Source organism: Quercus suber, unplaced genomic scaffold (assembly GCF_002906115.3).
Source record: "Quercus suber isolate HL8 unplaced genomic scaffold, Cork oak 2.0 scaffold_268, whole genome shotgun sequence".
Lineage (NCBI taxonomy): Eukaryota > Viridiplantae > Streptophyta > Magnoliopsida > Fagales > Fagaceae > Quercus > Quercus suber.
The window spans coordinates 76,765-148,853 of record NW_027069724.1 but is presented as its reverse complement, the minus strand read 5'-3'; the positions used below and the strand labels follow the sequence as shown (position 1 = coordinate 148,853).

The following is a 72,089-nucleotide window of genomic DNA, read 5'->3' as shown; positions in this document are numbered from 1 at the left end:
GGTTTTTTTTTTTTTTTTTTTTTTTTTTTTTTTTTTGTTTAAGAAATAAGTTGGGTAAAAATAAATTATACTTAGAAAAAGTTGAGAAAGTATCTCTTGTGACAATTATTTCAAGTTATCCATGAGAAAGTTTGGTGGAACCAACATTGATAAATAACTAAAATAATAATAATTTATATAGCGTTCACTCATTTTGTTATTATTGCATGGATACTTTGGTATACCTTCTATAAGAGATGTTTTCTTTCGTGCAAGTGAGATTTTAAAAAACTATATATTAAGGGTCCGTTTGAGATCTGTTTATTTTACTAAAATTGAAAATTTTTTGCTCAAAGTACTGTAAATAAAGGTAAAAGTTAGCTGAAATAGTACAGTGAGACCCATGAATAATACCCAATAAGTGTAGTGAGATTCATGAATAGTAGCAAAAATAAGTTAAATAATAAAATAAGTTAGCAAAAATAATTTTTACCATAAGGACACTAAAAAAGAAAAATTACCCAAATAAAACTGAGCCTAGGAATGGTAATATTGAGAGATAGTATAGGATAAAGGGTGCTGCTCCTCGTCTCATTCCCTCTTTGGGGTGGGAAAAACCCATGCAATAAAGTTATTTCGAGACATAGTATAAAGTCACCATATTATAAAATTAATAACTATTACTTAATTTGAGATACATGTATGTTTGTAAAACCAAAATAAAATTTGTAATATCCCTTATAACATTCCTGAACATGAAATTTTAAAATTTTAGAAACGTAAAAGAAATAAACTCGCACATTAAAAAGGAACCACCTTGTAGCTACGTTGTGGCACCTTCTTGACGGCCGCCCACATAAGATCAAAGTACGTACAACGGAAATTGCGCTACTGCAAAAAATGTTATCGGCAGGCAGGTCACTGCATACGTTGGAAACGCTGCATATTTCAGTTTATCCTTTAGAACAAAGAAATGTCCCGCGCAGAAGGCAATCAACATGGAAGCTATGGAAACGAATAGTGATGTTAAGCCTAGCAAAAGCTTCCTTGGTAGATCTCCGCCAAAATCCTTCTCCTGGTACCGAGATGTTAAGATGGAGCAAGATTCAGAGGCCACGGTGGCTATGAGTGCAGCGACTACGGAGCATGATTCAGAGGTGCTTCTTAGCCACTCGCTTCCATCTTTGACGAGATCTTTGTGGGTTTCGGTAAATATCTCTTTTGAGGTATTGCCCTTGTTGTAGCGTTGGAAGAAGTGGAAGGGCATGGATTCTTTGACAAACTGAAAATATTAAAAAGTTAAAAAAAGAGTGATTATAGTACAAATTTTAGTACATAACTAGTCCGTGTTATATACGAAAAGTTTAACAAAATGTTTTAAAATTTTCTGCTATAAAAAAAGGTTTAACATAATGATTAAAAAAAAAAAAATACCGCACGAAATATGATGGTTATTAATAATTTTTTTTTGAGCAGAATGATATATATATAGTTATTAATAAATATTTATTATGATGGTGTTTATATACGAAGTTACAGATTCTAAGATTAGACATTTACCATAATTGTATACCTGTTTGTATATAAAAAGTACTTTAAGAAAGTGATGTGTTAAAATTCTAAGGAGAGGTACTTCAAATATAGAATATAATTTAAATTAATTATAAATTAATAAATATTAGAATAATAATGTACAAAATTGTAAGGGCTCAAAAACTTACATGACATAATACATTGAGGTCAACCAAAAGCCAAATAATTTTATATAGACTGTAAATTCTTATAAATGAATGAATTATCATTAACTAGAAAAGAGTCATCCAAAATTTTATTTATTACTTTATTGATTTGGCATTAATAATTTCATGGTTAGATTATTTCGTAAAATTTTGGTTATAAACCATATTGTAACTTTTGTATTTTCTTAACAAAAATAAACGAACTTGTTACTCTTCAAATAAATTATTTTTATACACGCTAAGATAGCACAACCTTTATTATATGACTTTTACAAACTCAACTTCGAATGCAACATATTAAGAAATTTATTTATTATTTGTTAACATGACAATACTAATCATATTCTTTGTCATGCGAGTTTCTAAATTTTTTGTAGTAAATTAAATAGTTAGTAATTTTAACATTTTTTAATTATTAATTTGATGTCTATGAATTTTTTTTAAGTAGTAGTTATAAAATTTTACAATTATTAACATTAGCAGTATTATTAATCTTGAATGGAGTTGGATAAAAAGTTTGATTAGTTTGTGGTTGATTTGGAGACATGGGTCAAATTTGAGGCTACTTATTTTGATAATATGATAAATTATTAATTGTTCGAAAAACATAAACATAATTTTAATAGATATTTTCAACATAACCTTAATTTTGAATGAGGATGTTTGTCTTGGGATATTTTACCTCATTGACTTAGTTGTTTTAGGATATTTTAACTCATCAATTTAACTAGGGTTGTGACGCAGAACATGGGCAGAGAAATAGTTAAGGAAAATTTTTTTTTTTTGATATTGCAAATTAAACAACTAGATTTTAGAATTTTCCCCTCTAAAGAATTCTAGCAATTCTTGAGACTGACGCAATCTAATTTGTTGAGAATTCATATTCTACCCCAATTTTGGGACTAATGTTGTGGTAGTAAAGGATTCCAACAATGAGCTAGAAATTCTCAAAAAAAAAAAAAAAAAAAGCACTAGAATGAGTTCACCAATTTTACGAGAGGAACTCGAACTGTATCCCTCATATATACCTCATGCCACTTGATTTCCCATTGCATTTGCAATGCTGCTCCGGGAATTGGCCAAGGCTTATACTCCCCTAGCTTTGCCGCGAGATGCAAGGCACTATTACCTTCGTCATCCACTCTCAAAAAAACGCTCTCTTTCATCCTACTTTTTTGTAGCAGAAATTCATATACATGTGGTTGCCTGTTCTCCACCGCCAACAGCACTATATTCTTCTTGTGTCCATTCATGTCATGTATGGCATCGGGAAAGAGTTTTAGGATATTCGCCACAATTTCGGTGATACCATTCTTAGCTGCAATTAATATGGGGCTCTCCTTCTTTACTTTCTCAGTGGGTTTATCCTTCGCTGCCAATAACATAAGGGGCACTTAAGTAATGTTTGATCTTTGTTTAAACTGTTTGCAACATTCATTGCTAAAGTAGCAGTACGTGAAGTAGATATAATTATATAAATCCTTTTATTTTTTTTTTCCCTAATTGATAGCTTTCTATTATCATCCCTCAACTTTTTAGGGCATTCCAAATAGTTCAATGAGTATTTCTTTTGTATCAACGAAGACATCTTTATTTTAATTATCGAATTATTAAAAAAAGAAAAAAAAAGAAAAAAGAAAAGAAAGAAAGATAGTTTTAAGCCGAGGGACAAAATAATATCAAACGACTTCAAGAATTATTGAATAAGCAAGCTGGAAAAAGTTATGTTGTGTTTTTTTGGAAGGCCAGCCTAAGCTTGAATTGCCCAGCCTGATAATGCCTATTGCAATATGCATTTTTGGCTTCGACTCACGTTTGGACCATTTTCTTAAAAAAACAAATAAAATTTTATAATGTTTTTTACAATTATTAAGGTGTCATGTATATTTTATTGGTGTATAAAAAAAATGATGTTAATTAGTGTCTATTACATTTGCTATATCTTAAGGATAAAATTTGACTCTAAACATTTTTGGAGCCCTAAGTAAGCTTCAACCCAAACTAAGAAAATGACATGTATCTATGTTATGTGCAAATGCAATACACATAATTCACTTATTTATGAGAATATGATCCTCGCGAGGTTTCTCTTGTTTTGGGTGTGAGCGGCGCTCTCTCTAGAACCTGTAGAATAGTGCGTCCCTTCTCTGTGTAGGTGTTTGTGTACCCTCTTCGTCCCCGGGTTCGTGGTAGGGTGGCTTGGGTTTATTTATCCTGGGTTTCAGTGGTAGTGTGGTGTATTTCCTTTATGGAAGAAGTGGAAAGTATGTGGCAGAAGCTCTCTTTGTCTGCGGATGAAGAGCTCGGCTTTGAAGTGCCAGATTCATCTAGTGTTTCAAGATCGCTGTTGGCAGGTAAATTCTTAACGCATCGTATGATTAATAGAGAGGCGGTGATCAGAACTTTTAAGCCGTTATGGCGTACTCGAAAACCTTTCCGAACCCACGAGATGGGGGAAAATAGATTGGTTTTTGAATTCGAAAATGAGGTTGATTTAGAAAGGGTCATGGAATATGAACCATGGACATATGACAAGCATTTGGTTCTCTTTCAGAGGATTGAGGACTCTACAACTATCTCATCCCTCTCCTTTACTGAGTGTGCTTTTTGGGTTCAGATCCATAATCTTCCCATCAAAAGTATGACTCCTGATCTGGGTTTGTCCATAGGAAAATCCATAGGTAAGGTAATAAGGGTGGCTGATGCTGATGAGAATGTATCTATTGGCCGTGCCCTCCGTGTTCGTGTTTCTATTGATGTGTCTAAGCCATTGAGTAGGGGGCGTAAGCTCTGGGATAAAGGCGTTGGGATTGGTTGGGCGTCTTTCCGCTATGAACGACTCCCGAATTTTTGTTATTGGTGTGGTAGCTTGATGCATGAGGACAGAGAATGTGATTTGTGGCTTAGTAATAGGAATAAGACATCCCTGGAGAAGGGTCAGTTTGGCCCATGGATGAGGGCTGATTCTGACGTTACTGGTCGAAGGCCATGGAGCTCTGCGTCAGTGCCGGAGCGTGGTGCTGGTTCGCTCACGCTCCAAAAAAGGACTCCGTCGGCCTCTTTGAGTCAGTCTGGTCACATTTCTGGCGTGGCAGTCGAGGTTGCAAAAGCTGAATCCACCCATCTCGATAAGGTAAGCCCGGTTGTGGCGCTAGAAAGTAATGAGCACGAAAAGTCTTCCTTGGGAAATTCAGAAAACTTTGAAAGGACTTTACAGCTGATTGACAGTGAACTGGGATTGGTTGCTGATCTTGTGGCCCCACCTTGTGTGGATCTCTCAAATGAGGTAATTACTGAAAAATCAAAACCTCCCAATAAGTCTCCTGAGTGTGAGGGTCCCAAGTCTAGTTCGTCTGAAAGCCTCCCTCTGGTGAGGGATATTGGGCCAAAGGAGGAATATGGGCCACACACTTTTGCCTTCTCTGCTGGTTGCACGAGAAAGCCTCTCCAGGACATCTCTAATTCAAATGGGCCTATGTACAAGTCAAAAGCTTCAGCCCAAGGTACGTGGACTAGAATAGATAGACAGCCCACTACTAATCTTTCTGATGAGAACATGGGTGTTTTAAACAGAGTGAGGCCTGTTCTTGAAGACCCAGAGCCTTACGTAAAAAAACGTAGAGCGTCTTTTCAGCATGCTATTAACGTTGCTGGCTCTCCATTGGCGTTGGCTGTTGCCCAGCCACGCCAAACTCCATGAATTGCCTAAGTTGGAACTGCCGCGGGCTTGGGAACCGGCGGCGAGTTCGAGAGCTTTCAGAGTTAGTGAGAGCTAAAGGTCCCAACCTGGTTTTCCTGATGGAGACCAAAAAAAATAATTCATACATGGAGAAGATTCGTTGCCGTTTGAAGTTTGACAACATGTTCATCGTCCCAAGAAGAAATCTTAGTGGCGGTCTGGCTCTGTTTTGGTCCAATGAGCTTGACCTCCATATTCGTACCTTCTCCCCTCACCATATTGATGCTGTGGTAAATCCAAGGATTGATGACGCTTGGCGGTTTACGGGGTTCTACGGAGCTCCGGAGACTTTCAACCGGGAAGATTCTTGGTCCCTTCTTCGCCATCTCAGTTCCCAATTTGTCTTGCCTTGGGTCTGTATTGGTGATTTTAACGAAATCCTAAGGCAGGAAGAGAAGTCGGGGGGCCCTTTAAGATCGGATAAGCAGATGCAGGTCTTTAGGGATTGTTTTGATTTTTGTGGCTTCAAGGACATTGGGTTTTCTGGGCTTCCATTCACCTGGTGTAATAATAGGTTTGATGGCCCCCTTGTTTGGGTCAGATTAGACAGAGCTGTTGCGTCGGCGGAATGGTTGCTCTTGTTTCCGTCTGTTCGCTTACACCACCTGACTGGTTTCTCTTCAGATCATAAGCCTATCTGGCTCTGTTCTGATGACGTGCATGGTCGTTTTTTCCGCCCTCAAAGACCCTTCCGTTTTGAAGAGATGTGGACAAAGGATGAGAGGTGCGAAGGGGTGGTCCACTCTGCCTGGGATTTGTGTCTTGTTGGTGACCCTATGAGTCAGGTTCTGCAGAAGGTGAGTAACTGTCAATCTCAGCTGAAATTATGGAATAAGAATGAGTTTGGCAATGTTAAAGGCGCCCTAGCTCGTAAAAGAAAGTTGTTAGCAAAGGCGGAATCAAATGCTATTTCTGGTCAGGGCATTAGTCAAGTCAAGATTCTCAGGGAGGAAATTGCCAAGTTAATGGTGTTAGAAGAGTGCATGTGGAATCAGAGAGCAAAATCCGATTGGCTCAGACATGGTGATCAGAATTCCAAATATTTCCACTGCCGTGCCACTGAAAGGAATAAGAAAAATTTTATCTCTGGTCTTGAAGATGATCAAGGTTCTTGGGTGGAGGATGAGAACAAAGTTGGTGATCTGCTTATTGGTTATTACTCTTCTCTGTTCTCTTCGTCTTGTCCTACGGACTTTGATGAAGTGCTTGAAGGTGTAGAGGCTCGGGTTTCCCCGGAAATGAATGTGAGCCTGCTCCGCCCTTTTGTTGCCTCGGAAGTTCAGGTAGCTCTTAGGCAAATGAAAGCCAATACTGCCCCCGGTCCGGATGGGCTCCCGCCCCTGTTCTATAAGTCGTATTGGTCTTTTATTGGCCCAGATGTCTCAGCTGCTGTCCTGGATGTGCTAAATTCAGGTATTCTCCCTACTGACCTTAATCACACTTTCCTTACTCTTATTCCAAAAATTAAAAGTCTGAGATGCGTATCGGATTTCAGGCCAATTAGTTTGAGTAATGTACTGTATAAACTTATTGCTAAGGTGCTTGCTAACCGTTTAAAAAAGTTTCTTCCCAAGCTGATTTCGGAAACTCAGAGCGCTTTCTTATCAGGTCGCCTCATTACTGACAATATCTTGATAGCTCATGAGACTCTTCACTATTTAAAGGCCAAGCGTACTGGCAAGATGGGACTGATGGCTCTGAAGCTCGATATGAGCAAGGCTTACGATCGAGTGGAATGGATATTCCTTGAAAAAATCATGGAGAAAATGGGATTTAGCAGTAGATGGATTTCCCTAATATCCATGTGCATAAGATCTGTTTCCTACTCTATTCTTCTAAATGGGCAACCACACGGTCTTATTTCTCCTCAAAGGGGTCTCCGCCAAGGTGACCCTCTGTCACCATACCTATTTTTGTTAATTACTGAAGGTTTGCATGGCCTTTTGAAAAAAGCTGAGGATGATGGCAGTTTGCGGGGTGTCTCACTTTGTCCGACTGGCCCCCGGATTTCTCATCTGCTGTTTGCTGATGATAGCCTCATCTTTTGCCGTGCCTCCATCTCTGACTGCCGGATTATTCAAGAGATTCTGTTGAAGTATGAAACGGCCTCTGGTCAAAACATCAATCGGGGGAAAACCAACCTGTTTTTCAGCTCAAACACGCCCTCCCAAACACAGAATGAAATTAAAAACTATTTGGAAGCTCCTGTCATTCAAAGGTACGAGCAATATCTTGGCCTCCCCTCCTTGGTAGGTCGGGCAAAAAAAAAATCTTTCAGTATGATTAAGGAGCGAATTTGGAAGAAGTTAAAGGGTTGGAAAGAAAAATTATTATCTCAAGCGGGTAGGGAGATTTTGATCAAGGCTGTGATCCAGGCGATTCCCACATATACTATGTCGTGTTTCAAAATGCCGAAAGGGCTTATCAAGGAAATTGAGGGCTTGATTAGGAAGTTTTGGTGGGGCTACCGCGGTGAGCAGAAACGAATTCACTGGGTCAGTTGGGAGAAGTTATGTCTCCCAAAAAGTGAAGGTGGGATGGGGTTTAGAGAATTAAGCAAATTTAACGATTCCCTCCTTGCCAAACAAGTGTGGCGCCTAAAGAATAATGAAGATTCTCTGTTTCATCGGGTCTTTAAGGCAAAATTTTTTCCGAATTGCTCAATTATGGAGGCTAATAGCTCAAGTAAAGGCTCATTTGCATGGAAGAGCATTGCCCAAGCTAGACGGGTTATTGATCTGGGCTCGGTTTGGCGTGTTGGTAATGGTAAGTCTATAAAAATCAGAGGTGATAAATGGCTGCCAAGTCTACCCAGTAGCTGTATTGTTTCCCCTCTCTCGGCTCTCAGCCCTGACGCTAATGTTTGTGAATTGATTGATGAAGTGTCCCACACTTGGAATTTTGACTTGATCAAATGTGAATTCCTAGCTCATGAAGCTGAGATCATCTCTGGTATCCCTTTGAGTATTCACAATGTACCTGACAAGCAAGTTTGGTTCCCTTCCAACCAAGGGGTGTTCACCACTCGCAGTGCCTATAAGCTTCTAGTTTCGGCTGAGAGAATGTCCCGCCCCAATTGCTCAGACCCTAAGAGGCGTGGCTTTTTGTGGAAGGGTATTTGGTCACTACAAGTGCCTCACAAGATAAAGCACCTGTTGTGGAAGGCAGCTAATGAGGCAATACCTACATTATATAATCTGTGGAGAAGGCAGGTGGTCTTATCGGTCCTTTGTCCTGGCTGTAAGTCAGCCTGTGAGGATACTACCCATGCTTTGTGGGCTTGCCCTGCTCTAATATCTGTCTGGCAAAGTGATGGGGCTATGAAAAATTTGCTCAAATATAAAGTCTCTATGTTTGCGGACCTCCTTGAGCTGATTTTCTCAACGCATGGTGGGTCTGTTGCGGATCTCTTTGCGGTGATGTTCTGGCTGATTTGGGAGAAAAGGAATAATGACCGGATGAAGGAGAGATCCTGTACTTACCAAAATATACGTCCCAGTGCATTGCAGTTGCTCCATGATTTTTCTGCTGCCCAGGTCCCAAAAAATTCCCAACTCCCACTTGTTCCTGTTGGACGTGTCCGTTGGATCCCTCCCATCTCTCCGGACTATAAAGTGAATTATGATGGGGCGATTTTTAAAGATATTGGTGCGGCGGGTTTGGGTGTGGTCATCCGGGACGCAGGGGGCAGTGTGATTGGTTCGTTAATGGAGAGAATCCCCCTTCCTCTTGCTGTGGCCTCAGTGGAAGCTCTTGCTTGTAGAAGAGCTGTCTTGTTTGCTAAAGAATTGTGTATATTTGATGCTTCTTTTGAGGGTGATTCAGAAATTGTAACTAACGCTCTGCGTAGGGGCGAGTCTAACCATCCGGAATTTGGGCTTGTCATCCTGGATGCCCTTGAACTTGCACGTGGTTTTCGTTCTTGTAACTTTGTTCATGTAAATCGTCTAGGCAATTCAGTTGCCCACTTTCTTGCTAGAAACTCTAAATCTGGCAATGAGCTGCAGGTATGGATGGAATCTGTACCTGATGATATAGCTCCCCTTGTTTCTCGTGATGTTTTGTAATCTTTGTTTCTCTATCAATATAGCAGACTCTTGGGTCTGGTTTCTCAAAAAAAAAAAAAAAAAAAAAAATTCACTTATTTATTTTCTTATTTGGTAACCATGCTCACAAATGACAAAGTCGGATGGTGGACTAGCCATAACATGCTTATTAATTACTTTTTTCCTTATGGATATTTGAATCTTGGTTTTTTACCTAGAAAAACTGGACAATGTTATTAGTCACAAAACTCTTTGCTTATTCTAGAATCTAAAGTCTAAGTAAGAATTGTATTTTCCGTTAGCAAACCTTGAAAAATTCTCTCTTTCCTTATGGGGGGGAAAATGTTTTAAAACCCCTAGTCTTAAAATTTAAAACAGCAATTTCCCAAAATACCCCATTTGGAATTTTCCTTCAGGAATACCCCTATGGCCACTGTGTTTTGTAAGCTAGTAAAAAAGTTTAGAGGTGAGAATGATAGTAGCTAAGAGTTTTATAGCTCAATTGGTTGTCACATTCTAGTATTTCTAATGAAAACATTTAAAGTTGAAAATTCTTATCTCTATTGTAACTATCAAATAATCAAAAAAACCAAGGTAAGAAGAAAATCAGATTATTGTACCTTCTTTTGTTTTATTGTCACTGCCAGTTTCCTTGCTGTTGTCTTCTTTGTTAGTTTTCAAAGTATCAATAGGAGGAGGAGGTTTTGGCTTCTGATCCCTAAAGAAGGCCTCGCCAGAAAAATTGCTTCACCTAAGGTAGTTCTTCTAATTGAAAAAGCTATTTATGATTTTGAGTGTTTAAAGTTTGGAATTTATAAAGTATGAATATTGAATTGTCGAGTGTTTTATTACCCTCTAAAAAATTTAAAGGGGTCCTTAAAATTGTTTTAACGAAATTGACAAATATTTGACAATTCTTGCTAAAATTTGCTCTTAAAGCACTTTTAAGTTTTAAAACCCCTTGAAAAGAAAATTCAGGACCGAAGACTGTTACTAGGCACTTCAAGGGAACCTAGCCTTATATAGTTACGATGTTTTAGTAATAATAAAAAAGTTTGTAACACTTTTTTAGGACAAATAATATTTGATACAAAAGAATGGAGGTTGTAATCAATGGTTAAATAACAAAAATTCTAGTATCACACCCATTCCCACACCATTTACCATAACTATTATATATGGTTGATTGTGAGTGATGAAGAAAAAGTGTTAGATGGCCGATCACAATTTACTACATAAGATATTTGTAAGAAAAAAAGTGTAGTAAAGATTATGGTCCTAAAATCACTCGTTATATATAATGACTAATACATTTAGTGATTAATTTTTTTTTTAAACTATTGATATGACCTATATATTTTGATTGGTGTATAGTAAAAAGTATGAGTGATAGATAAGGTTTATATGAAAGATATCTCTCCAATCATAACTTGTCATTTTACCAAATTGTACAAAAGAATATGGTAAAAATTATGTTCAAACTTTGCTCCATAGTGACATACCTAATCCCATAATGACTAGCATGGCCTTGGATGCAAGCTTGACAAACTCAAAGCAGATGCCATAATTAGCTGGAAACAGTTGATGCCCTTGAGCTCCTTTGGTAGCACTGAATCCTGAATAAGGGAGATAATTGTGATGCTTAGATAAACAAGGTTCAAGAGTTGTAGTTTACACAATGCTTATCTCAGTGACTAAAGATAAGTCATGATGACACCAGGACCTCATTGATTCAATTGATCCGTCCCAAAAATTGGCCTATAATATTTTCCTTTGATTAAAATGAGTCAGTATATGACTATTTTAACTATTACGAACGCAGAGTTGTAATTTTTTGTAAAATTAGCATGTAATTACAGGGGCCAAAATGGGCTTTTATCCATTTCTTACAAACTTTTCAACAAAATGCCCTCTTTTTAAAACTATTTATGGAAATGCCTCTATTTTGAAACTCGATTTTCTAAAAATTGAGTTCCAAATGTAAAACTCGATTTTTGGACAATCGAGTTATAGCGAATGTGAACTTAGATTTTTTTTATTTTATTTTATATATATTTAATTTTTAGTTCTGTATAACTCAATTGTCCATGTTAGAAATACTGAATGATTGTATTGTATTTCTTGTATAAAAGAATGTACATAGATGCCTTTATATAGGAGGCATATGTGTGCAGTACAAGTAAATATGTGTGCTATACAAGTAACCTAACTGGGCCTAAAGCCCACAACACTATATATGTTAACAGCCCCCCTCAAACTCAAGGTGGATGTGAGACCAACTTGAGGTTGTCAACCAAAGTACGAAGGCGTCCCTTAGGATGTGACTTGGTGAAGATATCTGCAAGTTGATCTTTAGAGGAGACTGAGATCAGCTTGAGAGCACCATGGACAAGATGAAAACGGATAAAATGACAATCGATCTCAATGTGTTTAGTCCGTTCATGGAAGACATCATTGTGAGCAATATGAATAGCACTCTGGTTGTCACAATAAAGAGGAGTAGCAGAGGATGTAGACACACCTAAGTCTTTGAGAAGCCATCGTAGCCAAAGGAGCTCAGATGTGGTATCAGCAAGGGCACGATATTCTGCTTCAGTACTGGAGCGGGCCACATGAGTTTGTTTCTTACTTCGCCAAGAAATCAGAGAAGAACCAAGAAGAAAGCAATAACCAGTGGTGGACCTGCGATCAGTGGGGTCTCCTGCCCAATCAGCATCAGAAAATGCACGAAGAGTAAGAGGAGACTGAGCAGAGTAGAAAAGACCATGGAAGAGAGTGCCCTTTAAGTATCGAAGAATGCGCAGAACAGCAGCATAGTGAGTCGATCGTGGAGCAGACAGATACTGGCTCACTTGGTGAACAGCATAGGAAATGTCTGGACGAGTGACAGTGAGATAAACCAAGCTGCCAACCAAGCGTCTGTAAAGAGAGGGATTAGACAATGGTTTCCCCCCTGAGGGAGTCAGATGCGCATTAAGCTCAACTGGAGTGTCCACAGTCTTGCTATCAGTGAGTCCAGCGCGAGACAAGAGTTCAGAGGCATACTTGGCTTGAGTAATATAAAGTCCATCTGTAGAATGAGTGATTTCAAGACCCAAGAAGTAGCTGAGATATCCAAGATCTTTCATCTCAAACTGCTGACTGAGAAAAGCCTTGAGTTCTTGAATGCCACTGAGGTCATCACCAGTTATGATCATATCATCCACATATAAGAGGAGTAAAATAGTGCCTTTGTCAGTGCGACGAAGAAATAAGGCAGAATCATAGTGACTGGCCATGTAACCCAAGTGAGAGATGGTAGAGCTGAATTTGGCAAACCAAGCTCGTGGAGCTTGTTTAAGGCCATAAAGTGCACGTCGAAGGTGGCAAACCTTATTTGAGTCAACAGAGAGACTAGGAGGAGGTTGCATATACACTTCTTCACTTAAATCCCCATTAAGAAATGCATTTTTGACATCCATCTGAAAAAGGTCCCATTTACTGGCAGCAGCAACAGCTAAGAGGGCACGGACAGATGAGATACGGGCAACCGGAGCAAAAGTTTCTTCATAATCAATCCCATACTCTTGTGTAAAACCTTTTGCAACAAGACGAGCTTTGTAGCGCTCAATGGACCCATCAGAGCGAGTCTTAATCTTGTAGATCCACTTACAACCAACCACAGATTTCCCAGGAGGAAGTGTCACCAAATCCCAAGTATGGTTTTTAGATAATGCATCAAGTTCCTCTTTCATTGCAATCTGCCATAAAGGGTCAGTGGAAGCCTCACGATAGGTGTGAGGCTCGTGTAGTGTAGCAAGAGCAGTGTAACAATGATAGTCAAGTAAATGTGCAGGAATAGATCTTACCCGAGTTGAGTGACGAGGTGGAATGTCTTGTGCAAGATCTTCAGGCGGAGCAGGAGCAGGAGACCCAAGCTCAGGATTGGGGTTGGGTAGCTCGTTTTCAACCTGTTCATCTTCCACCTGTTCATTAAAGGGTGAACTAGGAAAGGGATCAGTGATATCTGGTGGTTGGATAGAGAAGTCTACAGTAACAGAATCAGGAGCAACTATAGGAGGATCAGGAGCAGCTACAGAAGGAATATGTGTCTCATCTGGAAAAAGATCTAAGACAGAGGAGGAAGACAAGGAAACACTGAAATGAGAAAGTTCGACAAAGAGGCGATGTTCCCAAAAGACAACATTACGGGAGACACGAAGACGATGAGAGACAGGATCATAACACCTATACCCCTTTTGAGTTTCGCCATAGCCAAGAAAACAACAAAGCCTTGACCGAGGCTCAAGTTTGTTATGCTCATGTGGCTGAAGAAGAACGAAACAAGCAGATCCGAAGGAGCGAAGGTGGTGATAGTCTGGAGGTGACCCAAAAAGGCGCTCATATGGAGTTTGATTTTGGATAACAGGACTCGAAATGCGATTAATAGTATGAACAGCATGAAGAGCAGCTTCACCCCAAAAAGGAGCAGGAACTTTAGCAGAGAGAAGGAGAGCACGAACAGTGTCAAGAATATGACGAAGTTTTCGTTCGGCTCTACCATTTTGCTGAGAGGTACCTGGACAAGTCAGTTGATGAACAGTGCCATAGGAATGCAAAACAGCTTGGAAAGCATATTGAGTGTATTCAAGAGCATTATCAGATCGAAAAATTTTGATGCGTCTGGAAAACTGAGTTTCAACCATTTTTGCAAAATTAGAATATACTTCCAATAATTCAGAACGATGTTTCATATTAAAAATCCAACTATAGCGAGAGTAATCATCAACAAAGACAACAAAATATCTAGACCCACCAATACTAGAGACAGAGGAAGGCCCCCAAACATCAGAATGAATAAGGTCAAAGATATCAGTGGATATGGATTCACTAGTATTGAAAGGCAAAGCTGGTTGTTTTCCTAACTGACATGAAACACAATCAAAATTTTCTGTGGACACTGAACCTAACAAACCTCTAGAAGCCAATTGTTGTACCCGAGAGGAAGATGCGTGACCAAGTCGAGCATGCCAAAGTGCAAGGGAAGGAGTGGAAGAAACTGCAGCAGCTGCAGCAATAGAAACAGGAGCGACAAGTGGAAGACGAAGGTTGTCCACGGGAAACATCCGCCCAACTCTGGGACCGGTCCCAAGCTCCTGTCCCGTCCTAGGATCCTGCACAATGCATCCAGAATAATCAAAGGTAATGCGATAACCTAACTCAGCTAATTGTCCCACAGAAAATAAATTATAAGAAAGGTCAGGAACATTAAAGACTCCAGGAACCGAGAGGTTGGAGGTTGAAACTGAACCTATATTATGACCAGACATTATGGAACCATTTGCTGTACGAATATTAAGAGGGTGTGGTGCAGGTTTAAGGTCAGAAAATAAGGATGAGTGAGGTGTCATGTGATTGCAACAAGCAGAATCCATAAGCCAAGAGGTAGGAGACATACCAGATAAAGCTGAGAGAGAAGAGGAATAAGATGCATTACCAACCATACGAATGACATTGGCGATGATATTTATAAGGTCATCTTTGGAAATGGAGAAAGTGGATCCAGAAGACTGAGACTGTGCAGAGACAGGAGCCATGGGTTGGACACTCTCAGTGTTAGCAACTGTAGCAGCAGAAGTAGAAGCAGCTGATTTGTTGCGCTGATAGCAAGTCTCAATATCATGGCCAAAACGTTTGCAAAATTTGCAAAAACGTTTGATGGAATGGCAGCGACGATTGTTGCAATAAGAAGAAGACCTGTCCTTATTCTTCATTTAGAAGCAAAATATGCAAAAATGGACTGCAAAAATGAAATCTACGCGAAAAACTGGGTAAGGAGCACCTGAACTGCAAAAGTCAACTCTGGCAAAAAAGTCAACGGTCAACCCTGGTCAAAGTCAACTATGAAAGTCAACAGTCAACGGTGGCAAAGTCAACAGATGACGTCAGCAGGCTGACTGTGAGATGACGTCAGCAGATGACAAGGCGCTGACGTCAGCTAGGGCTGACGTGGAAGCACAGTAGCGCGCGTGAGGCGCGTGGCGCGCGTGAGGGAGCGGAGACAGCGCGTGAGAGCGCGTGAGGGCGCGTGGCACTGTAGGGTCGGCGCGTGGGGGCGCGTGAGGAGGAACCCAGCTATGTAGTGGCGCGTGGGAGGCGCGTGGAGCGCGTGCGTTGCGACGCAGAACCTTTGGGTGGCGCGTGGGGGCGCGTGCAGTCTCCGATGGCTTCGAGGCTTCCACGAGTGTGTAGATCGATGCAAGAGGATCTCTGTGGTGCCTTCACAAACTTTATCGGAGCAATATTGCGACGGTGATGCAACAGGCAGTGGTCTTTGTAGCGCAGGACTCCTCAACAACGGCGGCTGCAGGTCCGGAATCCAAAGATGACGGCTGGAAGACGTCGAAGATTCAACGGCGAAAGGCTGCGGCGGCTGCTGTGATGGCGGAAGCGATGTTAAGAATGGAGTCACACCAATAAAGACAAGACTGCTAAGAAAATGTCAGAGCAGTGGCTCTGATACCATGTTAGAAATACTGAATGATTGTATTGTATTTCTTGTATAAAAGAATGTACATAGATGCCTTTATATAGGAGGCATATGTGTGCAGTACAAGTAAATATGTGTGCTATACAAGTAACCTAACTGGGCCTAAAGCCCACAACACTATATATGTTAACAGTCCAAAATAGTTTCTCCCTTTTATATCATATCCAATTTTTTTTTTCTGTATTTGCTACAACTATTTGCTTCATTAGTAGCACCAACAGTTTTATGAAAACTGAAGAGACAGGGGAGCACCAGTCTCATCTATGTGAAGTACACAATTATTGTGAAACTCAACGAATGTTTGTGTAATTACTTTATAAAATTTAATCCATATAACTCGAGGTGTCACGGCTCATCTTGATTACCTGTTTCATATGCATCCTTTGATCGTTTAGGGTTCTGTGCATCCGTAACCTTTCGCACCACATTCAATTCTAGGACAGATAAGAAAAAAGTAATTTGGTCACTATATAACACATAGTAATGAGTTAAAATTAAAAAAAAAAACTTGCATTATGTCCCTATTGTCTTGGGTTCATGTATCCTAATCGTTTTACAAATGTGACATTTGAAGAGGGGGTTAGAGGTTGACTTTATAAGGTTGACATCAATTGGCTTTAATGTAGGTGCAGTGTGACTCTACATCTCTTATTCGATAATAATAGAATTTATTAGTTGAGCTGATTAGAACCTATCAGTTGACTTTATAAGTGGTTAAACTACTAAGAGAGTTTTGGTATAAACTTAGGACTTAAACGGTTAAACCTATATCCAAATATTAATAGAGCTTAATCTATATATTAGTTTTATGTATAAAATTATACTTTTCATACTTTACTTAAATAATTCAATTTAAAATTAATTTAAAAGCAAAAGTTTTCTCTTCGAATATCACCATCCAAAACAACCATTAAAATTGATGATGTTAGGTGAAGGATCGAATCCTCTCCTATCCTATTTGTTGGAAAATATGGCTAAATAAACAAGTTTTGATTCAACAATACAAACCCTAAAAATTAGCAATGACAAAATAAATAGATAGAGTTAGAAAGATCTCACAAACTATAGAATCACGCAAATGCGTTGTCTTTAAAGGTTGATTCGTGCCACCCGGAGTAGAACTCAGTGTGAATGGCTCTCTTGGCCGAACAACCCCCCAAGATTAGACTATAGTAATTTCTTCAAGTTGATCACACACTCAAACAAGAAGAACTTGGAACAACCTTACTTGCCTTTCCTTTCCTTAAAAATATTGAAGCTGAAATTTTTTCCTTCTGTGCAGCAAAAATACAGAGGAAACAGAGGGATATACGGCTGGGAAGATGAGAGAAATATTGATATATGAATAGTGTGTTTTGTAGAGTTTATATGCTTGCTAGAAGGAAGATAAATGGGCTGACTAAAGGACAAGTCCTCCAACGGCTACTGTGCAAATTTTGTGCCCAACGGGCTGCTCAGAAGCTCACCAACGGACATAAAATCAGATCAAAATTTGGGCTAAAAGAAAGTAATGGAAAAAGGTAAGGCCCAAGAATGATGTAACAAACCCAAACCCAAGTCAATACATAGCCCATTGTGATCCAACTTACCACCTAAGCTGTGTAAAGCCTTATAAACTCATAACAAGATTCACTCCTAACCAATGTGGGACACAAACATACATTAAGTGTTTGAAATACACACATACTCCAACACTATTATCCAGTAGCCTTCAATTTTTGGTCGGTAGAAAAGCAAATACCCGTAAAATAATCCAACGGCACATAAGAAGCCACCCAAGATAACCACTTGAACATCTTCTATCATCTCAAAAAGGTTCATAATAGCTTGAATTTTAACCAATGCTGTCTTGGTTCTCTTTCTCACTGCTCATACGAGAAAGTATTCCGTAGATATAATATAGGTCAAAAGCACCTCTTTGGGTTTGGGATAGTTGCAAAAACACCATATGTGGTTTTAATTTTTCCTTATAACTCTTTAAGGTTTTCATAACCGCCAAATTGACCTCTAGGCTTAAATTCCATAAGCTTTTATGGACGAAAAAATCACTTGATTATCATATAATTACATTAAGAATACTCACCAACTAATTTGAACCACTTGTCCTATCATGTTAACATGATTTTTCCATTCATAAAAGCTATCAAAAGTTAGTTTCAATAGTTTATTTGGTGGATATGGAAACCTTAAAGAGTTATAAGGAAAAATTAAAACCTCAAAGAATGTTTTTGAAACCTCATTTATAGGACTTATTGGTGGGGTGCATCCTTTGGTAAGAGGAGGCATGGTACGTACAATGGATAATATTGTAAAAGCAGAAGCTTTGATATCAATTTGTTGAGAATAGAGGAAGTGAAAATATCTGTTTGTTGAGTGTGTAGCCAAATAAGAAACAATCACACTAGCCAAAACACTCTCACAATACCCAAACCCCCAATACACCCAAAAGTAAAGCACGTGACTAGAGAAAATCCTTAGAACTCTATCAAAATAACACAGAGTAGAGAAACTTATTCTAATTAATATTGCGGCACTCATAACACATGGAACGATAGCCGCATAACTAGTGTATATATATAAGCAAGAGACATGGGCCTTTTGTCGTTGAGTACAATACAAAATCCAAGTCAAAGTAAACCAACAAGGACTTGGTTTACAAGTCCTTCCAAGACAAGGACTATGCACTCCCACGTGCACTATTCAAGCCACTAATCATTACAGATAATAACAACAATCAAGCCTTAATATTAAATTTTTTTCGAGTCAGATACAAATTTTCAATTAATTAATTAGTCAAGATAGGTCGAATGTATTCTTTTCCGCAAAATTTATATTTTATCCAAAGTTCTATATATTCTCTATAACTTAATTAACATGTTATTTTTACTATTTCTACTAGTATTATTTTTGGTTTTTCTCTGTTTGTTCCTCCAATTTGAATCAACTTACTCATTTTTATCCATATGTTAATCACTTTTCTTTAAACATGACCGTTTTCATTCCAAACTAATCTTCCTCATAATTTCATCCATTGGAGCCGTCCATATTTTAAAGCAAATTATCTTATTTTAAATCCTATATGAGAATATGTTTTCACTTATCATTTTAATAGTAAGTACATATTTATTCAAATTCAAATATATAAGAGGAATTTGAAAGATTTCTCTCTAGACAGTGATGTTTATAAGGTATTTTACTAGTTAATAAAGAAATAAATAAAGATTTAGTCACATACCAACTGACACCACAGTCCAAAACAATTGCAAGAAGTTGACGCATGTTTTGTAGTTCTCCGGATACTTCTGCTTCTTTTGGTCATGGACACCGTTTTTTGTTCCCGTTGCCGGATAATCAGATGGTTCTTTCTCTTCAATTTTGATCTCGCCACCGACAATGATTTCTGGTATCGCTGGCAGGTGATCAGATGGTTCCTTCTCTATCTCATCAACAAAGACGATTTCCAAATTCTGAATGGTTTGGCCATTGAGACTCTTTGTCAAGTGATCAGATGGTTCCTGTTCGAGCTCATCAACAAAGATACCTTCGAAATAACAATAGAAGATAATATATCGTGATAAAATGCATATTGATCACATTTATAAAAAATAAAGTATAAGTTAAAGTTAAAGTGCACTTATAGTTTAAGGGAAAGAAAAAAGAAAAACAAAAAAGAGAGTTTTTTTTTTTTTTTTTGGGAAAAAAAGAGAGAGTTAAAAGCTAATAAAGTGCGTATATATCTTTTGGTAAGTGCGTATACATTGTAATAGGAAAAGTTTCATTTCACATAATAAGGAAATTATTATTCATGTCATGACAATGTAGTTTGGAGAAATATTCTTTTTACCTACTAATGATAGGTGACAATTTAGATGACAATTTAGAAAGTCATTCACATATATTATTTAAATAAATATTAAATGATTCATTAAAAATGTATTGCAACTAAAAATATATTAGTTGGTACAGTATAATATATATGAGAAAATTTTAACATAATATGATTTTTATATGAAACTTTTATTATTATTATTGTTGTTGTTGTTGTTGTTATAATAATATGAAACTATAGGATGTGCCAGTATTCTAATATATGGTTGCTTAAATTTAATTAAGAAATATAGATTATATTATGTATAAAATTGTGAGTCCTCTTTCTTAAAAAAAAAAAAATTGTGAATCGTTAGAAGTTTATGTAAGCCAACTATAAGTCAAATTCTTTCAGTTTTATAAAGATTATAGACTATAGATTATAGAAGTGAATGATCAATTTAACTGCCACATAATGAGTGTTTTTTTTTTCTTTTTTCTTTTTTAAGGGGAGCCACATAATGAGTTGAATGGATTTTTCTTCAAATTTGTTTGATTGTAAACTCTACCATTAATTTTATTTTATATTTTTATAAAAATATTTTATGACATGACTAGCGACTAAATATTTGTCATGCACACTTGTGGGTAAATAAATAAAAAACAAACAAAAGGATATATTGATAATGAGCCACATGCCCATGAATAAAAATTCTTAATATCACATTTTAGTTTTCATCAATTGCAATATCCCATGTATTTATTTTTTGTTTTTTTTTTCTTCATTTTAAACTTTTTTTTTTCTTTTGTTGAGAATCAAACTTTAGTTAATTTATAAGAATTCTTTCTCAGAAAAAAAAAAAAAAGAGAAAAAATGAAAAAAAAAAAAAGTGTACGTGAACCTGGTAAAGTATAAATGGAACATATATATGAGGCCAATAATTTTTATCCATGCCATCCTTTCATTAATTTGCTGTGCCACTGCCTACTAGTGGATCCGCAAGCAATTTTATCTCGACTTTAAAATCTAGAACATACGTATCAACACGAAGTCACGCATGCCATGATAAATGGGTTTTCAGATTATGGAATAAAACTGTGAAAATAAAATAGAATTTAATTTTTAACACAATTATTCAAATTACTATCGTTTTGAATCCAAAAGAAAAATTTGACATAAAACTCTAGAATTTTGAGTTTTGCCTAGAACATAGGGAAGTACTAGCTAATAAGCGTTTATAATCGCAATAGAAAAGGAGGATGAAACTTGAAGAGATTTTGTTCCATATATGTGACTATTTAGTGATACTTACAGTGATAAATCAATTTATACCATCCTCCAATGTGGCTACCACTTCTGAAAGCGGAAGGCTTGCTCGCTAATATATGAAGAGGGGACAATCCTTGGTCATTGACATAGTTAACTAGTTTTTCATACATGTGAATTATTCTGAATGCCAAATCTGTCAACAGTGCAACATTTGAAATACGTACCCAAAAATAAAGGAAAATATAAGAATACTCCATTAATAGCCCAAATTCACTAATAACAAATATCTGCCAACCCCATTTTGTTGCTTCCTCAAGCACTTATTACATAGTGTAAATTAGTAAAGAAACATTCCTAAGAAAATGGTTACATATATTATAAATTGACATGATAATAAATAAATATGGTGTATTTCAACGACAAAAATGAATAAATATAGAATAGTTTTTTATATATGATTGATGACAAATTAATTTATAAAATAAAATTGTGGTATCTCTAGTATTAAAACTCACCGATTGACCGAAATAGTCTCCAGAGATGCTGCAATGAAGGATAATGTCACCATCCTTCCTCCTACAGTAATTGTACCCATTCTCGATACCACAGAGCTTGTGAAGACAAAGATAGGCTTCTTTTTAACCATAGAGCTCTGCCAAGAAAAAAGGGGTCTCGTTGTCATGATTACGAGCACCCATCAATGATTTATCAACTTGTGCGATGCACTCACACATAGCCACACTCCCCATTGATGCAGCGATATGGAGAGGGGTACTCCCTTGCTCGTTTTTAATTTCTAGAACCGCTTTGCTTTCTGGTTAAGAGGAAATATATTCCACAAGTTCTTGGACTTTGTCTTTTTGGCTATCGGAGACAGCAATGTGTAATGCTGTGTCTCCTGACCTGGTGAGCTTGACCTTGAGGGCCATTGGATTTTTATAGAATTCAACCACGCTATTCCATTCGCCTTCATAGCCAATTTGAAAAAATCTTTCTTGATGCTCTCCATTTCCAGATTCAGTTGGTCTGTGGTGGAAGCCATTTTCTAAAACAGGATCAAGGAAGATAGGAAATGAGAGGAGTTAGGACTAGGGTTGAGTAGAAGATGAAGAAACTGGGACTTGTGTATTGATTTATACTAGAAAATGAGTTCTGTGCGAGTGCCACAAAGAAACACACAAGCTTTAAGGAAAGCTTCTTCCACTTGCTGTAGCGTACTTACTAGCATATTTGTAGCTTGGAGACTAGGACTACCTTGTCTTGAAGTTTCTAGCTATTATTTAGAAAAAATAAATAGAAACCCTTTTACATCCGGCCGCTCCTGCCAATCAGAAACGAATAAAAATAAGAAGAGAAAATCAGCAACACAATTAATTAATTGCCCAATATTATTCATAGGAGTCCATTAAGCTTCTAAGTAATTTGACTAATTTGAGTAATTTCTACATAAAAAGTTACAAAATATTTAACGCCTCCCATAGTGAATTATTGTCAAGTTGAAAAGGAGATTACCGTACAAGACTCGGACCTCAAGCGAAGAATGTTTTTATTCTTTGGTAAAGCGAAGTACGTTCAAAGTGACGATGACTCGACCCCATGTTTTTCTCATCAGAATCCAAGCTTTTCTTTTTGAATAAAAAGAATTCTTATATCACTTAAATTTATTAATTAATTAATTTAATTTAATTTAATTTAATTTTTTTTTTTTTTGGGAAAGTTTAAGTTTTAGGCTTCTTTGGCTTACATCAAGGTAGTGGGTGAGGGATTTAAAACTCAAGTTCTCATCTACAGGAGAATCAAACAATGTTACTGACCAAAACACACTTAATAGACGTGTACTGTTGGATTCATAGTGTTAGATTAGCAAATTGTAAGCAAAAGTCGTGTCTTGTGAATGTATTTCATGTGTAATTGAAGTCCTAGATTGCTCAAAAAATAGACGTTTAGTGCTTTATTTGTTTGTTTTTCTTTTTGGATAGATAGATATTAGGAAAGGGGGAAGTGTGGTTCAAACTATAAACATGAAACACCATAAAAAAATATCATTACATGGTTAACCATGCAATTAACCCTAATTTTAATTGCATGGTTATTACAGAAGATAAAAAAGGAAACTTTGATACATGGTTTTTTTTTTTTTTTTGGTTTGAGAATGACTTTGATACATGTTAGAAAAGTGGAGGGGCGGCTTTAGTACAATGATATAAGTTTATAAACAAAATATGAAGAAGAAAATAAGTACAATCTTAGAGGCTCACATCTACAATATGGTTTTGAAATTTGGACCATACAATGAACTGAAAATTTGACTAAAATAGTCCAAAATAAATATAGATAGTATTTTTTATAACATAACTTTCATAATACAAAAAAGATTTATTAAATTCTATAAAAAAAAAATAGATATTGAGTTTCTAAATTATCTTAAGTCATGCCAAAGCACATTTTAGTACCCAATAATTTTTATTTTTACTTTTATTTTATGAGACCCAATAAAATAGTTAAGAGAGAAATTAGTTTGTCAGCCATGGCCTAGAAGAAGACTAGACTTCAGAGAAAATATGCAGAAACAACATCGTTTAAAATGAAAATGCAAAGAGAGAGAGAGAGTGCAAGTGAGACAGAGAATAAATATAGGAAGATGGCGGTGTGATCTCATCCAATAGCATCTTGCTTGGTTGAAGCTTTGGCCTTCAACAATGGCTACAAACCTGTAAGTACCCAAAATAAACCTCTAATGGTCTAACCTGTGAGAACCATTTATAGTTTTCAAACCCAGAAGGTTCAACTGTGGTCAACACTAACTTTTTTACATAGGCTGGTTCTTGAGGTTTAAAGAACCGTGTTGGTGAACAGTTTCTGATTAACCCGGTTGGACCGTATTGTCTGATCCAGGTTTCCAAACCATGATCTACCATAAAACCCTTTGATGGCCAAATTTTTCTATTAAGGTTTATATTTTAGAATGGAGCAGTCTTTATGAAAACTTTGTGTCATTAGACTTATTTTCAATTTTTACTAGAGCTATATAGGTCAATCAAGAAAGCATCACGGAGATTCGAGCTAGTCATTGAGGTGTATCTCAACAGGTTTCACTCAGACTGTGTGATAACATTTTAGTATAATGATTAATGACCACCATCGAGACAATTTCATATTTTCATAATTTGGTTCCTTTATGGGATCTTACAGACAAGACTTTGAAGCCAATTGGAAGCTAAGATGCAATGTTTGCAGATAAGTCTTGTTGATTTGTGAATTCATAGAGAGACGTTGAAAGAGCCAAAAAATAAAATACTGAGGTTTACATTAATATCGGCTGAGAATTGTCTATAATCTTGAAACAGTAATTGAGTTTTGAATGTATAAGTAAAATAAAATCTTTTTTTAATATATATATATATATATATATATTTGAGAAACGTAAGTAAAATAAAATCTAACAATGTGGATTATGTCTAGAACGTTTTATCCTTAAATATTTCAGAGCATATGTTTAGGATTAGTGACGGACAATGAGGCAGGAGGTGGTTGGATAAAGGAAAATTTCCCATGTAGATGAGTTCTTTTGAGATATAATTTAGAGCTACCATGTCATAAAATTAATAACTATTACATGTTTGTAAAGTCCATATAATAAAATTTGTAATATTCCTAGTAATACTCTTACATCAAATTTTATAAATGAAAAAAAAGAAAAAGAACTCACACATTAAAGAACCACCTTGTAGCTACGTTGTGGCACCTTCGTGAAGGTAGCCCATATAAGATCAAAGTACAGTGGAAACTGCGCTACTGCAAAAAAGGTTATCGGCAGGCAAGTCACTGCGTACACTGGAAACGCTGCATATTTCAGTTGATCCTTTAGCACAAAGAAATGTCCTGCACAAAAGGCAATCAACATGGAAGCTATTGAAACGAACAATGATGTTAAACCTAGCAAAAGCTTCCTTGGTAGGTCTCCCCCAAAATCCTTCTCTTGGTATCGAGATGTTAAGATGGAGAGAAACAGGACCAAGGCCGTGACGGAGAAGCAACGTGCGACGAGCGATGATATGGCGAAGACATCGAATGCAGGCTGGTTTTACAATGATGTTAAACCTAGCAAAAGCTTCCTTGGTAGGTCTCCCCCAAAATCCTTCTCTTGGTATCGAGATGTTAAGATGGAGAGAAACAGGACCAAGGCCGTGACGGAGAAGCAACGTGCGACGAGCGATGATATGGCGAAGACATCGAATGCAGGCTGGTTTTCGAGAGTTGGAGTGCCACTTTCTTGCCTGACACCTCCGGGAACTGTGGTGGAGCTGGCAAAGGCCACGGTTGCAATGAGTGCAGCGACTACGGAGCATAAATTTGAGGTGCTTGTTAGCCACTGACTGCCATCTTCGACAAGCTTCTTGTGGGTTTCGGTGAATATCTCTCTGGAGGTCTTTCCATCCTTGTTTTGGCGGGGGAAAAAGTGGAGGGGCATGGATTCCTTCACAAACTGAAATAACATAATATTTTTTGAGAAACAAACACACAAAGGGAGAGAGGTAATAAGGAAATAACAAAATTTCATAACTTTGTTACTCTTAGTCTTAGGACAAATTATTAGTATAAGTAATTTTATAATTGTAAGGGTGATAGTATGATGGATTCAAGTACAATAGTATGGTGGGCTTAAGAGTGGACTTGAGAGCTTCCTAAATCTAAATACATTAACAAGTGGAATTGGATAGAAAGTTTCATAGTTTGTGGTTGTGGTATTGAAGGACATGCAGTGTGTGGGTTGTGTGTGTGTGAGAGCGAGCAGTTTTTTTTTTTTTTTTTTGAGAAACAAACACACACACAGGGGAGAGGGAAATAAGTTCTAACACAAAGGCACATCATAACTTCACTCAAAAACTATGGTAACTTTTAAAGGAGTATAGGGCAAGTTATACTACACACAACACACTCTCTTAAGCAATGTAGGACAATTACCCATTCTTTTTTTTGAGAAACAAATACACACACAGGAGAGAGGGAAAGGGAGAGAGAGAGAGCAGTTAAGACAGGAAATGTTGAATATAATACTTAATTTAACACTTTCATTTATGTGTGGGCCTATATTATTCTTATTAAGTGGGGCACAACATAAGAAAAAATTTAAATGAGAAAGGTAAGGTAGAGGCAAGATTTGAACCTGCGACTTTTTACTATAATACCATGATATTCTCTTAAAAATAATGAATTTAATAATTTAATCCAATAGCAAGATTTAATTCCCTTAGCTTCAAACACACACAAGTTTGTGTTCAAAGCTTGGAAAGGGAGCTCCTACGGTCTCCCATCTACAGTTCCTATGCTATCTAGGATTTACAAGTATTGATTCCTATTAGTTACTGGGGCTCTCCTTATTGTTTTTTCCTTTTAAGAAAAAGAAAAATTGATATGGAAGAATTATATTCTAGACCTTTTTTCCCCCTTAAGGATCCTAGAGAGCCCCAATAACTAATAGGATCTTTAACCTTTTTCGTACCTCATGCCACTTGATTTCCCATTGAATTTGCAATGCTGCTCCTGGAATTAGCCAAGGCTTATGGTCTCCAAGCTTTGCCGCGAGATGCAAGGCACTATTCCCTTTGTTATCCACTCTCCGAAATACGCTATCTGTTCGAAAATTTCTTCGTAGCAGGAGTTGATATACATGTGGCTGTCTGTTCTCCACCGCCAACAGCACTATATTCTTCTTGTGTTCATTCATGTCATGTATGGCAACTGGAAAATGTTTCAGGATATTCTCCACAATTTCAGTGATACCATTCTTTGCTGCAATTAATATGGGAGACTCCTTCTTCGCTGGGGGTTCCTTCTTTGCTGCTAATAACAACAAGATGCAGTTAAGTGGCATGGGCTGATCGACTAAAGCAAATCAATCTTTCTTTTCTTTTCTTCTTTTTATTTTATATTTTATATTTAAAATTTTGATAGTTTTTCTAGTATCTTCCCTCACTCTTTGGTGCCATTCCAATAATTGGGATTTTATTTTTTATTTTCAATGAAGATTAGTAAAATAATAAAAATAAAAAAGGAAAAGTTAATGGATACCTTAGGGCATTGATTTTGGGAATATTTTTTTAAAAATTTAATCCGAAAAGAAAAAATTAACTAAATTTTTTGACAATTTTTTTTTTTATTTTATATTTTCTATAAAATTGTATCAATTTTTTTTTTAAATGATCAATTAATAAATGTCTTAAGGGCATCCATTAACCAAACCCATAAATAAATAAAGATGGAAAAGTGTTATGTGTTTTATATATGGAAGGCTATCCCAAATGAGGTCTGGATCACACAAACCTGATAATGCCTATTGAAATATGTACTATCAAGAGTTTTGTAACTTAACACTATTACTAATTCAATGTAGACATCAATAGTTTGAATCCCACTTCCTCACTTAAGAAGTATAAAAAATGTATTTGTCAGATTCAATTCAATGGAGACATCAATGGTTTGAATCCCCCTTCCTCACTTAAGAAGTATAAAAAATGTATTTGTCAGTTTTGGCTTACATGTGGACCAAATTTTTTTCAATAAGTTTTGGGATGCAACATATTTTACAAAATTTTCATAATTATTAAGGTGTCATATTCTAATTGTTGTATAACAAAGATAATATTAATGGAGCCATGTAAAATTGATGTTACGTCAATAACAACCTGCCATTTGATATAAGTTTGTGAAAAAAAAAAATTGATGTTACGTCAATATTAATTGACATTTTGTGTTTCTAACATTGCTATTTTCTTATTTGGTATAAGTAGACTCACAGTTGAACTTCTTGGAGTACAATTGTGGCAAAGTTGGATGCATGCCTAACCTTAATATATTTGTTAATGATCTTTTTAGGATTCTTTACATTTAAAGAGTAGTATCTTTCATTGTTAATATTTTGTTTTGTTTTGAATCTAAACCAATACAAGATATTATATCATTTAAAATTTTAAATGAGATTTTATTTAATATTTTAAATTAAGTGTGAGTTTGGATAGCAAACGCAGCTGGCGTTTGCGTTTTTCCCTGTGCCCTGTGCACTGTTCACGGACCTGCAGTACGGAATTCTACAAATATAACTTTAAAACTAGGTTCCATGGGCACTATTCATAATTTAAAAATTATTTTGCTATAGTATTTTCAGCAATAAATTTTTAGTTTTTAACAATAAGCGGTATCCAAACAGGCCCCTAAAATCTTACAAATGGTTACATATCTCTCCTATATATGCGCTTTAAACTTCCACCCTCTAAAAAACAAAATTTTCCCTATGTATGCCCTAGGATTTTTGTTTTTGTCTTATGAATATCTCTATGAGTGTCGTGAGCTAATCAGAAATTTAGTACAGAAGTGAGAAAGATAGCGGATTATACCCAGGGCCGGCTCAATGAATTCGGGGGCCCTAGGCGAAAGCTTTAAACGGGGCCTTTTATTATATTTAATTATAAATTCATATATTTTTTTCAATTAAAATTTATTTTTCTTGCTTTTTGAGAGGCAAAATTACTAATTAAATTTTTGCATTCAAGTTCCGCTAACATTTCTTTTTCAATTGATAATATAGCTAATCCACATAATCTTTCTTGTGACATAGTTGATCTTAAATAGGATTTTATTAATTTTAATTTTGAAAAACTTCTTTCTGCGGAAGCAACTGTAACAGGTATAGTTAATAATATTCTGAAAGCAATACATGCATTTGGAAAAGATTCTAGCCTCTTTATATAATTTAGTACATTAATTGGAGAGTTATCATTTATTTGCAAAACTTCTTTTAAAACTTTTAGTTCTGAATATAAATCTAAACCATCAATATCAAAATGAGTTTCATGTGTGAGAAAACATTCAAGATTAAGACAATTTTTTTTCAAACTATCATCATCTAGTGATTTTAGTTTTTCAAAATTAAATAAAAAACCAAAAATATTTTCATATATTTGAAATTGTTCAAACCTACTTTCAATTGAAGAAATAGCTTGATCTACTATATATAAAAAATAATTAATTCTAAAATATTCTTCAGCAGATTGTGTTATCTCATCATTGACATTCTCATCAAACTGTTTCTTCTTACGAATTATACGTTTTTCACGAAATATAGGCTCTATTTCCATTTTGGTTGCAATTTCTTTAGATGAATTCATAGCAGATGTAAATCCATCTTCTCTATATTTTTTTAAAATAGACATGAGACCTTTTAATTGATCTATATCAACATCAATGTGCATGTCTTTCGATTATAAATTTTTACTAACAGAGTTAACAGCAAATAATATGTCATACCAAATAGTCATAGATAGCAAAAACTCAAAACTTTCAATCTCATATGTTGCTAAACAATCAGCTTCACTTTTTGTTTTGAGATCTTCACTTGTTTTTGCCAATTGTAACAAAGCATCTCTTATTTCTAGAACTTGAAATTTTATTGCTTTCACACTTTCAATTCGACTTTCCCAACGTGTTTGTGACAATGGCTTAAGAGTTAAACCTATCACATTATCTTGTAAAATTTTCCATCGCTTTGTGGAAGAAGAAAATAGTGTGTATATACGTTGTACTACTCCAAAAAAAGATATAGCTTTAGGACAAGAATTAGTCATATCACATAAGACAAGGTTGAGATTATGACAACCACATGGTGTGTAAAATGCTTTAAGATTTATATCAAGAATTCTTTTTTGTACCCCTTGTTTTTTCCCTTTCATATTAGACCCATTATCATATCCTTGTCCACGTACATCATTAATATCAAGTTCAAGATTTTTTATTGCATTTATAATTTCATTGAAAAGACCTTTTCCAGAAGTATCATTTACGTTTAAAAATTCCACAAAATGTTCATCTATTTTTATCGAACTTATTGAAATATCCACACATCTTAGTATGAGAGTCATTTGTTCTTGATGACTTACATCGGGGGTACAATCAAGTATAATTGAAAAGTATTTTGCTTCTTTAATCTTTTTTATAATTTTACTTTTAATTTCATTTGCTAATAATTTATCACTTCATTTTGTATATTATGACCAAGATAATGATTATGGATTGCACCATGTTGAATACGTTGAGCATGTTCTTGCATTACTGGATCAAATTTTGCAATCATTTCAATTATACTTAAAAAATTTCCATTATTTTCTTGATAGATCTTTTCGTTTTTTCCTCGGAATGCCAAATTATTTTTACCAAGATTTTTTTACCACCGCTATTATTCTTAATAATACTTTTTTCCAATGATCTTTCTCTTTCTTAATTTGTTCTTGGACATTTTTATCAATTGTTTTATTCTTCAATAATCTTAGTTCTAAATCAATCCAAGTATTCATATTAGTAATATGCTCATTGGTTGTTTCGTGATTTTTAAGAATAGAACTAATATTTTTCCAATCCTTAGTTCCTCCACTAGCTAGTTGATTTGTATTAGATTTTGAATTAAACAACTTGCAACAAAAACAAAATACTCTATCTACTTCTTTCGAATACACTAACCATTTTCTATCATGTTTCTCCCCATTTGGTAATTTTCGAATATAATGCGTAGTAGAAAAATGTCTAGAGTTCTTATCTATAGGAAAGTTTAGATCATCAACTCTTATTGGACCATTTTCTACTAACAAATCTCTTAATTTTATATCAATAGTTTTCCATTGACTTGGATCAAAAATATTTGTAGGAATATAATTAGGTTGATCATTAATATTTTCACTCTCCTCTAAATTATTTTGAGCTTCATTATCAAGAATGGTGACATTACATGTTTGAACATTATCACGACCACCTTCGTTATTATCATTTTGTTGTATATTTTCATTATCTTCTAACTCTTTTTGATGAATTTCTTGTTCATTTATGAAACCTTCACTCAAATTTTCTGCAAGATTTTGTTTTTTACTAGTAATAAATTTGTCCATAGCTCCTTTTTGAGATTCAATTAGTTCTTCTATTTGTCTTTTTTTTTTTTTTTTTTTTCATATCCAGATAAATATTTTTAGTAGACATTTGTAATTAAAAAATATTTAGGAATAAATGAAACACAATCTATAATAAAAAAAAATTACACTTTAACTAGAATAATATAAATTTAATGTATAAAACAATAGAACCTGTTTTATCAAATGCACAATTGCAGCTTTACTTAATATGATCACTTTAACTTTAAACCTGCACAAAAAAATTAAAATTAATATTAGTACAAAGTAAATTATTCTAAATTTATAATTTTGTTATTAATACTCTTTTTTTGTGTAGCAGTAAACTTTTTTTTTTTTAGCATAATGTGTAGGACTCAACTTAATTTACTAAGACTAAAAAATGGCCACTATCCCTCTAAATCTGATTTCTTTAAAAAAAAAAAAAAAACGTTTAGGACTAGATCCCTTGATCAATACCTTAACAGTTAACTCTCATACCCCTTATTTGATTTCTTAAAAAAAAAAAAACAAAAACAAAAACAAAAAAAAACAAAAAACGTGTAAGACAAACTATTCAGACTATTCAAAGCTCAAAAGGTGTGAGACTTCCCATCAAAAAAAGAAAAAAAAAGAAAAGGAAAATGGTGTAAAACTATTTAGCCTAAACGTGTCTCTTCTCTTTATCACTAATCACTTTATAGGTCTATTGAGTATTGACCATTCAGACCATTCATTTATTGAAAGAATCAAAAGGCTTCTTCTAGAGAAATCTAAAGGAACCAATCAACCAAACCAAAGTTCAGCTTCAGCCTTCAGCCAAAAAGCTCTGCTCTGCAACCTCTACTCACGCCTCTTCAAAAGAAAAAAAAAAACCCAGACCCGTGAGCTGTGAGCAAACTCCTCTTCAAAAGAAAAAAAACCCAGACACCCATGAAAAAAAAACCGAGAAACCCTCTTCCAAAAAAAAAAAAAAACCCAAACACCCATGAAAAAAAAACCAAGACACCCAGCAGTAGACATGAAGAAGACGAAAGAGACAAAGGAAGAGAAAACAAAAAAACGAACCTTCAGTGAACACACAAGTCTATTGCTAACACAGTTGATGAGTAAGCTAACTAATGAGTGTTTTTTTTAGAATCAAGATTGTCAGATAGAGAGAGTCAGAGAATGAGTTTTTTTTTTCTTCTTTCTTTTTTCTTTCTTTTCTTATTTGCCTCTTCTTTCTGCTTTTATAATATTTTCTTCAGCTACTAATTTTTGCCGTTTGTAATCTTTTCTTATGCAAGTTAAAGATTTGGTGATAGTCTGATCTGATGGGATTAGTCACATTGTCAGTTTGTCACTTCAGTTTTTTTTCTGTGAGAAACGAGCCTCTGTGACTGTGAGAAACGGGGCCTCTGTGAGAAATCTGTGAGAAACGGGTGCCTGATGAGATATTGTGATAGCCGCTTGACATTAATAATTTTTTTTTTTTTTTTTTGGAACAGGCCGTTTGTAATTTTTTTTTTTTTTTTTTTGGGTGAGAAACAGGCCTCTGTAAGGAACAGGCTGTTTGTAAATTTTTTTTTTTTCCACATGGAAAAATAATATTATATACTATATTATTATTATTTGGGGGCCCTCTAAGAAGTGGGGGCCTTAGGCGGTGGCCCAGCTCGCCTATAGCTTCAGCCGGCCCTGGCTTTACATTCTTGTCAGTTTTTTCATATTCGTAGGGAAGCAAATAAGTTAGCTCATGAATTACCTAGATGATCTACCTGATGATTTGGACGTTGTGTTCCGATATGATTTTTATTAATAAAATTTACTTATTGTTTTCTCAAAAAAAAAAAAAAGAAAAAAAAAAGGGTTTGACACATGTCAAGTACACTAGTGTATTGGACATGACATGGTGCGTGTCTAAAATTGATTACATATCTGTATTGTGCCCCCGTACAAGAGCACTGGGCGGAAGTTTGCCTAATACATAAAATATTTACACGCAAAGTACTCCCCCAGGCGAATAGACAGCAGTCTGCTTACTTTATTATACATACGCCCACCCAATTGCACAAAAGCTTGTGCATTCCTTGCTTCTGTAGATTATCGTGCGTGTGGTTCAGTGACATATTCATCATTGATAGACCGTGACATGGACATGCTAGTAGATTGATCAGACTCCATATACATCTGCGGCAAGTTCTGGTCTGTGTTGCGAAGGAAAAATGCCGGTCGTAGCGGTGTTGGTAGACTGACAGAGAGGCTACTAAGCGTGAGAACTATTGATGCCATAGTTGGTCTATCAGCTGGATCTTTCTGAACACATAATAAGCCAACGTGGATGCATTTGATGGCTTCATCTATTATATAAAAACCTTCCAAATTTGGATCCAACAATTCCAAGGGCCTCCCGTCCCTCCAATGTATCCAAGCCTGCACATTTTATCAAGTAGTGTTTAGAATGTCATGCTACAATGCAAGTGGTGACGTTGACATTAAGAACGGAAATGAAATTACACTATGGTTTATACTCACATAGCTTAGGAGGTCCTCAGCCCCTTGTGATTCAAAGTTACTATTCTTTTTACCAGTGATAATTTCTAGGACTAGGACACCAAAACTGTACACATCAGATTTCTCAGAAAATTCTCCTTGCATTGCGTACTCTAGAGACATATAACCACTGCAAACCAACACCAAAAACATAACAGTGTTACTAAAAGACAATTAAGAGCCTCATTACTATGCTGTTCAAAATGACCATTTTTATTTATTTTTTAATATTTTATTTCAGTGATTCACTAGATGGAATGGGACTTGAATAAATCCATTAATTTCTAATGATGCAAGATAGAAGATAACAATTTGGAACTTACTACGTCCCCACAATTCTACTCGCATTTTTTTGAGTTTGATCAACTTCAAGAACCTGTGCGATACCAAAATCTGAAATTTTTGGATTCATATCAGCATCTAACAATATGCTACTAGCCTTTAGATCACGATGTATGATTCTAAGTTGAGAATCTTCGTGAAGATATTTAATTCCTCGAGCAATCCCTCCTATAATCTTGTATCGTGCTGCCCAATCCAATTGTCCTTGTTTTTTTGTATCTAACAGATCATCAAGAAAAAAAAAAAAAAAAAAAAAACCTAATAAGATATAAAGAATTGCAAAAGAAATTGATGCAATTCTATTCACATAACACTATTGGATGTGTGTTCTGATGCACAAACCATATATAAAATTGTCAAGGCTTCTATTGGGCACAAATTCATAGATGAGTATCTTCTCTTCTCCTTCTAAGCAGAATCCCAAAACCCCTGCTAAATTTTTGTGCTGAAGCTTGGCTTGTAGTTCAACCTCGTTCTTAAATTGTTTGACTCCTTGTCCAGAGCTTTTCCCTAACCTCTTCACAGCTATAACTTGTCCACTAGGAAGTGTACCCTGGTAACATATGTACTTGAACTGGCTTTAGAATAGTTTAATTCAAAGAATTTATTAAATCCCAACTTCAAAAAAGTTTCAAATTCTAAATTTCATCATATTTGTATGCAGTAAATTTTCTACAGATTCTTAATTTGAGTACTACCAAAAACAAAAACAAAAAAATAAAAAGGAAAAGAAGAAGAAGAAGAAAAAAGACAAGAAATAATTTTTGATTTATACCTTGTAAACTTTACCAAATCCACCTTCCCCAATCTTGTTGTCATCTGAGATTTTGTTGGTGGCGGCTTCAATTGTCCCAAAATCAAATTGCAAGGAGTCTACAATTGTTAATTCACTTGCAGCTAAACATCCGAAAAATGAACGTGAGAGATTACATTAGAAAGAGCAATGTTTGCAGATATCATGAGGTGAGAGTTTGTACATAATCACTAGGTTCTATCATTTTCTGACAAATTACAATCTGTCCTCGCATTCGGCTTAAGAAACCAGTTTAATGGATCGATTCCTTCAAGTGGACATGAAAATGAGAAGACAGTGACATATATATGATGTGAACATAAGACCACCTGCATACGTACCTTGATAATTTAGGATTTGATCAGATTTCTTAAAATTCTCTCCCTTTATTGCATTGGACTTCTTTCTTGCTCTCATTGTTAGGAAACAGAAGGACAGAATGACCAGCACCAAAGCAACAATTGGAACAACTATGGCGATTATTGTCGCCGTTGAGATTTTTTTTCTTTCCTGCATGAACAATCTCATGTTTCATTGACAACTGTACAGTAGTCCCTTAGAAGAGAGCTGCCTAATGATTAATTAAGTCTAATCCTATGTTCCATGGACACGGCTAAAATGGGCAAGTACTCGTACTTGTACTCATGTGCGTATCCGTGTAACTTGGGTGTTTAGTTTATCTCAACTCTTAGTTTGTACTTTAAATAACATTTTATGAGTGTCATTGTACTTCTACGATATTTATTATCGCCTTTAAATTAATTTTAAATATGTTTTCAATAATTTTATTATTGTTACTTAATTTTAAAACCTAAAATAAAATATTATGCCCAAAAATATATAAAATATAACTAAAAAAAATATTAATTAATTAATTACTGTATCCTAGTCTTGTACTCTTGTTTTTCAAGAAATATTGTACCTGTACCCATGAAATCTGCTTTTAATTTTATTTATTATTTTTTATGAGAAAGTTGATCAATAGAAAATAAGGAAGAAAATGTATCATATGCAAAGATATATGCATTATCCTTCTCAGAGAATATGGTTACCATATGATTGTGGAGTTCAGAAACTTTGAGAGGTTGAATGCATCCATTGGATGCATAGAATACATATTGGGGAGGGAAGGATGTCCCAATAAATCTACCAAATCGAATACCCATTAAGGTTGAGCAAAAAACCGCTTATTTCAACTAAAAATAATTATATACTCTAGGAGTAGGCTGGACTCACTCCTTTGTGAGAAGAAGGGAGTATACTCCCAAAGTATGGAATAGCAACCCTTATTCAACTTAGGCATCATACAATAGAATTGTTAATTTTTCAATAAATAGAAAGAAAAAATAAGGAAGAATAGAATTGTTACTTTTTCAATAAATAAATAAATAAGGAAGAGATTAGTTGTAAGTTGTAACAATCCAAGTTAAGTTTAATCATACATCCTTACACTTACAAACCAATGACAAAAGAAAAACATGAATATACGAGCTCACCCTTGGCAAAGGCCTCATGTGAGAAAGTATGAGACTCTACCAAGTGGCATATTCCTAGCTAAAAGAATTAAAATATTCTCAAGTGCCACATCATAGATAAGAACAAATTAAATATTAAAATTTTGTTTTATTTGATTCAATGTTTTAAGATATTTTAAATTAAAAAAGTAAATATTCTTTGTATCTTTTGGTTAAATGTATCAAGACTTTTCCTCCGTCATGCATATTCACAATATTCTTTGCATTTAAATTCACTATTTTCATCTCTTGCACTTCTACTTCTTTATATATACTTATCCCTAGCCCTTCATGTCATCCCATGTCAAATACAACAGAACAAAAATGATTTCATTTATCTTCAATCTTTAAACAACACTTACCTAGCTCTAACATTGTTATCTCATCTAATTCTAACCTGTATGAGTTGGCTACAACTAAGGAATGAGGGGCATGCATTTTATATCAAGTTTTATTCTACAATATTTCTCCAAAGTTGTTTTCTAATTTCTCATTACTTGAACTAAATAATTATAATGGATATGTTTGTGCAATTTATTATTATTTCTTCTTATGATAAACTCATCATTAACAAAATTCTATAGCAATTACGTTATAATATATGTACAATATTTTCTAAAACCATATTACATAAAATATTATAACGTTATCCGTGCATCGCACAGGTAACTTGAAAAAACACATCACTCTCGTTAATTAATCACTAATTGAAAAAGTGGAAATGCCAAACACTTTATAAATGCCATGTAATTTTTTTAATTTATTGCAAAGTTGAAAGTTGTTCACTCCAACTTTTGAATCCAAATCCACTATACCACTTGATTCTCCAAAAAAAATAAAAAAATAAAAAAATTTGTTATACCACTTTTTGTGTTCTACCTTATGTTCCACAAATTATAACTTATCGTGTTTATTTTTTCCCATTTTAAACTTTGGCTGTTTATAACAAAGTTAAACAAATACATATTAAAGTTGTGATTGATGAAAAATAAAGTGAAACACAAAAATTGATATTGAGTATTTGTATTTCCCATTATTCACATGTTATTCAGTTATTAGGTTGTTCTATATATGTGACTTATACTCGGCTGAGTATAACTGTTACAAGAAGTACTTTCTTCGCTAAATGACGATATGCACTAGCCAATTGAACTATAGCAGGGCATGAGCTCTGCAAATGTTTGGGTCTACCATTCTACCCTTCACCGAACCATATTGGTGGGCAATAAAATGGCCACTTACCTACTTCTATAGTTTTTTTGTTTATCTGATAGCTATATATCACAGAGTTATGACCCACTTAATTGGTCTTGACTTTGTACAAGTTAAAGCTAATAATGTTTCCAAATCTTTAATGGGAGAATATAATCCGCACTAAAATCATACCCAACATAAACAAAGATTCATAATGTATGCCTTGAAAAATTGAAGCTCCATCACTCAATTGCCAATAATATAAGAGAAAAAGGAAAAAGCAGTCAAAAGTCCAGTTACCGAACCTGTATGTGAAGGTGGGTGAATTGGTGCAGGTGGGAGTGTCGCAATTTCCATCCGGTAAAAAGGGTACAATTCGTACCTAACGCTGCAACTAGGAAAAATTACTCTTCCCCCCTGCTTTCCACTACAACACCATGGAAGAAGCTTTATAGCAGCTTGAAGGCAAGTACTACAATCGTTTCTGGACAAGTCCGCTGTGCACTGTACAAGGTTGTACAGTGTTTGAAAAGCAGAGATATTCACTTCCTTGGTCCCATACTTTTTGGCACCAATAGGAGCATTAGATGCTTGAGCTGCAGTCTCGTTCATACTCTTTGCTAGTAACTTGTTAAACTTGTCCTGTTCAGTGATATCCTGCGTGTTCAATAGGGCGAACCTTGGTTTTTCGTCAACGGTAGAGAAGAAAGACCGGTTTGAGTAACGTAACATGCACTCATCGTACCATATCACAGCGACTTTCTCTCTTGAACACTTTTTGGTTACCTCTTTCACTGCCGCAGCTACACATTCTTGGCAGAGTTGAGGGGTTACATCGCCGCGACAGAGGAAGAGGCCGTAGACGGGGTTGGGGGTGTTTTGGCCGCTGGTTGTGTTGTAGAATTCGAGGTTTTGTGTGGCGTTGGAGGAGAGTGAAGAGAGGAGGGAATTGAGATTGGATTGGTAGATGCTATTGGGGCTGAAAGTGGTGTTTGCACATACCTCTTTGAGGTGAACTGGGTTAGCAGCATGAGTAGTGGTATGGCTGAGGAAGCTAAGGCTAAGCATGGAAATGAATAGAAGGGTCATGGAGTTCAAAGAAGTCATTTTGATAGTTCGGTCTCTCTCTTTTTGTATAAACTCTAAATGATTTTCAGTTTATATTGATGTAGTGAGAATTGATAAGATTTTTGATAAGGAAATGTTGTTTTTTTGTTCCACATGTCTTATAATAACTTGATACACGTGAGAAAAATGTGCATTTGAAAGAGATTTTTACTTAAAATTTTTTTGTACACACAAAAGAAAAGTTTATATAAAATAAAATATATTTATATATAATTATTAGACATATATAAACAAAAAAAAAATTTAAAATTACAGAAAAAAGAAGGAAATATGTTATTACAGTTTAGTCCACATATCAAATATCTGGAATTCTTGTTTGTTGTCCACAAGATGGAGATGGAGATGGAGATATTTTTTCTCTCCTAGTAATTATCTTTGTTGTTTTCTGTTTTACTCTGTGCCAATGAAAGTATTTTCTAACTTAAAAAACAAAATAGGGATCCGAGAGTAAGATAACAAGGGTGTAGAATGTGCAAGCATTTGCGCGAGGATAAGGTTAGGACTTAGGCCATGATGCAAGTCAAACTTTTAATAATTTATATGTCCTTATTCCCTTCTAGAAGGGATTACCCAAAAAAAAAAAAAAAACAGGTAAATTTCATTAATTGAGATTTGGGCTATCATTAATTTGGTTTTTAAAGTCAATTTAGTCCTCAAAACAGTTAAAAAATTGACTAATTGATCTAGCAATTTTTAGAGACTGAGTTGCATTTAGGAAACAAATTAATCAATTTTGAAAACTCTTAAACCTAATTCACAATAGACCTAACTGTCAAAGTATGTTATTGGATTTTAGGAAAAAAAAAAAAAAAAGTCATGTGGAAAAGTGAAAAAGATCAAAGAATATATTCCGGTCAAAATTGTTGTGCTGCCGGAGTGGTAAAAGTCAATGATGGGTGGAGACTGGAGTGGAACTTCGACCGAAGCATCGACCAAACTGATCTACGTACTTTCCAGTGTAGTGAAAGCGCCGTCTATAGTAGCGTTTTTGTCGTAATTCTTTGTCCAGTGTTGAAATTCCTTTCCTTGATAAAAATTAAAATTCGCAGAGTTCTTTTGTGGGGGCCAGAAGAGTGTGACCAATATGAAGGGCCTTTGTAATATTTGTTAATAAATTGCATATCAAAAAACTTGCATATGCGAATCCAAAGGCCAAAGCCCACTTATACAATGTACTCATTGCTCAGTATGAATCTCAGTCTATGGTTCATGCCAGAAGGGTATTATTCAAGAAGGAATAAGAATTCTTTTCATTTTTTCATCCACCTCATAATTTATTTATTTATTTATTTATGTCAGTATATTAATTAATAGGTTAAATATATTGAAGTTTATATATTAATTATAGATAGATAATGCACAAAATATTTATAAAAAATGAATTTATATAGTTATTTTCATAAAATTTATATAAAAATAACAATATGAATTTCTTCCTCATTGAAACAAAATCATCGAAAGGTAAAAAATAAAATAAAAAAGTAAAACATCCAAAAAAAATTAAATATAATTGCAAGCTGAAATTAGTTGAAGTAATTTTATAAAAAAAAAAAATTGAATTCACAAAAGTGATATGTTCTTTTATTATTATATTAATCCAAACAATTTATATTTCTTAAATCCTTTTAGTGACATAATATATGTGTGTGTGGAACCAACACCATAGTAGTTTAAATTTCTGCTATGTAATTAAACTCAATGTTGAGGGTTTCAGTTAACTCAATTGGTAAAGTCTTTAATGATTGAATAAAAAATCTAGAGTTTAATTTCCGCCTACACCAAAAACTAATTGGTGCCTTGGTCTGATAACAAAGAGCGTTCATCAAGAGCAGACGCCATAAATTGAAATTCTCTATAAAAAAAATATAAAATAAAATAAAACTCTATTATTAGTGTAAATACATTTGTTTTCATGTACTAATTATTGGTAAGTGGTGCACTTATTATTTTTGTAAAATGAATTTTTATGATTATTTTTATTATTTTTATAAGATACAATTGATTTTGGAATATGGCAATCCTTATTTAAAATGAGTTGTTTTGGCAACCATAAAAATCGAAGCAAAGTAGAAGATAAAATCAAATTTAATTACATGTAATCAAAATATATATGCTTAAATTAGTGAAAATAATTAAATATTTGACAGTTCATTTAAGCAATTGGTTTATATTCTTGATTACCCTCTCTCTCATAAATAATTCATGAATACAGAAGGTCCCATAATGACTTTTGCTTTGGTTTTTTTCTTTCTTTCTTTCTTTCTTTCTTTCTTTCTTTATTTATTTTGGTAGGTGCCTATTGGGCTCGAAACTCGTTCCTATGAGATCTATTTCTTCTTGTGGGTAACGACACTGAGTATAATTGATTGAATCCAAATTCTGGACTGTCCAAGTCATCCTGCAGGCCCACCATGAGATATGAATGGAAGATCTAGTGGGCCAAATTAAATGTCCAACTCTCTTGTTTATTTTGTCCAGAACTCCCGTCTAAGAAAATCACTCCCCAAAAAATCACTTTTATTACATAACTCCTATAAATGAAAACTTGAAAATAATTTTTTCACATCATACAATCTTATCTAAAATCTTTGTACAGCACAATCATTTGCTCAATTAACTGGACCTTCCCTCCCAATACGTATCCTATACCTATTTGGATTTTAAATAAAATTTAACTATAAAATTAGTTGTAACTTAAGTCTACAACTTTACTCAATAAAATAAGCATTGTTGTATATTTTGTAAATCTAACCATTGAATTACATGTTTTTTACGCTCTTAATACACATGTCAAATTTTGTGTCAATCAGATATTATTTACTATATGATTTATAAGCTTACATTGTATGCATAATTTTAAACTACAAAAAGTTGTAATTTAAACAATTTATTGATAATATAACTATTAATTTTTAATTTTCTAGAAATTTTGCAAGTAAGGAGAATATAAGAAGAAAATGTAATCCAATTGTGAATTTATTAAAATTCACCTCTAATAAAAAAATATTGAGTAAAGTTGTAGCCTAAAACTACAATCAATTTTATAACTAAACTACCTATTTTATATAAATTTAGTCTACAATATTAAGTTCACCATTATGCAAGACCTAATGGCAATCTTATACAGTTATACCTTGTATGCGTTCATTGTGGTACAATACTAGAAAAACTAAGCTCATTTACGGAGAATTCATCAATATGAATGAATTTATCCATAGAAAATGCAGGGTGTTTTGGTTCAGGAAGGGCTATTGATTCACTTCCCAGCAAAACTACCACAGTCGACATGGTGGGTCTGTCGTGTGGATTTTCTTGCACACACAAAAGTCCAATATGTATGCACCTTACAATTTCATATGTCGAACATGATTCCATCAAGAAGTTGTCCACGAACTCTAACACTTTTTCTTCACACCACAGTTTCCATGCCTATCAATTTAGATTTCAAATGGAGTTATATATCATATATGCTATCCATTTTTTACTTTGTCTAATTCTAATTCTAGCAAACAAAAGTTAACTTACATATGCAAGAAGTGTCTGGGCATGTTCTGTAAGGTAGAAGCCACTATTCCTTTTCCCACTAATAATCTCGAGCAAGATTACACCAAAGCTGAAGACATCAGACTTCACAGAGAATACTCCTTCCATTGCATATTTTGGAGCCATGTATCCACTTTTTGTATACCAACATTATTATTATTATTATTACTATTTAAATTAAGAAGAAGGGAGAGATATAGGAAGAAGTGGCTTACTATGTTCCTACAATTCTTTTGGTGTTAGCTATATTCTGGTTTTCACAAAAGATCCTTGCCATTCCAAAATCTGATATTTTGGCAACCATGTCATAGTCCAACATCACGTTACTAGGCTTCAAGTCTCTGTGAATTATTTTAAGCCGAGAGTCCTCATAAAGATATAAAAGTCCTTTGGCAATCCCACTAATAATGTTACAACAAGTCTTCCAATCAATTTGTGAGCGCCTTTTTGAATCTGAAATTCAAAATTAATGTAAGATATGACATCGTGTATAAATAAGAATTGTAGAAATCTACAAGAAATCCAAAATATTATCAAGCTTATGAAATAGAATGTAGGAAGAAACAAACCAAAAATAAAAGTATCAAGACTTTTGTTGGGCATGAACTCATATACAAGCAACTTTTCCTCTCCCTCTATACCACAACCCAGTAGCCTTACAAGATTTCTATGCTGAAGTTTTGCAATAAGTACGGTCTCATTTTTGAATTCCTCTAAGCCTTGTAATGACTTCGTTGATAACCTTTTAACTGCTACCTCCTTCCCTCCAGGTAGCACACCCTGAATGAAATAACCTCCAAATAAACAAATTCAAGAGCAAGTTCTACCCTGAATGAAATAACCTCCAAATAAACAAATTCAAGAGCAAGTTGTTAGTTGGTGTGGATTTTATTAGAGTAACATTAGAAGTCCTTTTGAAGTGTCTTTTATATATTGTTCGGCCAAAGAGAATCTCTCTCTTGTGGTGTGCCGCAAATTAGAACTGGAGCAAAAAAAACTTCTCTAGTCCTAGTTCTTTGAGTGTTAGGTTTTGTGATAGTGACTCTATTCTACCTTTATATTCTTCATATTTGTTAGTGAAATTTAATTTCTTCTTGTTGTTGATCTTGGATGTAAACCTAAGACCAAATCATGTAAATCCTTGATCTTCTTTCTTAGGTGCGATTCTATTTTCTTTCAAGTTTTCTTTATTCCTATCATAAAGCTCATGATAGTTTTTACAATCAATCCTACGCGGTAGTGCTATCTGGAGGTCCTTTCGCACAATAAATTGGTATCATCATCCATTAATGTTTAGTCCAGCCCATGATAGGAGAATTTAGAGAATTTCTCATTGGTTTTGAAATCCCACATTGATTAGAACAATAATAAGAAGGTGTTCTAATTCATTTAAAAAGGCTAGTCTCACATTGAAAAGGAAAGAAGGAGGTACGTCGTCCCTTATAAAAAAGAGTGGTAGGGTGGCTTTGTTGTGTGTGATAGTTAGGAGCAAAACTTTGTCTTGTAATAGAGGAAAAGACTAGCTTTGCTTTGTGAAAACTTTGTCTTGTAAGAGAGGAAAAGACTAGCTTTGCTTTGTGAGTTAGTGTGAGACACCTTTGAGTGTATTGGGGTTTGGGGTTAGTTTATGTTTTAGGGTTTTTGTGAGAGTTTGTGTGATTCCACTGGTTGAGTAGAAGGTGACGACTATGTAATTCTTATTATTAATAATGAATTTTTTGGTTATAATTTCATGCAGAATGTTAGTTTATGTTTTATTAATTCAAAATTAATGAAAGTGAAGTTTGTTAGAATTTTTTGTTTGCCTAACCCCAATAATTTTATGTGTTGTGGTGTTCAATATTTTATTGTTTTGCATGTATTTTCCATAACTATTTATAATTGACCAATGATCAAATGTATTTTGTTATGATGGAGATGAAGACTAAGGAGCTATGAAAAAAGATGGAGTACAAGTACATGACCAAGAGTGTAGAGAACTAGCTTTATTAGAAGAAGGATCTAGTTAACATGTGCTCTTAGACCATTTGTTTATGAACCATTTTAATAATGTTTTAATCTCACTTTTATAGGAAATAAAAAATCTTGTTAAAAAAAATCGATTACTTTTTTTCTTTTCCAATAAAAAGTTTCTAAAAATACTTTATAAACTAATACCCGTAAAGCATCCATTAAATTTTCTTTCAAAGAAAAAAAAATTACTATGTTTTTAGTACAATAAAAGTATTTTATGTTTGAGAATTTTAATGATTATGATAAAATATTAGCTGATTTGGAAAATTTAATTGTTGTGATTAGAGACGAGGATAAAGCTTTCTTGTTATTAAACTTGAGAAGGAAAATTTAATACGGCTGTCAACCTCAATGGATGACCATGGTATCTGACAGAGTATATATACTATTTAATCTTAATGTCATAATTGACAACTGCTAACCAATTGCTTAAAAATCCACTAAGCCTGCTACTGTTAAAATCAAAATGGTAATCACCAATTGTAATTGAGGAGAGACATTAAGCACTACCCGCCTCATTTGTCAAGTTACAAAACACTAACACTTTGTTTCGTTTGAGAGGAAGATGAGGGATAGGAAGAGAAATTAAATCCTTTCCGCTGTTTGGATAGCATGATAGAAAAGGAAATGAACTAAATTTTTTAAGAAATTTATCACTTGGGCCCACATTTTTCCCTTCTCCCTGATTCATTTTCTCTTCTCTTTCATTCTCTTCCTTCAAACCAAATTCTCTAACATTGTATGTGGGTTACATATTTTGGTTAAAAAATTTGTCTAGTTGGCTACTCAAAAAATTTCAGCTCCAAATTCTCGCTCGAGTGAGAGACAAGCACCTATTTATTCCGTCTATGGACTAATCAATCAAGTGGCTGGCTCAAGAACTGCCACTTCTTCTCTCAGAGTATATATCTCTCTTCCCTCCACTTTTCGATTACTTAATCATTAAGGCTTTGTTTGGTCGAAGTAATTATTATTATAGGAAGGATGAAAATTGAAAGAGAAAATAGTGGGGAGAAAATGGTTTTTGTAGTTGTTTGGTTAAGGGTAAAAAAGGGGAGAAATTTTGGTAGGGCTGAAGAGTTTTTTTCTCCTGATCTACTGAAACACAATCCCCCCCAAAATTGGAGAGAAAATGAGAGAAATAATTGGACAAAAATGCTCACATTACAAGCTTCTTAGTCCGCTATGTAGTGTGTACATGTTTGTCTTTGTCTTTATTTTTATTTGATACAATATGTCTTTGTTGTTTACTGTGTACACGTTTGTCTTCTCGCTTTTTTCTTGACAGAACGTTTGTTTTTGTTGTTTTGGTGGTTGGCCGTTTCCTTTTTCTTTTTTTTGGCTACCTGGATGTAAATGTTTTTTATTTTTATTTTTATTTTTTTTATCTCATCTGTGGGTTTTGACTTTTTGTGCTCATCTAATTTTTTTAATGTAGTGTCCATCTATATACACAAATTTTAATAAAAATATAATGTGTAGTTTTTTTTTTTTAATTTTTTTTTATCAAATAGGACAATGAGAATAAATTTATACAAACGCTCTACTTGTTTCAGTATTAACATTTTTTGAAAAATTGTTAATTTTCTAAAAAACATTTTCTGGAAAACTATCTATTTTCCCAGTTGTGGGACTCAACTTGGATTGGACCCAGAGTATGAATGGGTTTTCAGCCCAACAAGCCCAAACAATAAATTTGTAGAGAGTGGATCGAAGGTTTAAGTGCTGGCCGGTGTTTACGAAGCATGAACTCTTTTCTTTTATAAAAGAAAATACTTAAAACTATTTACAACTGGGGGATGCTCCTCGGCCATGGGCCGAGGAGGCCTTTTCTTCTTTCTTTTTTCCCCCCCATCTTTTACTTTACTCGCTCCTTTTATATAGTCTTTATTGTCCTATCTCGTTCTTCCATCTGTTGATCATTCATTCGCCTTTCTTCTGACCGTCCGTCCCATCAGAGGCCTTATCAGCACTTAAGTGGTTCACCCTGATCAACGTCGCCCTGCTAAGGGGTTACATCCTTATTAATGCGGCCAAAGGGGTTAGGTGAACGCATTAAGTGTGGACGTGACAACTTGCTCTGGGCTTGTCCCTTTCCAAAATTATCTTTAGTATGCCGAGGACGAAGAGGTCCTCGGCGTGGATCCAAAAAAGAGTCTCTCCCTAATTTAGCCTCGGATGGTCATCCTTCCTCGGCGTGGGCCTTGGGCCTACTACACGATGGGCTGAGGCTATCAGGCCTACGGGCCCCACAATAGCCCCTCAAAATCCTGCTACACATTCCCCCGGACGGGGAGGAGGGTTTTAATATCTACGGGCCCTCTAGACAAATTGCCCCACTTCGGTCCGCGCTAATGCTGGCGACTTTTCGACTGCCCGATGTACGTTTTGGCGTTTCAAGACTCAGTGTGCGCCCATATTAAATTTTGGCAGCTCCACGTTTCCCACTTTCAACGGTGTAATGGTAATTGTTCGGTGGGGATCTTTTGCTTTTATGGGCAGGCATTACATTTAGAGAACCTAAGGGAGAGTATAAGTACTTGTTTGAACCGCCTGGTTTCCTCATTTTTGCGCTTACGATCATTGATGCATATAATTTGAATCTGGTTCAACTTACACACTGCCCGAAGAGGATCTTCATATTTCTGTAAGTCTTCTTTTCCCGGTAACACCAAATTTTCTTTGATTCTACTCCTTTTATTCGTCTGGAACCTTTAGTCGTCCTTGGGGATGAGTAAGTTTAAGAAGTTGGTTGAGTCCGACGAGATGATGAACAAATTCATTGTTGACTATAAGATACTCAATAATGTGAGTTTGAGGTACTATGAAGAAGGGGAGTGGTACATTAAGAGGAGAGAGGGTGAAGTCGTGATCCCGATAGTTGCTTTTGTAGAGGGAGGGATGAGAATCCCTATGAGGTCAGTGACTATCGGCTACCTTAGGCATTTCCGCCTGGCTCCTACCCAGTGCGCCGTGAATGTATTTAGGATATTAGGATGTGTAGATACCTTGAATGAGAAAATGGGGCTGAGACTGACTCACCACGATGTAAATTGGTGCTACAACCTTCATCACCTGAGGGATAAGACGTACTATATGAAGACGAGAGACGACAGGGTCCAACTTATCCAGTGCCTTCCTGATTCCAATAAGGGGTTGACTCAAGATTTCCTCATAGTGTCGGGGGAGTGGCACAACGGTCTTCACTGCCTAACAGTAGAGGGGGAGCCAGGTAGGGTATCCGAAGTAGGAGACAATCTAGGTTTCAGTATTTTTATTTATTTATTTATTTTATTTTTTTTGCATATCCGCTTTGATTGATTAACCACAAGAGTTTTGCTTTTCTTTTCGCAGATCCACACGCCTTCGCACGTCATTTCCACCTGGTCAACAAAGCGGATTTGGAAACCGTTCTTAGGACGAAACTTTTCCTGAACGAAACTGATAACCAGGTTAGAGCTGCTCACAAAATCCTCGGATGCGACCCAACCCAAAAATCATTTCCAGTCCCGAAGCACGTAATTAGAGCTCGTGACCCTCGGCTTAGGCAGATTACCGTGGTGGAGAACGGTTTTGCATTTTCCAAGGGATCTCACATACCTGAAGGCATTCCGCTAGCAGGTCCCTCCTCATCCCACCAAGTAACGGAGACCGAGGAAGGACAATCTAAGAAGGCAGGGGAGGTGGTTGAACTGAGCTCTTCTGAGGACGAATATAGTGTGTTCAACCTAGCTGATCAGTCCGAGAATCCTTCTGGTGATCTAGAAGACCCTCATCTGTCCGAAGCCGATCTCCGGTCCCTAAGAGTTGGTACTCAGGCCGAGATGGGTTTAAAAATACAGCCCCAAACCAATCTTCTTGACCTGCTTAAAGGCGGCTCCAAGAAGGGTGCACCGAAAGAGTCGCAGCCCAAGCCCTCAACACCTCCGCCCCAAATTTTAACTGTGCAAACCAGGTCATCCTCTACCCCTACAATATCAGACCCTCAGACCGAGTCTTATGACCCAAAAAGGAAGAGACCTTCCAAGGGTAAGGAGCCAATGGATAGGAGCAAATCCCATTCCTCGCCCGAGGAGGGTAGATTCCGCAGGCCTCCAAAGGTACTGAAGCTTGGCGGTCAATGCAAAGGTAGGAAGATCGTCCAGCAGTTTGAGGCCCAAGCCTGGCTGCCCGTTGCCATGCTCCATGATCAACCCCTGATGGATGACGCATCGATACGGGAATCTCAAGGAGTTAAGGGGGCTCTCATAGTCGATGCCCTGGAGAAGTCTCTTCTCCTTTCCACTGACATGGCCGAGCTAGAAAATATGAATGGGCCAGAGGTTGTCCTTGACCTTAAAAAATATCTAGGCATGGTGGGTCCCTTGGTACCTATTTACTTTATTTGAACTTTGTTACTTAGTACCTTCCCTTCTCTTTACGGAGTTACTTGTTTTTATTGGCAGGCTATCCAGGCTCTTTTCAGGTTGGACGAGGAGGTCGATGGCCAGAGCAGCGCCTTAGCGCAAGAGCGTGACAAGTTCTTGAAAGCTGCTAGTACCCTCAAGAGATCTGAGGCTGACCTAAAAAAGGCGACCGAGAATCTAGAGGAGATGACAAAGGCCAGGGACACTGCTGCCTCCGACTTAGCCGCGGTTAGGAAGCAAGCTGAGGATCAGACCAATCGCTTGCAAGACGTTGAGGGCCACCTACAAGCTGCCAAAGAGGACATTGCCTACCTGAAGAAAAAGTTGGCCAAGGCAGTCCATGAGAAAGGTATTGCCGAGTATGCCAGGGACGAGGCTGTGAGAGCCAAAGATGAGGCGGTATTTGCAAAAATAGACACTGAGCGCTCTGTAGAACAAGCGGAGGAGGAGACTTTCGCAGATGGGGTGGCTAAGACTGAAGCCACCCTTCAGGCTCAAGTTCCTGCAGTGTGCAGGCATTTTTGTTTTGAGACCTGGCATGAAGCCCTCAACCAAGCAGGGGTTGATGCCTCATCTGACCTTAGGAGGGAGGATAGGGTATACTATCCCATTGCAATTCGCGAGACTGCCCCTGCTGCTCCCGAGGGGTCTGCATTACCAGCAAGTGAGAGCCACAATAAGACCGCCGAGGACACATCTTCAGCTGACAAACCCCCTGAGGAGGTTGAACCCCAGAGAACGTTGGGGGGAGTTAGAACCGAGGGTCAGGAAATGCCCCAAGACGTGACGAGACCTCCTGCGGACTTCCCGGCCATACCCGCGGACCCTCCGAGACAAGGCCCTTAGGCATTGGCTAAAGCCTTTTGATCTACTTATCGAGTTAATTTGCCTACTGAGTTGGGGAGACTGGCGTATGACATAGGATAGTTCTGTTTATTTTCTCTTTTATTTCATTTTGTTTCTTGCCTCGGTGGCGTTGTAAGGAAACTGTATATTTTCTGTTTGAACTGAATGCTCAATACTTTGCTTCCAACTATGGATATTTTCTTTTACTTGCTTTACTCTAATATTCTGCTGAATACTTGTATTCTATTCTGGAGTTAGTCTCATGAGATCACCTGTTATCTTTCAAATATAAATCTAAGGACCGTATTATAGCTTGACTCTAGGTAACGCTTTTGGTTTTTCTACAGATAGTTATTTTCTCCATAGGTTCGAGTCCTTGGACCATGCAATACCTTGGTTCTATGTAGTACGCAGATATAGCTGAGCGGTTGGTTTCCCCATAGGCTTGAGTCCGAGGACCATGCAATGCCTTGGTTCTGTCTATCACTTCTATTTTTCTGTAAGTATCTAGTTTCCCCATAGGTTTGAGTCCGAGGACCATTCAATACCTTGGTTCTGTCTAGTACCCAGGTATAGCTGAGCGGTTAGTTTCCCCATAGGCTTGAGTCCGAGGACCATGCAATGCCTTGGTTCTGTCTAACGCTTCCATTTCTCTGTAAGTATCTAGTTTCCCCATAGGTTTGAGTCCGAGGACCATGCAATACCTTGGTTCTGTCTAGTACCCAGGTATAGCTGAGCGGTTAGTTTCCCCATAGGCTTGAGTTCGAGGACCATGCAATGCCTTGGTTCTGTCTATCACTTCTATTTTTCTATAAGTAGGGGTTTGTCCTCGGACCGCTTTACTGGAGACGATTCTTCCTTGGGTCGGATTATGATCTTACACGTGGCGTTGATCTCGCCTCCAGCTCGAGCCCCCATCTTTTTCATTTACGAAGCGTCCCTTGGCCGTTCGTATTCCGCGCTTGACGCTTCGGTGCGCGAGACGCGCCTTCATTAATGTCCTCGTGAATTAACACAAGTCCAACGGTCTACGGCCCCTTTGGAATTTGGTAGCTTTATTATTAGCCCTGTTGATAACTCTCTTTTCGAATTCTGCGTGGATTAATTCTCACCAACTCTCATCCTCTATATAAGGCTTTCCGGGGGGATGGTTTCTCCATACTCCATGAACCTCCCAACACAAACAAAAAGAACACACCCTTTCAGCTTCCCAAGCCCCTTTAACAACCCCGCCGGAATTGTGACCGGAGTTGGTAGCTATGGGGCGACTTTGGCGAGTGTGAGGACATCCGTGCCAAGAGCCGTTGTGGCCGCAGCCTCCACTGGGCTTCCGGTGCGACAGAGTCTAGGCGTAACCCATATAGCGCCATGCACGGTGGCCCGGAGGGATGTCGTTGAAGTACCTAATGTCTCTCCTCAAAGCGCACCCCCGACGGAGGAGACGTGCGAATTTATGTCACGGGCGGTGCTCGAGTGTTGCCGTCTCCAACGGCCAACGCTCGTGAGGATTGGAGAGAATCAAGGGAACATCACGGGAGAGGGCATCCCGGAGCCCCTGCATCTGCTCCTCGCTTTGTTCAAGCTCCGCCGCTCCGAGAAAGGAGTTGTTGGTGGCCTTGAAGCGAGCCAGCCTCAGCCCCCTTCCGCCCTCTTATTGTCAAGTTCTCCCATTCTCTTGATGCCAATAAGGAAACGGATTGACACTTCCCTCTAGCTAGTTCTAGGACGGGTCCACCTGGGCCTCTGATTGTAGAATTAGCGTGTAAATTTGTTTGTAAAACATGCCTGCCTGAACCTCTAATTGTATTTTGTACTTTTCTATTTATGAAATAATATCAAGCTTTCTCTCTTTGCTGTCGAATCTTCCACTTTCCTGCGTTTTTTTTTTTTTTTTTTTTTATACGTCGCCAACCTAATGTAAAACAACCACTTAGAACAATCGCCTGATGCACCGGCCAGCGCACTAATCCTCCCCACAGATTGCGCCAATTGTGGGGACTCAACTTTGATTGGACTCAGAGTATGAATGGGTTTTCAACCCAACAAGCCCAAACAATAAATTTGTAGAGAGTGGATCGAAGGTTTAGGCGCTGGCCGGCGTCTACGAAGTATGAACTCTTTTCTTTTATAAAAGAAAATACTTAGAACTATTTACAACTGGGGGATGCTCCTCGGCCCATGGCCGAGGAGGCCTTTTCTTCTTTCTTTTTTCCCCCTCATCTTTTACTTTACTCGCTCCTTTTATATAGTCTTCATTGTCCTATCTCGTTCTTCCATCTGTTGATCATTCATTCGCCTTCTTCTGACCGTCCGTCCTATCAGAGGCCTTATCAGCACTCAAGTGGTTCACCCTGATCAACGTCGCCCTGCTAAGAGGTTACATCCTTATTAATGCGGCCAGAGGGGTTAGGTGAACGCATTAAGTGTGGAGGTGACAGCTTGCTTTGGACTTGTCCCTTTCCAAAATTATCCTTAGTATGCCGAGAACGAAGAGGTCCTCGTCGTGGATCCAAAAAAGAGTCTCTCCCTAATTTAGCCTCGGATGGTCATCCTTCCTCGGCGTGGGCCTTGGGCCTACTACACGATGGACTGAGGCTATCAGGCCCACGGGCCCCACACCAGTGTTTGGTAACAACTTTGAAAATGAGCTTGAAAGTATTTTCTAGTGTTTGGTATGCACAAATTTTTTATAACATTTCTTGTATAATTTAAAACATGTATAACAAGTGATTTGAGTAAACCCAACTAAAGTAATCAATATATATATATATAAATAAAAAATAAAAAAAATAGAAAAACCAAGAATGAATTTGGTTTTTAAACTAAAATTTTGACAACATATACAATCAAAATTGAATACAATTAAAATTAGGTGTCTAATTTTCATGATCTCTACCACTCATCTTGCTTTTATATATACATATATATATTAGGACAAATAACGTACATAAGAAATATAAATTGATCACTTTGTAGGACAAAAAAAAATTACAAATTACTCAAAAAATTCTGAATAATATATCTACAATGCTAGCCCATACACAGGACAAGGGTATAGATTACAATTGATACAGTAGTTTAAAGAAATCAATGGCTTAGCATTGAAGTTTAAAGAAAACATTGCAATCCACTTTATAATATTAATATGATAAGCGACAAAATGCAATTCCCCTAAAAAAATTATCATTTATTATACTATTATTTGTAACATTATTAATTTACTGTATGGATTGCCCTATGTAAAAGCAATTAGCCATATAGCTCTATGTTGGCAAGTTTTCGTCTTTTACTTTGTTCATTTTTTCTTTTTCTTTTTCTTTTTCTTTTTTCTTTTCTTTTTTGTTGCACTTTTATGTGTGAAAAAGAATGAACTTCTGTCGTTGTTCATATGGAAAAATTGTTTAGAGAAAAAATAAAATATAGCTCAAAATTCAGAGAACTGTGTTACAGAGGGGAAGGGAAACCAAGAGAAAAAGAGAGAAGAGAGACAAATAGGGAGAAATTTGTGGGAAAAGAAGAGACCAGATAGAGTAACAGTGATGGTGTGAGAAGAGAGAGAAAAAGTAAAGGGAAGAGAAGAAGTGAGAGAGTTATAAGAGTTATGCATTGCGCAAGAGAGAGATTGTTTTCCAATATTTTTTTTTTTTTTGGAAAACAACGTACAGAAAATAAGCCTTATTTTCGTTAGAGTTTTCCTTTGACTAAAAATAGTTTTCCGTTGAACGAATTTTTTTTTTTTTTTTTTTATGGAAAATGTGGAAAACTATCTTTACTAAAAGTTTTCCAACGAAACAAACAGAGCGAAACTTTATTTCTTATCCTCCCCCTTATCCTAAACCCTAAACTCACTTTTCTCCTTAACCAAACAAAATAGTTTTTCATTTTTCAACTTTTCCATCCTTTCAACCAAACACAAATGAGAAAAAATTAAATATTTTCTATCCTCTCACAATTTGTTATCCTCTCACTTTTCCATCTCCCTAATCAAACGAACCTTAAAGCTTTCTCAAGCAAGGCATTAAAACCCGCTCTAGTGAGGCATTATATAAAGCATGCATTGGACGGGCTGGTAGAGGAAAAACAGAGAGGGTTTAAGCATTTTATTTGGGTAGGTTGGAAGTGAAAAATAAAACGGGGGAAGAGAGAGAGCTCCTATGCAAAAACGGAAAAATATCGAGATCCTGGGTTATGTAAGAAAAATTATAAGTGTTGAGATTTTTCAAGTGCAGTATGGTTGCCTTTTTCGAAAATAAAGAGACTCTGCTTGTTTTGAAGTAAAATATTTTCAAACATAAAATATTTCAAGATGTTTGGTATGACAAGTAAAAATTTTCAAGCAAATTACAAAATTGAAGTTTGTAAAGGTCGCATAGGTCTACACAAGGAGAAATTATTATTTACACCGAGAAGACTACTGATATGGTCCTCCCTGACCAATGAGATAATGTCATTTATGCAAATATATATATGAGCTTCCTCATCAGTACAAGGAATAAAAAATAAAAAATTACTAGATGAAGTCACATTTGCATAAATAATAACATTTTATTGGTTAGAAGGTCAGGAGAACCACATTAGCAGTCCTCCTAGTGGATCTAATAATTCCTCTAACGCAAGGCAAAGGTCTACGTCACTAACTATGTACTAAACTATTGTGGGTTTTGCCTAAAAAAAAAAAAAAAAAAAACTATTCGTTTTCAGCCCACACCTTGTCAGTGCTATAAATGAGCTTATCTTGCAATCTTACGAAAAAGTTAGCCTTCATTTATTGGGACATGACTTTGGGCATGTGACACTGGATTTGGCTGAAGTAAATAGAGACAGCTACTAAAGATTGAAGCAAGGCTACTAGGCCTTTTACCATTAGAGAGAGCTCAGTCCAAATCTGAGTGAGAGTGCAATCGGAAAATATTGAGAGAAACATAGCGAGAGAGAGCTAGAATGAAAAAGAAAAATGAGATTTTTTTTTTCTTTGCTCAAGTTACATACAAGGAGATAAATTGGTGGATTTCTTTTGAAGAATTTTTGAGTGTTACAATTATAGAGAGTTGAAGTATTTAAATGGAAGATCTTCACTACTGGGTTTTGTAGTGAGATTATATTTACTCTTTGAGATTTATTGTTGTATCTTTTAATTATTGTGAACACACGTTTAGCATAAACTTGAGTGTTGCAATCTCTATTTTTACACAATGACTTTGTTTTTCCATGAAGATTTGGGGTTCTTAATTGTATGGTTGTATTTCTATTGGTGCTTATTATTTGAAAGTCATTTAATTTAATTCACACATAGATTAGAGGGGTTTAGGTTTTTTATCCAACAGTAAAGTCTCTTGTCATGAAAAAGAGATCTGAAATTCAAATCTTGCCTTAACCAAAAACTATTTAATGTCTTGGCCTAATTATAATTAGCTATCATCATGCTGTGAATGTTATTGGTTGAATCTCTATTATATATTAAATTATTATAATAAGAAAAACTATGAAATTGTTCCTTTTATAGTATTTTACAACCGGACTGCACAGACACACAAACAACCAGACTGATTTTGAACTCGTAATGGTTTTTCCAATCAAAATGTTTTCCTTTCGTTTACCACTTTGTATCCAATCTCTATGTCACAATATTTTATTGCTTGGTTATATATATATATATATATAGAGAGAGAGAGAGAGAGAGAGAGAGAGAGAGAGAGAGAGAGAGAGAGAGAGAGAGAGAGAGAGAGTAAATTCTACAAGGATGGGATGTAAAACCTATGTTTTACTCCATACAAATAAGTGATTGTTACATCAGTATTTTACTTAAAATTCAAAAGATCCTACTATACCTAATAACATCTCAATAAATTCCTAATTTGGTTTGATTTATATATGAGTATTAGAATTGATTGTGTTTATTTTTAAATATGTGATAAGATGATGTGGTATGTTAAGATTGAAGGAGTAAAACATGAGTTTTACACCACGTCCTCATAGAATTTAATCTCATATATATATATATATATATCTGTTAATTATATTGTGAAAATATATACATATACCACTAGGTTATGTTTTTATTATTTTCAATATTGTGTGATTAATTGTTTAAATTCATTATATTTGCAACGTTAATCATCAACGGGTTAAGAGTATATTTTTCAGTATGGATGTGCCCATGCTTAGACTGGCTTTAGAATTGTTAATTTCGTACAATTTATAAGATCCCAACTTCAAATCTTTTCTAATTCAATATTGTTCATATCTATTAGCAGTAAATTTGAAATGTATGCTTCTTTTGAGTACTAAAAATGCAAGAAATAAATGAATTTTCTTTATACATACCTTGTAAACTTTACCAAATCCACCTTCACCGATCTTGTTGTCATCTGAGAATTTGTTTGTGGCGGCTTCAATTGTCCCGAAATCAAATTGCAACGATTCTACAGTTGTTATCTCACTTGCAGCTAAACATCCAAAAATAAATAAACGTAAGAGATTACATTGCAAAGAGCAGTATATGCAAATATGATGAGGTGAGAGTTTTCCGATAATCAATATAATCTTTATAATTTTCTGACAAATTACCAACAAGCCTAGAAATTTAACCTACAAATTGCATTGAATTTACTTTTTCTAATTTATATAGTTTTTTAACACAAGTAATGCTAGTCTAAAACATTTTCTCAATAAATTCTAGGTGGTAAGCTATTACTGATTTTATTATGAAAATGCTATAGATATAACACTCTTTTAACACTTCTCCTATGAGACTCAAAACACATCCTTAATGAAAGCCTTCACGCTAACTTTTGAAAATGACGAGAGTGTGATATGATGTGAACAGAACCACTTGCATACCATGATAATTAAGGAGAGAGTCGGATTTCATAGGACTCTCTTCGTTTATATCATTGGACTTCTTTCGTGTTCTCCTCCTTCGGTAACAGTAGGGCACAACGACTAGCACCACAGAGGCAGCAATAGTAACAACAACGGCGATTATTATTATTATTATTACTGTTGAGATTTTGCCTTTTCCTGCAAAAACAACGTCAAGTTTATTAACAACAGTTAATAGTCAGTTACAATGAGCGCTGCCTAATAACTTAATTAATTACGTCTTATCAGTACAGATGAGGGTGAAAGTACCATTAGACCATACGACCATAATGGCTTGGCTGGTATACTCGAGTCTTAGATTAATTAATTAGTCACTTCTAATTCTAATTTTTGTTGAAAGTTGGTGGTCTTCACACACTCATACGCTACTCAACGAAGGAGACTTACACTTACAAATCACACAAAATGAGAGAATGAAGAGGAAGGAGGACGAGAAGTGAGAACTCTTCACGTTTTCCATTTAACCTCTTTCATTGTTGCATACGAATTGCCGAATGCATGGCTTTATATAGCCTCCATGGCCAAGGACTCTCATAACCTTCATTAATTATATTTATTACATAACATAAAACAATCTTCGCAATGTATTTACTTATTCCCTACATTCCTAAACTCTCCACATAACTTCAAGAAATTGTTTAACATGCATTCACTCAATATATATAAAGGGACAAAGCGGAGAGAAAATTCGATTAGAATCCAAATTGAATTCAAATTAAATTTCAATTAAAGTTTAATTTTGTGTTAGGTGTCCAATTTGAGTTTTTAGATTTTTGTGCCAAGTAATTTATTTAGTGCAAAAAACTAAGAGACCAATATTAATGAACCATAAAAAAATCAATCATAAAAAATTAATCATATTTACTCAACAAAAATCATCACATTGATAGTCTCAATCACCTTGCCAAGAGTTTAATGATAAATCGGGTATTGTGCAACAATTCTCTTCATGAGAAATTATAATTAGATTTACTGAGAAGACTGTTGAAGTGGTTCTCCTAACTAATAAAATACTATTTTTTTCTCCAAAAAAAAAAAAAAAAAACCCTTATAAAATACTTCGGTCTATGCATGTGTGATATCATCTTATGTTTTTTTTTTTTTTTTTTTTTTTTTTTTTTTTTTGCTGATTAGGAAGCTAACTCATGCATTTGCATAGATGGCAACATTTTATTGGTTGAGATGACCATTTCAGTAGTCTTTTCGGTGAATCTAATAATCTCTCATTTTCGTAGGGTGCCTGTGCATCTTCTAAAGATATGTCTCATGATGATTTTCTTTCTAGCCTACCCTCAAAGCAAATTCCATGGAAACCATGCCAAATACTCACTAATATCTTATGTTTCATGTACCGGAAGTTTTAGTTTTATTCTAATTCATGTTTGGTTGGACTTATTAGTCCAATTGTGGACAAATTTGTAGACACTTTAGAAAACTCTTGTGTGGAGATAAATATTATCTTAAAGATTGTGTAATTTAAGTATCTCTTAAGCCATTAAAGTTTTAGTTGTTTCTTGCATTGTTCACCTCATTCTCCCCAACAACTGGTTAGCTATCCAAAATAGATTGTCTACCTATGATAGGCTTCCTAAGAGCACTTTCACCAATCGGTGCAAAATAGAAAAAGTTGTAAATTTTACACATTTTTGCTCAAAACTACCCCCATCAAATTGTCTAAAACACTGTTTATATACAAAATTACTACAGTATTCGTGTATATATGTATAATCACTGTAGCTTTTTATATGATTTTGTTTTCTCTCTCCACTCTCACTAGATAGATTGTTTCTCTCTCTTCCCTGTTAAGTGTTTGGTTAATCAGAAAATGGAAGGAAGGAAGTAAGAATGAAAAGAGTGAAAGAAAAAGAAAGGATTGAAGTAAGGGGTTCGCAGTTACTTCAAGGGTAACCACCTCCAAGAGAGAGAGAGAGAGAGAGAGAGAGAGAGGGAGAAATTGAGAGGGAAAGTTGATTAATTCTTGGCATGATCTTCATTTCCCAACACTTAGCATCTTTTATAAAATTCATTACTCTTCCTGCCAAAACTAACAACCTAACTAACTGAATATGTAACAAACACCACAATTGCTACTAACCGACAAAGCACAACCACAACAGCTAATTATCATACACAGCACAGCCTTACTCAATTACAATGCTAATCACACAATCCACGAACTAGTTTCCTAGCATAACTCTCCCCCACCCCACCCCTTAGAACATCTTGCCCACAAGATGAGGAAACTGCTGCTGAAAACAAAACAAGTCCTCCCAAGTGGCATTTTCAACTGAACCTCCTTGCCATTGTATAAGGAGCTAAGTAATAGTCCTCCTCCAAAGCTGATGAGACCTAGATTGCAGCATAGTTGCTGGTTCAGGAGTGAGGATGCCTTGAGAGTTGACAAAAGGCAGCATAGAGGTTGCAATGTTGTGGCTGCCTAATTTGGCCTTGAGGCAAGACACATGGAACATAGGGTGAATGGCAAACTCAACAAGGAGGTCCAACCTATAAGCCACCTCACCAATCCTCTCCAAGACTTTGTAAGGACCAAAATCCAAGGGGAAAGCTCCTGGTTCAGGAGTGAGGATGCCTTGAGAGTTGACAGAAGGCAGCATAGAGGTTGGAATGTTGTGGCTGCCCAATTTGGCCTTGAGGCAAGACACATGGAACATAGGGTGAATGGCAAACTTAGCAAGGAGGTCCAATCTATAAGCCACTCACCANCCATGTAACTTGAGGACATGTTAAGCATAGAGAGCAGCCACTTTAGCAGCTGAATAGGGATGAGACAACACCATAAAATGAATATATTTTGTTAATCTATCCACCACCACCATAACCACATCCATTCTTTGAGATTTAGGCAAGCCCACCACAAAATTCATGCTCACTGCAGTCCAAGGCTTATTAGATATGGGCAAGGATTGGAGTAGACCAGTAGGATGACAAGTTTCATGCTTCATTTGCTAACACACCCCACACTCTTATATGCTTCTTCAAATCTGCTCTCATACCAACCCAATAAAAATCTTGTTTCAATCTATGGTAAGACTTTAGAAATCCCGAATGTCCACCAAGGTGACTGTCATGAACCTGTTGAAGGACCTTAAGCTTCAAACCACAAGAAGGACTCATATACACCCTTCCTTTATACAAGATCAAACCACTATGCAGAGAAAAGAACTTTGGCCTATCAGAACCATCTTGTAACTGCTGGAGCAAGGACGGCACAGCTGAATCAGACTGATAACTAGCCTTGAGTTCATCAATCCAAGAAGGGCAAGGAAAAGACATCAAGCACAATGAAGGAGTGACTGGACTATTAGTGGTCTAGTTTATAGAAGTTGAGTCTAATCTCCTAGACAAAGCATTAGCAACTACATTCTCACACCCTTGCTTGTATTCCACCACAAACAAGTAACCCAAGAGCTTAGTTAACCACTTATGTTGAGCAGGTGTTTTATTCTTTGCTCTAAAATGTACATCAAACTCTGCTGGTCAGTTTTGATGATGAAAGGTCTTCTCAAAAGATAAGGCCTCCACTTGTGCATAGCAGTGACCAAAGCAACACTTAAAACCCAGACCCAACCCAACGTAGCCATGCTCCTCTTCAAAACCCAGACCTAACCCAATGATGTGCTCTTTCTCAAAACCCAGACCGAACCCAATGCAGCCACCTCGTACTCCTCTACAGTCACCACCGACGCCACTATGACCCAAAGCTACCGCCGATCTAAACTGGAGTGTGAAAGTCTGAGAGATGAGAAAGACAAGGACAGAACATAGAGGTGGAGGAGAAAGAGCGTGAGAAATAAATTAATGTACAGTCTGTGAGTGAGTGAGTGACTAGTGTGCTTTTGTGAGGCAATGAAGGTGAGGAGGGAGGCGTGAGCTGAAATGAAGGAGTGAGGGTGAGGAGGGAGGCGTGAGCTGCTGCTGAAAAATGAGGGAATTAGGGTTAGTTATAGCTATATATATATATATATAGAGGGGGGGTTTAAGTAATTTCATAATTACTGGGCCGGGTTCGGGTCCGTGTTTAGGCCAGGTTTCAAGCCGGATTTTTTATAAAACCTGGACCCGATTTGGACCCAGACCGAGTTTTTTTTAAAAAAAAAAACCCATACCCAACCCTATTTCTTATCGGACCGGGTAAAACCCGACTCATTAGGGTTAGGCCGGGCTGGGTACCTGCGGGTCGAGCAAAAATTGCCATCCCTAGGATGAATCTTCTTCCCATTTGTTTCTCCAGTGTATATTCACTAGAGTTTACTGGCATGGATCTTCCCTAGCCATACACACATCAAATTTTAGCAACACAAGACTTCAAACCTAGCTAAGAAACATTATGATAAGGTTCAAATAGATGGGCCAGGAGAAGACGGATTACCTACATTCCATTTTCACATTTCTTTGGACAATCTAGAGCCACAGGAACATGGTGACTCACAATGGCAAAACCCCTAATTCCACTAAAGTCATTCTAACTGCTCAAGCTTTGTCTTGCAGGTTTAAGGAAGCTTTTGATATGAAGGAAAGCCATGGTAAACCTTGCAAGGGAAACTATACTACATTTCAGAATATTGGAGGAAATTGGGACCTACTTATCAAAGTAACAAGAGCCAAGAAGAAGAGACAAAGGAGGACTGCTTTTGCTTATAAAGCAACAAATCTACAGGGGAGGGTCATGTTTTCGGGATCTGCTAGCAGTGGAGCATCTACAACTACTGCAGCAACTAAAGAAGCTTTAGTGGAGGCTGCTGTTGAAGCTAAAAGACATGGTTTCTGCAGAATTTTGTTCATGTCTTGCAGTAAAAGAACAGTTCATGTTTGTAATATGCAATGTACTCCTAATTGGCAGGAAAAAAAACTATGCTCTCTAACATATTAAGCTTACAACAAGAAGGTTTCTACTGCAAAGCCCTTTTTGTTCCCATGGCTATCTTAGGTACAGCATGTAACACAACGAAGATTGCAGCTAGAGTCCCTGGTCCTTGTAGCTGGGTTCACCCAGCAAATGTATAGTTTTTGTATCCTCCTTTTCTGGTATTAAAAAAAAAAAAAAAAAAAAAAAAAAAAACCCATGTGACCAGTAGGTCAACCCAACTCAATATTTTATTTGTGGATTGGCTATAGGTAGACCCCTTTTTTTTAACATGTCCAAAAATCTTTATCCCTAATATACCCAATAACCAACTACAAGAAAACAAAACAAAACAAAAACAAAACAAAAAAAAAAAAACAAAAACAAAACAAAATCCATAGACATAAAATCACTTAAAAAGTTTGATTATAATAACTGCAAACTTCTATTAAAAATTAATCATTAAATGTTCTTTATATTCTTAATTTACGTATCAAATTTTGTTCAAATTGAATATTATTTATTGTTTCATCCATAAATCTGTATTTTATGCCTAATTTAAAACTACAAAAATTTGAAATCTAAATTTATCAAATTTCAAATTTAATTAAAAAAAAAACCAAATGAAAAGCAATTTACAAAATTTGATCATAAAAAAATAAAAAAATAAAGTTAATATGAACTACTGGTCTAATAAGTAATAATCAAGAATGAAAAGCAGTCTCTGATCAAAGAAAAATAATAATAACAATGAATTTAATTTAATTTAAAAAAGAAAAATGAACGAGAAGCAGTAAATTGGAATTTGGTGCTCGTGCTTCAGTTTACCTTTTGCTCCTCTGACGGAAACTGGAGGTGGAGGTTGAAGCCTTGGAGATGGAGGTTGAGGTCCAGGTGGCATGGGTGCTATCGCTTCCAACGTGAAAAACGGGTACAATTCATACCTGATATTGCAACTGGGAAAAACAACTCTGCCCCCTTGCTTTCCACTACAACACCAAGGAAGAAGTTTTATAGCGTCCCGCAGACAACCATTGCAACCAGTGCTGGACAGGTCCGGTGTGCACTGTACAAGGCTGTACAGTGTTTGGAACGCAGAGATATTCACTATCTTGGTCCCAAACTTCTTAACACCAATTGGAACTTCCGAGGTTTCCTTTGCTAACTCAATCAACAACTCAATCATCGATGAGTTCAGTAACTGATAAAACTTGTCCTGATCTGTCACATTCTGCGTGTTCAACAAGCCGAACATCGGTCTTTCGTCGACGGTGGAAAAGAAAGAGCGGTTGGAGTAGCGCAAAACGCACTCATCGTACCATGTGATAGCGACTTTTTCTCTTGAGCACTTGTTGGTTAGCTCTTTCACTCCTGCTTCCACGCAATCTCGGCAGACTTGACGGGTGACATCACCACGACAGTCGAAGAGGCCGTAGACGGGGTCGGAGGTTTCTGGGCCACTGTTGGTGAAAAAGAATTGGATGTTGGCATTGGAGGAGAAAGAAGAAAGGAGGGACTTTAGATTGGATTGGTAGATGCTATTATTGGCGCTGTAAGTGGAGTTTTCACATACGGTGTTGAGATTAACAGGGTCAGCAGCGTGAGCAGTAAGGCTGAGGAAGCTAAGCATGGAAAGGAAGATGATCGGAAGAGAGAAAGGATTGAAGGAAGTCATTTTGATGAATCAAACTCTTCCTCTCCGCTATTATGTAAAGAGCTTTTGTGGTGTCCGTACTACATGTTTTGGGATTCAGATGTTTAGGGGATATGTATGATGAGCAGGGAGGTCCGTGAGGATGTACAGTTCTGCCTTTTATGACGAGAGGTCTGCTCCACGCAAGTCAACTAGTCAACTTTTATATATTTATATATATAGAAAAATTTAATAGTTGATTTTTTTTTAATGTTTTTAACCTGCCTAATAAATTTGGTTTAAATTGAATGTACAGTTCTGAGGTCCGTGAGGATGTACAGTTCTGCCTTTTATGATGAGAGGTCTGCTCCACGCAAGTCAACAAGTCTACATGTCAATGTGTTATGGCTTGACTTTTCAACTTTTTTATATATATATAAAGAAAAATTTAATAGTTGATTTTTTTTTAATATTTTTAACCTGCCTAATTAATAAAAATTTTAATATTTTTTATGATATAGTAATTCATTTTTTTTTTAATTTTATAAGCATAAAAGATATAATAAGTATATGCATTAAAATTGACACTCAATATAAAGATACATCAAAATTTTGAAGAGTTATTTTCAAACTAGTTTGGAAAGAAGCATTGTTCATAACTTAACCGATAATATTTTCTATAAAAATGAATTCAAAATTTTCTTAAAATAATCTATTAACAAATGTTTTAAAGAAACTTCATTAGTTGGATCCAATTATTAAAAGAATCTCATCTTAGTTAGTTTCTACTGTCAAGTTTATCCTTTAGTTTAACTATTCATATATGTGATACTATGTTATTGTCTTGGACCAAACTGCAATTATGTAGATGACAATGGATGAAAGAACGATCTTGATAGAAATGTTAAACGTTAATTATTAAAATGACAAAAATTAAATTTTATAAACAAAAATGACAATTAATCCAAACTTATAGGGTATAATTATGGAATTTGGCCTATTTTAACTATTGGTGTATGTATTACTTTATATACCCACCAAATTTTTTTGGTAAATTTTCAATATAGTAGCTGTAAGGATGCAATTTGGGTCCCTAACCCAAGTGATAGATGAACTTAGGCCAAAAAAGTCCAATACAACTGAATTTGTTGATAGTAGATTGGAAATTTGGGCTTTAATGAGTTGGACAACAATTAAAGTAGATTCAGATGACAAGAAAACGAAGATAGATTGATTTAAACTAAAGAAAATCAACATCGACAAAGTCCAAGGAAATTAGTTCTTATATATTTCTCTCAAGTTGGATTACAGATTCAGTTCTTGACTGCTACAGTATTTTTCTCTTAATTTCACAATCCCCCCTTCACCATGGAGGGTCTCTTCCATTATATAGTTTTCTTTAAACGATTTTAGCCCTGCACGTGTTAATCAACCAAGTCATTACTTGAGTGTTTGTCCCATCGAGCACTCTCTCAGGCCCTCTTTGCGTTGGGGCAGCCAATGTAGTACTATTTAGGAGTTTTCTCCACATTAATGCAACTAGAAAGTTAGTTATAGAGCATTTAATGAGGTGGCAGTAGCTTCTCTTGAGATATTTCATGGCCTCCCTCTGTCCTGTTCCTTCTGGATACTTATCCACATTAATGGAGTCATCCGGACCGTTGCCCCTAGTGTCAGACCACACCTTCTGACCTCGGCTTTGCTCTGTCGAGGAAGTACTCCTCCTCAGACAGCCTTCTCTGGTGGTTATGATCAGAACTCACCTCTTCATTTACCAACATGGATTCTTAATAAGGTGTTTACTCGTCTTCGGACTATTCATGCCCTTGAATTAAGCCCCTGGCCCAATATATATGTAGATATACATTCCTAGGCCTATAATCCCTACAATAGCCCCTCGAAATTCTTTTTTCTAGTTCCTCTAGGAGAAAGGAGGATTTCGATGCCATTGTAGTTGCTTTGTGTTCATTGTATACCACCTCTGATTATGAAGATGCCTTTTTAACTACCCAAAGCATGTTCCTGATGCTTCGGCATTCGAGACGCACCTTCATTAAATTTTTGCAACTCCCTGTTCCTCACGTTCTACGGCGTGATGCAGATCCAATAGCTGAGGATTTTGCTAGAGCCTGGGCAGGAGTTTTCCCACTCGTAACTCTCCTTTGATATAAATACCGCCCAAATCAATCACTCACCTCACTTTAGCATTTATTTCACTTTAGCGCTCATACATTGAACCTGCAACCTTACCCAACTCACTCGTGCCCTTACAAATACCAAGAGCCTGTTTGATGAGAGTTTTTTTTCTTTTTTGTAAGTCTTCATACACCTTTTCACTTTATTTTTTTCATATACTTTTCTTTTCTTTGTGTCCTTTCCTCCCCGGCTCTTCTCACTTCTCTCAATCTTCTTAGTGTTGGTTAAATCTGGTTTTGTATCTCATACAAAATACATAGCGGAAGCAATAAACAAAGATCTATTTCATTCATGATTGATAACTTGCATTATGTAAATTTCAGAATTAGCGTACCTTGGTGCGGTGAAATTCAAAACAAAAGATTATAAGTCCTTGGAAACACTTTCAATCTTCACTCCAATTCCACTTTACGCCCAAGAAGTGTGGTCTCTCAATCAATTTTCAAGGGAGAATAATTGAGTAGTTTCACTCGTACATACACACCACTTCACAATGCTGTCTCACTTTTTCTCTAATCTCTAATAAAAATTCTGTATGTCTCTCCCTTTATATATAACTGATTATCTAATTGGGCTGGCCTATTGGGCCTTTCCAATTGGGCTTTAATGTGTGGCTTGGAGTGGGACCAACAGGACCAATAAGACACTAGCTCCAATGGGCCTTGGGCTTTTCTGTCAACTCTTGACAAGTCCAAAGTTACCATTAATTATATTTAATACAAATATATAAATATAATTGCACTCTAAGCCTTATTAATAAATTATATCCCAAAACTTTATTATACATGCAACCCCTTCATAAAATATTCATAGTAATTCAAAGTCATAAATATAGACTGTCACTTTGAAGATTACTATGTCTTAATCCTTGAGTATCCGGTTTAATTCTTTTAAGTTATTCATTATATATTTATGAAATCCAATTTCATAAATATATACTTTAGTAATTTCTTACCAAAGTGGTTAGGCTTAACTCTCTAAATAACTAAACCCATTAAACTTATCTCAAGGGAATATTTTATATCTCTGTTAAGAGACTATGAATTCCATCTTGAGAATATATGTTCCATCAACACGAAATGTGGCTGCCCAACATACTGAGGTTTTGACCGTTACTTTAGATCTCACTCCTGATATATCAAAGCAACCTACACTTCATGATTAGGTCCATTATTCTCTCAAGATTAAGAGTTCATGCAAATATAAGTTGTGAGATTTATTTTTCAATTGACAGTCGTTAGGAGAATAATAAATCTCACAGCGGTCCAGTTCAATATGTCTCAACTCTTAAAACATATTAACACATCAACTAGAAGTCTCCACTTCCATGATCAAGACAAATCATCTTAGTTGATATGTTATAGTCTTCGCAGATGAAATGCCCAATTTCACCACCGACTATGAACTAAAATTCTGAGTTTACAAAGAACTTGTGACTTATATCTTCTGTGACTAAATCACATAAATCACATACTATGCATCTCATGGACTATATGATAATGTCCAAATATTCTTGTTACCATTATTTCAGATAATAATAAAACAACTTTATTAATCACAACATTAAGTCATACATAATGTCATACATAGCATCATACAATAGGATTTAAGGGCATTAATCCTAACAATCTCCCACTTGCCCTAAAGACTATTGTGCACTAATCTAACTCCCATTCGCTCCAAATGTGACTCGAAGGTCCTTTGAGGCAAGGCTTTGGTAAAGGGATCTGCTAGATTATTTGCACTTTCAATCTTTGCTACCACCACATCTCCACGAGCAATAATATCTCTAATGATGTGATACTTTCTCTCGATGTGCTTTCCTTTCTTGTGGTTCCTTGGATCTTTTGATTGTGCAACTGCACCACTATTGTCGCAAAACAATGTGATGGGAACTTGTTCCATTCTCATTACACCAAGGTCAGAAAGGAATTTCTTGAGCCATACAGCTTCTTTTGCTGCTTCACAAGCAGCAACATATTCTGCTTCCATGGTGGAGTCCGCAATACAAGATTGTTTGACACTCCTCCATGTTATGGCTCCACCTCCCAAGGTGAATACACATCCTGATGTGGACTTTCTGAAATCTAGATCCGACTGAAAATCTGAATCTGTATAGCCAATGGGTATCAAATCCTCACACCGATAAACAAGCATATAATCTCTCGTTCTCCGTAGATACTTGAGAATATGCTTTACAGCTTGCCAATGTTTTGGTCCTGGATTTGATTGATATCGGCTGACCATGCCTACTGAATAACAAATATCTGGTCTAGTACAAAGCATGGCATACATAAGACTTCCTACTGCAGAAGCATAAGGAACTTGTCTCATCATATCTTTTTCCTCTTGAGTTTTAGGCCTTTGGTCATCAGACAGAGGAACTCCATGTCTGAAAGGAAGTAATCCCTTCTTGGAGTTTTGCATGCTAAACCGTTCTAGAACCTTATCTATATATCCAGCCTGTGATAAGCCTAACATCCTATTCTTGCGATCTCGCCAAAGCTTGATCCCTAGAATAAAGTTAGCCTCACCCAAGTCCTTCATATCAAATTGGTTTGACAACCACACCTTTACCGATGACATTATCCCTACATCATTTCCAATGAGTAGAATGTCATCAACATAAAGCACTAGGAACATTACTACTTTATCTCGATGTCTTTTGTACACACATGGTTCATCAAGATTTTGTTCAAAACCAAATGACTTAATTGCTTGATCAAATCTGATGTTCCATGACCTAGATGCTTGTTTAAGTCCATAAATGGACCTTTTTAACTTGCATACCATATGCTCTTGGTTCTTTGCTATGAAACCTTCCGGTTGCATCATATAGATTTCTTCTTCAAGATTGCCATTAAGAAATGCAGTCTTGACATCCATTTGCCAAATCTCATAATCATAATGAGCAGCAATGGATAAGAGAATTCTGATAGATTTAAGCATGGCTACTGGCGAAAAAGTTTCATCATAGTCAATACCTTCTTTTTGTGTATACCCTTTCGCCACTAGTCTTGCTTTAAAGGTTTCAACCTTTCCATCTACCCCTCTCTTCCTCTTGTAAACCCATTTGCAACCAACAGGTTTAATGCCATTAGGCGCCTTTACAAGATCCCAAACTTGATTGGAATACATGGAATCTAATTCAGATTTCATAGCTTTGATCCAATGATGTGCATCTATATCACTCATTGCCTCTTCATAAGTGTAGGGATCCGATTCAGCCTCTTCTGAGATAGCTTCATAAGTTTCTCCCAAACCTATGAATCTTATGGGAGGCCGAACAATTCTCCCACTACGACGAGGCACCTGTGTACTAGACATCTCATGAGTAGTATCTTGTGGTGTATCCAATACAACCACATCATCCCTAGTTTCATCTATTGGTTGTTCAACTAAAGGTTCATTCATTTCAGCCAAAACAACTTTATTTCTAGGATCAAAATTATTCATATAATCATCTTCCAAAAATTTGGCATGTGTGCTAACAAACACTTTGTTATCTTTATGATTATAGAATAAATAACCCTTTGTTTCTTTTGAATACCCTAAAAACATGCATACTTCGGTTTTAGATTCCAACTTATCAGACTTCCTTTTCAACACATGTGCTGGACATCCCCAAATGTGGAGATATTTCATACTAGGCTTACGCCCACTCCACAATTCCTTAGGTGTGTTGGGAACAGATTTTGATGGAACTAAATTCAAAATATGCATTGCAGTTTTTAGTGCATATCCCCAAAAAGAAACTGGTAAAGTTGAGTAACTCATCATGGACCTAACCATTTCCAAAAGAGTCCTATTCCTTCTTTCTGCTACACCATTCTGTTGGGGAGTTCCAGGTGCAGTCAATTGGGATATAATCCCATTTTGAGTTAAGTAATCCTTGAAATCCCCAAGAAGGTATTCGCCACCACGATCAGATCGAATGGCTTTTATGCGTTTACCTAATTGATTCTCAACTTCAGCCCTAAACTCTTTGAACTTTTCAAAGGTTTCGGACTTCCGTCTCATTAGGTACACATAACCATATCTTGAGTAATCATCGGTAAAAGTGATGAAGTACTCATAACCTCCTTTTGCTTGGGTTGACATAGGACCACATACATCTGTATGAACTAATTCAAGCAACTCTTGGGCTCTTCTACCTTTTGCTTTAAAAGGTCGTTTGGTCATTTTGCCTTCCAAACAAGATTCACAAACTGGAAATTCATCAAAGTCCAATGGCTCTAAAAGTCCATCTTTGATCAGTCTTTGAATTCTATTTGGATTAATATGACCCAAACGCAAGTGCCAAAGATATGCTTCATTAGTAGAAGGAAACTTTCTCTTTAATGATTTTACATGAGAGTTATGATCTAATTCAGAATTATATAATTCATGCTTATCAGGAGTTAAAATATAAAGACCATCCACAATATTGCCAGAACAGATAAACACTTTATCCTTCTTTATTACAACATTGTCTTTTAGGATAACATAATATCCATGTTTACCTAAATAAGTTGCAGAAATTAAATTTCTACGAACATTAGGTACATACAAACAGTCTTCCAATATTAAAACTCTAGATTCAAAACATAAATTAAACACTCCAATAGCTACAACTGGAATCCTGCTCCCATCAGCCAAGGTAAGAAACATTTCCCCTTCATTCAGCTTTCTGATCTCCTGAAACCCCTGCAAGGATTTGCAGATATGATTAGTACAACCTGAATCCACACACCAAGAATCTGTGGGATTCTGTACCAAACATGTTTCAAGAAGGAATGTACTTTTCATACCTCTATTCTTGGCAGCCTTAAATATTGGACAATTCCTCTTCCAATGTCCTTTCTCACCACAATGGAAACACTTTCCTTTGGTTTTCTTTCCTTTGTTGGCAACTCCTAAGGCAACTTGTTTACCATCTTTCTTAGTGAAGTTCTTCTTCTTCTTCTTCTTACCCTTGCCTTTCGACTTAGGTTGAGAAGTAGAAGCTTCACCAACATTGGCTTCAACACTAGAAGTACCAAGGATGCCTTCCGCCGCTACCAACTCATTCATCAATTCAGACAATGTATAAATCTTTTTGTTCATATTATAGTTAAGTCTGAATTCCTTGAATGATTCTGGTAGTGACTGGAGTATCATATCCACTTGGGATTCTCCATCAATATCGGCACCTAAAACTTCTAATGTATTCAGATTAGAGATCATCCTAAGACAATGCTCCCTCACTGAAGTACCTTCAGCCATTTTGGTATTATAAATCTGCCTCATAGTTTCTTGCCTTGCAGAACGGCCTTGCTCACCAAACATCTCCTTCAGACTGAGCATAATGTCCGAAGCTAGTTCTACATCCTGCATTTGATGCTGTAGAACATTTGAAATAGATGCTAGGATATAGCACTTAGCCATCTCATTAGATTTCTGCCAACGATCATATCGCTGTTTTTCCTCAAGAGGAGCATCTAATGATGGAAAGCTAGGACATGGTTGAGTAAGCACATATTTGTGCTCTTCAGCAGTAAGAACAATGTCCAAGTTTCTTTTCCAGTCAACATAGTTGGATCCAATCAGTTTGTTTTGATTAAGTATAGCAACAAGTGGGCTAAATGATGCCATGATTTTAAATCTGAAAATAACAAACATGAATATAATAAGTAAACTAGACACTATCAATTTAGCATATAATCATATAATATGGAACCTTATAAAACCATAAAATAATATATGCGACGACAAACCAATCCATGTCTATAATTCCTTGGTAGCAAGTTTATTATAAACACATTAATTGATTGAGAAGTATTCTCATTATTAGTCCTATCATGATAACTCTTATCATACACTAATAATATGCCGTATTAGCTTTAGCCTCTAAGTAATAATGACATAGCTCCTTTGGGAGGTTAACATTACACTTAGTCTAGTGTACACCATTATCTAGAATCATGTGTAGCCACATTTCATCTCCCTTATAATGTTTAAACTAGTAGTACCATGGAACAAAATACCCTCCTTTGGGATCGCGAGTCATATACGCCAAGACGAGGTGCTTGTCCACACTACTTTAAACAGGTTAGTTCAATCTTGTAGTATTTGAAGTAAACACCTTCCTTTGGGATCGCAAGGCATATACGCCAAGACGAGGTGCTTACCCCACACTACTATGAACCGATAATGGAGGCCGTGAGATCCAACCCTTGTATCTCTCTCCTACTAGATGTTTTAAATTAAAGGTTTTTTATGTTCAAGAACCATAATAATGCTAGAAACCCTTAAAAACATAATCCTAATCTCATTAGGAATAAATTTCATTAAATGAATACCTTAATCCTAGCATTAATATATATATATATATAAATATATATAACGTAATATAAACCCATATTACATTATATATAATATAATATATGGATTATTACATGTAATATATGATTATTACATTATATATAATATACGGATTGTTAGAATCTTTTATAAACAATTTGCATGCCATCAAGGATTTGCACTCCAAGCCAATCCAGGAAGTTAGGCTTTGAATCCTAATATCACTTTCCTAAAGATAACTAACACATGCAAAGCAATTGAATGCTTGAATAGCCAAGCGGTGCAAAAGAGAAATCCAAGCAGTGCAATTACTTGGTTCACGCACATGACAGTTATTGCCTTGGAAGTGACATAAGGCCATGAAAGTGTTATCCCGTAACAGTGCCTTTGTCCAAACCATTAAGTGTTAAACTTCTATCTTGACGGTTATATAACAACATCATCTAGAAGTCTATAGAAACTTCAATCTATATAACCGAATGGTCTTCAATCATTGTTATATAGCAAGGATTCAAATGAATCCTTTAAGACAACAAAAAACAACCGTGGGCCAACATAAATGCTTTTGAAGATGGAATTCCATTTTAAAAGGAATTCACTTCACATCAACGCAAAGTCAATCTCCAAAAAATAAATTATGAAATCAAAAATCCTATAAACGTGATTATATAGAACAATCACGGCAGATTCAAGAATCCCATAACACAAAGAAAATGATATTCTTTGATTCTAAAATTCAATCACATGCTATACAATCATGATATGAAAACCTGGCTCTGATATCAATTGTTGGTTAAATCTGGTTTTGTATCTCATACAAAACACATAGCGGAAGCAATAA

The 72,089-nt window shown here is 36.0% G+C and overlaps 4 protein-coding genes and 1 long non-coding RNA gene across 6 annotated transcripts; 1 reads left to right on the top strand and 4 right to left on the bottom strand.

Moving 5' to 3' along the window:
* Positions 1–841: 841 nt before the first annotated feature.
* On the bottom strand, positions 842–3,103 carry LOC112001082 (uncharacterized). Its single transcript, XM_024033248.1, has 2 exons — positions 2,747–3,103; positions 842–1,261 (listed from the first exon to the last, which is right to left on the bottom strand). Exons 1-2 carry the CDS (start codon positions 3,101–3,103, stop codon positions 842–844), a joined length of 777 nt encoding a protein of 258 aa, XP_023889016.1.
* Positions 3,104–5,543: 2,440 nt separating this feature from the next.
* On the top strand, positions 5,544–9,524 carry LOC136070895 (uncharacterized). Its single transcript, XM_065781472.1, has one exon. It carries the CDS (start codon positions 5,544–5,546, stop codon positions 9,522–9,524), a length of 3,981 nt encoding a protein of 1,326 aa, XP_065637544.1.
* Positions 9,525–25,201: 15,677 nt separating this feature from the next.
* LOC136070901 (uncharacterized) lies at positions 25,202–31,299 on the bottom strand. Of its 2 annotated transcripts, none has more exons than XR_010632172.1 (3): positions 31,234–31,299; positions 26,613–26,950; positions 25,202–25,595 (listed from the first exon to the last, which is right to left on the bottom strand). It is a non-coding gene; the product is annotated as an uncharacterized LOC136070901 (long non-coding RNA). The 2 variants fall into 2 exon arrangements; XR_010632173.1 differs by having other exon boundaries at positions 26,613–26,953; positions 31,234–31,290.
* Positions 31,300–32,890: 1,591 nt separating this feature from the next.
* On the bottom strand, positions 32,891–38,598 carry LOC112003807 (cysteine-rich receptor-like protein kinase 25). Its single transcript, XM_065781481.1, has 7 exons — positions 37,717–38,598; positions 35,050–35,218; positions 34,691–34,812; positions 34,258–34,468; positions 33,897–34,134; positions 33,556–33,703; positions 32,891–33,453 (listed from the first exon to the last, which is right to left on the bottom strand). Exons 1-7 carry the CDS (start codon positions 38,521–38,523, stop codon positions 33,124–33,126), a joined length of 2,025 nt encoding a protein of 674 aa, XP_065637553.1. The 5' UTR covers positions 38,524–38,598; the 3' UTR covers positions 32,891–33,123.
* Positions 38,599–41,082: 2,484 nt separating this feature from the next.
* Positions 41,083–62,930, bottom strand: LOC112036343 (cysteine-rich receptor-like protein kinase 25). Its single transcript, XM_065781480.1, has 7 exons — positions 61,927–62,930; positions 56,193–56,372; positions 55,677–55,798; positions 42,657–42,867; positions 42,303–42,540; positions 42,070–42,220; positions 41,083–41,973 (listed from the first exon to the last, which is right to left on the bottom strand). Exons 1-7 carry the CDS (start codon positions 62,771–62,773, stop codon positions 41,689–41,691), a joined length of 2,034 nt encoding a protein of 677 aa, XP_065637552.1. The 5' UTR covers positions 62,774–62,930; the 3' UTR covers positions 41,083–41,688.
* Positions 62,931–72,089: the final 9,159 nt, after the last annotated feature.

Coding starts and splice junctions, on each gene's coding strand:
- LOC112003807 (XM_065781481.1), bottom strand. CDS start 38,523: ATGACTTCTTTGAACTCCATGACCCTTCTATTCATTTCCATGCTTAGC. Junction 34,135..34,257: donor CCTTGACAATTTTATATATG/GTTTGTGCATCA, acceptor ATGATCTGTTAG/ATACAAAAAAACAAGGACAA. Junction 33,454..33,555: donor CTGAGGACCTCCTAAGCTAT/GTGAGTATAAAC, acceptor TAAAATGTGCAG/GCTTGGATACATTGGAGGGA.
- LOC112001082 (XM_024033248.1), bottom strand. CDS start 3,103: ATGTTATTGGCAGCGAAGGATAAACCCACTGAGAAAGTAAAGAAGGAG. Junction 1,262..2,746: donor GGGAAATCAAGTGGCATGAG/GTATATATGAGG, acceptor TAATATTTTCAG/TTTGTCAAAGAATCCATGCC.
- LOC136070895 (XM_065781472.1), top strand. CDS start 5,544: ATGGAGAAGATTCGTTGCCGTTTGAAGTTTGACAACATGTTCATCGTC.
- LOC112036343 (XM_065781480.1), bottom strand. CDS start 62,773: ATGACTTCCTTCAATCCTTTCTCTCTTCCGATCATCTTCCTTTCCATG. Junction 56,373..61,926: donor TTCCGTCAGAGGAGCAAAAG/GTAAACTGAAGC, acceptor TTGTTTTTGCAG/GAAAAGGCAAAATCTCAACA. Junction 42,868..55,676: donor GATTTGGTAAAGTTTACAAG/GTATGTATAAAG, acceptor TATTTCATTCAG/GGTGTGCTACCTGGAGGGAA.